The following is a 60,228-nucleotide window of genomic DNA, read 5'->3' on the forward strand; positions in this document are numbered from 1 at the left end:
AACAAACCTCAGTCCCTCTACCCTTGAGGTAGGTAGGGGAGAGAAGAATATGATTGAGGCAGAGAAAGAGACTACTGAGCAAAGGAGAAAGAATTCTTAACACCTGACTCTATCAACATTCCTCCTGGTCTAGGCTGAATTAAAAAAAAAAAAAATCTATGCAAACATTTTTGACAAAATGATGTCTGTTTAAAAAACACACCAGTTATTTACTACATATTTCAAATATGTAATCCTGTGGAGAAATTAGAACCAAAAGAACTTAAAGCAGGAACTTGAAGAGACATTTGCACACCCATGTTCACTGCAGCAGCATTCTCAATAGCCAAGAAGTGGAAACAGCCCAAATGTCCATGCTTGGATGGATGGATGGATGGATGGATGGATAAACAAAATGTGGTATGTATATACAATAGAAAATGATTCAGCCTTAAGAAAAGAAATGAAGTCACCTACTAAAATGTAAATGAATCTTGAAGCTTTTCCACTAAGATCATGATCAAAGATGTACCCTCTCATTACTCCTTTTCAATATCATACTAGAAGTTTTAGCCAATGCAATAACACAAGAAAAAGAAATAAAAATTATAAAGATTGGGAAGGAAAAAATAAAAGTGTGTTCATAGATGACATAATTGTCTCTGTAGAAAATTTGAAACAATTGACAAAAAAAAACAACAACCCTCCTGGAACTAATAAGTGATTGTAGCAAAGTGGTAGGATACAAGGTTAATATACAAAAGTCAATCACTTTCCTATATACCAGCAACAAACAAGTGAAATTTGAAATTTAGGACACATTACCATTTACATTATCAGCCAAAAAATGAAATTCTTAAATACAAATCTAACATGTACATGTTCTATACAAGGAAACCTATGAAGTTCAAATGAAAGATCAAAGAGCAAGTTAATAAATGAAGAGATATTTCACGTTAATGGATATGAAGACTCAATATTGTCAAGACATCTATTTGTCCCAAACTGTTATACAGATTCAGTACAATGCCAATAAAAACCCAAGCAAGTTATTTTGTGCGGATCAACAAAATGATTCTAAAGTTTATATGAAGAGGCAAAAAAAAACAAAATAGCTAACTCAATATTGAAGGAAAAGAGCAAAGTTGGAGGACTGACACTGCCTGACTTCAAGACTTAACTATAAAGCTATACTAACCAAGTAATGTGATATTGGTGAACAGATAAACAGTAGATCAATGGGACAGAAGAGAGAGCCCAGAAGTAGACTGATATAGTCAACTGATCTTTGAAAAAGGAGCAAAAATATAGTCTTTTCAACAAATGATACTGGAACAACTAGGTAGTCACATTAAAAAGAAGAAGAATCTAAGCAAAGACTTTACTCCTTTCACAAGAATTAATTTACTCAAAATGGATTACAGATCTAAATGTAAAATGAAAATCTATAAAACACCTACAAAATAAGATAAAAGCTAGATGACCTTGGGTATGGCAATGACTTTTTAGATACAAAACAAGGCATGATTCATGAAAGAAATGATTGATAAGCTGAACATCATTACAGTGAAAAACTTCTGCTCTGCAAAAGACAATGTCAAAAGAATGAGAAAACAAGTCATGGACTAGGAGAAAAATATTTGCAAAAGATATATGTATAAAAAAAAGATATATGTATATCTGACAAACAACTGTTTTACAAAATATACAAAGAATTCTTAAAAAAACAAAATCAACCTAATTATTTAAAATGGGCCAAATCCCTGAACAGATACTTCACCAAAGAATATGGAAAGGCAAGTCATTATGTGAAAAGATGTTCAACGTTTTATGTCATAAAGAAATTACAAATTAACAAGATACCACTACACACCTGTTCTTTAGGGTGGCCAAAATCCACAAGACTGACAATGCCAAATGCTGACAAGGATGTGGAGCAACAGGAACACTCATTCATTGGTGGTGGGAATGCAAAATGGTACAGCGACTTTGGAAGACAGTTTGGCAATTTCTTACAAAACTGAACATGCTATTACCATACAGTGCATATATTTTCCTTTACACAATTTGCCACATTAGAAACTCAAAGTCCTTTTTGTGTTACTTCTTTAAAAATTTATTGTTCTTTTGTTAAGATGATATGTAGAGCTCAAGTTCTAATTATCCCTTTGACTAACTCATGTCTGAATGTATGTGTGTGTATGCAGTTCACGTTAATAAATCCAACTTTTTTTCTCTTGTTTATCTTTTGTTAGTCTAAGAACTTAAGATAGGTGAAGGGGAAAAACTTTTTTTTCCCTTCTACTTAAGGGGATTACATGGTATTATGTAAGAGGATTTGTTGAAATACAGGATTACTAGCAACCAACTATCTTCAAAATAATGTCTAAATAATAATAAAGAATGGTATGGAGGGAAATTTCCCTCCATACCGTTATTATTATATATTTTTAAAATATTTTTTTATTGATTTTAGAGAGGGAGAGGGAAAGAAACATCAACGTGAGAAACATTGATCAGCTGCCTCCTGCACACTCCCTACTAGGGTTAGGCCCCACAACCCGGGTATGTGCCTTAACCAGGAATTGAACCGGTGACCTTTTGGTTCATGGGATGACGCACAGATTGATTAGTACTTCCTAATAATGAGCACAAAGGGGCTACAGATGACCTCTGTAGGGTCCTGTGGAAAGAACTTTTTTCCCCCAAGTTCATGTGTTTTATCGACCAGAATCCAGATATTTTGCCTCACAATATTTTTTACTTTTATGAAACAATATTTTCTACTTTTTATTTCTCAAAGCTTTGAGACCATTTGGAGAATGCAGAGAAAGGGGAGAAGTCTTAAGAAAATGTCAGTAGAAAAGGAGCCAGATGGCAACATCTCATATGACCAGGCTCCTCCTGTGGCTAGAAATGACTGGGAGATGTCAATGGTGTTGTAAGGCTACTACTCAAAGTCAATCCATCTGGGCTCCAGGGATGGGGAGGGGGAGCCTTCAAGTTCTATTCAAGGCCAATGACTGGGAAGTTTTTGTTGGATAGGGCTTGTTAATTTTGGCCTTGGGCCAGTCCTTTCCCATTTCTGATCCTGTTTCCCCATTTAAAAATACACATTAAACCCCTTAACATTATGATTCTATATGAAATGTCAGAATTAGCTAAGTTGCTTAATAGAACAATAATATTAGAGAGCTGAATGTGAGAAAGTAAAAGTATTACACTCAGCAAGTATTTTTAACTGATTAAAATGAAAGGTAAGGGCTTTTTTAAAGTTTAGCTTTAAAAAAAAAAAGACAAACCAACCATTGTATTAGTTTGCTAGAGCTGCCGGGATAAAATACCACAGGCTGGGTGGCTAACCCAACAAAAATTTCTTACAGTTCTGGAGAAGTCTAAGATTAAGGTGTCAGTAGATGTGGTTTCTTCTGAGGCCTCTCTCCTTGACTTGCAGATGACCACCTTGTCACTATGTTCTCACATGGTCTTTCCTCCCTGTGTGCATCCCTGGTCTCTCTCTTGTGCCCAAATTTCCCTTCTTATAAGGACATCAGTCAGATTGGTTTAGGGCCCATCCTAAAAGCCTCATTTTTATTTAATCACCTTTTAAAGGCATTATCTCCAATAACAGTCACATTCTGAGATACTAGAAGTTAGTACTTCAACACAAAACTTTTGGGGGCAGACATTTAAGCCTGTAACAACCATCTATTCTAATGTTCTCATTTCAAAACATTGTTAGCAAGTACATATTTCTGGGGAGAAATTATTTTATTTTAGCTCACTTTTACATAATTTAAAATAGGATATATATTAGTTGAATTACATTAATATTTTCCTATAGATGACTTATACCTGGAAAGTTAGTTAACAAAATGAAAAACTCCATTTTTGTTTCATTAGTCTTCAAAATAGTATTTATTAGTTTATTATGTGATTCCTGTGAAAATGTATTATAGACTACCTTCCTTAAAGTAAGCATATAAAAATCTAAAATATCATTACGATTTTCATTGGTATACAACCCCCAATTAAAAATTTTAGAAGTGACAGGCCATATTTTCCATGGGAAAAAGCTTTGAAAAGAGCTAATGTTACTTTACTGCTTGACCTTGATTGGTTGCTCATAATACTTTTCCTAGAAGAAGATGGTAAATGGTTTATAGCTCAGAGGGCAAAACTCACAAAATATAAAAAAAGAATGTCTTAGAATTTACTTAATGAAGCTTATGTTTTTGCTAACTGTTTTAATTATAATTTCAAGTCTTATAGATACAGAAATTATATTTCTTCCAGGGCAGACACGCATATCCTTATAATACAATAGGGAAGAAAACAAACATTAGATTTTAACTATTGAGCCTGTTTACTTTTCTGAGTTTGGACATGGACATATTTTTTTCTTTTCCTTCACAGCTTGGCCTGCATCTGACTCATTAGCTTCTCCAATTTGATTGCTAGCGCCATGTTTCCTTTAATCTTCAATTTTCCTGACATGAATGCCATTGTTGGTTTCAGTTTCCCTAAAACAAGAAATTGAGAGAGGAAAAAGCATCAATTAGTACCCTTAGGAAATACTGCTTCAAGAACATGCATTATGAAAAGAATATTCTGGAGTTCCGTAAGTCTGTGAAACAGAACTATTACAGCATTTTTAAAATCAGTATCCTGGGAATCCCAATTCATAGAGTTAGATGTTAACAATATCTTATAATATAAGATAATATAAAAACAACAATCAGTAAAAGATTATAGCAAAAAGCTGAAGATGCAGCATTTATAAACTTGTTACAGTACTCCCAAGGATACATGGCCCTCAAATGAATTGAGGCAAACAAATATTATCTATTTTTGTTCTAATCTATTATAGTTCAATAAACTCTTAACATTTTAAGTTTAGATTTTTTTTAAAAAATCTAAATACATATACAGTGGGTCCTCAGGTTACATCGGAGATCCGTTCCTATGGACCCAACGTAACATGATTTTCGCCGTAAGTCGGAACCCACCTACATAAGCACCTATGTCACTCACATGGAGCACACACACAGCAGTAATGAAGTGAAACAGTAAAAAAAAAATTAAAAGAAAGATAACAATTCCTGACCTTTACTTGTGGTAAATAAATAATAAAAAACATAAAGGACTGCCCAGCCGGGTGTAGCTCAGCAGTTGAGCGTCGACCCAGGAACCGAGAGGTCACCGGTTCGATTCCCGGTCAGGTCATATGCCGAGGTTGCGGGCTCGATCGCCCGTTGGGGGCATGCAGGAGGCAGCCGATCAGTGATTCTCTCTCATCATTGATGTTTCTATCTCTCTCTCCCTCTCCCTTCCTCTCTGAAATCAATAAAAAATATATTAAAAAAACCATAAAGGACATAAGTACATACGTCAAAACGACGGAAATTTTTTTTAATAAATAAATGGGAGATGGAAACGTAACGACGAAACGACGTACGTCAAGTCTGACATAACCTGAGGACTGCCTGTACTAGTAATATTCTTTTTTAAAAAATATATTTTATTGACATAAGACACTGGGGGATAGGGGAGGCTAGGGGACTGTCTAGGGCGGGGAGGGAAAAATGGACACATATGTAATACCCTTTGTATTACTTTAAGCAATAATAAAAAATAAATAAATAAAAATAAAAAATATATATATATATTTTATTGATTTTTTTACAGAGAGGAAGGGAGAGAGATAGCCAGAATCATCGATGAGAGAGAAACATCGATCAGCTGCCTCCTGCACACCCACCACCGGGGATGTGCCCGCAACCAAGGTACATGCCCTTGACCGGAATCGAACTTGGGACCCTTCAGTCTGCAGGACGATGCTCTATCCACCGAGCCAAACTGGTTAGGGCAATATTCTTAAGAAAAGATCATTAAAAGTATAGGTATGGCCACAAAAGTGTATGTTAGCATGATTTTAACTACAGAAATGCCGGGATATAAAGTGTGAGCTTAAAAACATAATTATAGCCAATAACAACATATAATAAATAGAAGCTCACCAAGGGAGGAAACTTTGTTTTTATTTGGGACTCTCATTGCAGTGCTAGTATAGAGTCTGACACAGAGGAATTCATGAGGAAACTGAGGCTCAGAGAGGATTTGGACTTTCTGTTTGTCACACTACTTGTATATGATGATGCTGCATTTCAAAGTCCTATGTAACTTATTCTCATTTATAGTTTCTGGGCTATATTATGCCAAATTATATATAGGTCATATCTCTAGAGGGCACAATATGTATCTGGTGCATAAGTAAACTTTCACTGGGCCATGTACAGGCTGTTTGTAGAAAAATGTGTGGGTTAATATTGTATACCTACTGAGTTACTAGATACCTTTAAATTATTCTGAATCGGAGTTGTAGCAAAGCATTTATAGATTGGTTATAGATAGAAAGGATCAAATCTAATTCTTTCATTTTAATGAATAAACTGAGCTGAGCACTAGTCCAAGGAAATGTGATGCTAAAATACCTGCATTCACAAATAATAGATTAAGGGATAATTTTTAATTTACATGGAAGATACTGGAAGATCTTTATTCTTTGAAGGATCAGAACAACCCCTCCAAGAATTTACAAACACTAATATTCAGATACCCTTCAGCCACAAAACTGGCTCCCTGCTCTTGTCACTCTACTGTGGAACCCACCAGTCCATAAGCCCACCAGTCTACTCATGCATACAGAGGTTCCAATCAGCTCTATAGAGCTTTGCCCATAAAGATGAATGGACATCAAAAGGAGACAAAAAACAAAATACCCCCAGAACAAAAAACAGATAACAGCAATTTGGAGGAAACAGAGAATGTAGCACAGAAGAAAACTGAAACAAAGTGAATGAATAACAAGTAAATCCTGTAAGTCATGTCCTCATTGATAAGAGAAGATAAAACACCAGTACAGCAAGAACAGGATTCTGGAGGAGAAAGGGGGAAGAGGAGAAGCACAGGGAAGGGAGAGAAAAAAAGAACAGGATGAAAAGGGGTAGGGGAGGGAGAGGAAGGAGAAGAAGGGGGAGAAACTAAAGAAGGGGAATGAAACTGGGTAGAGTGAAGAGGAAGAAGGGGGAAGTAAGAGAAGAAAGAAAGAGAACACAAGAGTGAGCTCTTGGAAATTAAAAATTTGATAGGCAACATTAAAATACAGCCCTGCTGATGTGACTCCATTTGTTGGGCATTATCCTGTGCATTGAAAGTTGCATTCCATTCTAGGTCTGGGGAGGGGGGTTTGTGAGCTCAAACCCTGGTAGGGGGTCATGCAGGAGGCAGCCAATTGATGTTTTGCCCTCTCTCTCTTTATCTCTCTCTCTCTCTCTCTAAAAATCAGTAAAAAAATATAATAGAAAGGAGACACTTGCACATCTCTGGTCACAGAACTTACAGACACTAATGTTTGTCTTTCTATTGTAACAGTCTCGAGACTCACTATTGGAAAAGCCTCTCTCTGGCCCTTACCCCAATAATCTTTTCAAATAAAGTCTCTCCTTACTATTAAAAAAAAGTAATAGAAGAAAAAAACTAAAGAAAAAATACAACTCAAAAAAAAAGAATAAGGCCCTGGCTGGTTTGGCTCAGTGGATAGAGTGTCGGCCTGCGGACCAAAGGTCCCAGGTTCGATTCCGGTCAATGGCACTTACCTTGGTTGCAAGATCCTCCCAGGCATGGGCTCTGGTTGGGGCTCCTGTGGAGGCAACCGATTGATGTGTTTCTCTCACATCGATGTTCCTCCCTGTCTTTCCCTCTCTCTCTCCCTCTCCCTAAAAATCAGTGGAAAAATATCCTCGGGTGAGGATTAGCAAAACAAAACAAAACAAAATAAATTAATAAGGTGAGCCAATCTCTTAAAAATAAAATGACTAAACCAGAGAGCTAATGTTTTCTCCAAAATGTGAGAACTAAGAAAACCAAGAGAACTATCAAAGAAATAACGTAAGATACATTCCCAAGAGGCCCATCAAATACCCAGGAAAATGAAAGAAAAAAAGACCACACCACCTTATATCATTGTGAAATTTCAGAGCACTACAGAGAAAGATCATTTTGATTCTAAAGCTTTCAGAAAGGGAGGAGTAGAAACAAAAGATTAAAAAGAAGAATAGTATCAAATTCTCAATGGTAATCTAAGCAGATGAAGCAATGCTTTCAAAATTCTGAAAGTTAATTTCGACCCAGAAATCTCTACCCAGACAAACAATGAATTGGTAGAATACAAGTAGTTTTAGACACTTATTAAAATGACCTCTTTTGTATCCTTTCTCATGAAGCTACTGGAGAATCTGTGACACCAAAATGAGGATGCAAACCAAGAGAGAAGACATGGGATACAGAAATAGGAGATTCAATGCAGGAGAGAGTTAAAGAAACTTCTAGCTAGAATCACAGCTGTGTAGCAGGCTATTATAATGAGGTACCTGTTCAGAATTTAACAAGAAGACAAAGGATTCCAGGAAAAAAAGTAGACTGACAGGTAATCTGACACTTTGGCAGAGTAGAAGTCGTATCAAGAGGCTGTGAGAAAAGTATGGGAGAATTTTGCTTAGTTTCTTTATCAGTATTTTAATGGGGAAGAAATAGGGCAATTATTTATGACCAGGAAAAATAAAAGTTCTTTCTTATGGGAAACATAATAATAATATACTATTTGACTCAGCAGCAAACTATGCCAGAATAATCATTATTTAAACACAGAGTATTAGCAAAAGTTATAAAATAATTAAATTGGGAGAATAAGAGGGAGGTGAAGCAGAATCAAGATGCTATAAAAGAATTTAAATCTTACCTATCACTCTTTAGTGAATCTAAAGAAAATAGTATAAATACTATAAATAGAACATTGAGAAATATGAAAACATTGAAAAATGTGGTTAAATATAGAAAGGAATACCAAAAAGACCTGAAGACAAATTACCTCTCAAGAGTGGAAGGGGGAAAGGCCCAAAACACTTTTTATATATATATATACCTTTTAAAATTGAGGTGTTATTTGCATGACATAAAATAAGCCATTTTATTTATTTTTTATAAAATTAACCATTTTAAAGTGAACAATTCATATCATTTAAGTATAGCTACAATGTTGTATAACCACCACCTCTATCTAGTCCCCAAGCACTTTATTACTCCAAAAGGAAACCCTGTACCCTTTATGCATTAGCAGCTCCCCCTCCCTTTAGGCCCTGGCAACCACCAATCAGCTTTCTATGGATTTACATATTCTAATGTTTCATGTAAATGGATTTATACAATATGTGATCTTTTGTGTCTGGCTTCTTTCACTTAACATGTTTTTAACCCAAATTGTACTAGGAAATAGTACTTCATTTATTTTTATGGCTGAATAGTTCATCTCTATATATAAAAGCCTAAGTGACCAAACGATCAGTCAACTGGTCGCTATGATGCACACTGACCACTAGGGGGCAGATGCTCAATGCAGGAGCTGCCCCCTGGTGGTCAGTGCGGTCCCACAGTGGGAGCACCGCTCAGCTGACCAACGGGCGCCAGATGCCAGGCTCACGGTTGGCGAGCGCAGCTGCAGTGGCGCAAGCCTCTCCCACCTCCGCAGCAGTGCTACTGAGCAGTGGCAGCAGAGGTGGCAGCAGGCGCAGCGGGGCCCGGATGAGCTGGAGTGGCACGGTGCCCAGCTCAGGCTCTGGCTCCTCCTTGGCCACTTTGCCCACTGGCCAGGCTGGGGATTGGGCCAAAACTGGCAGTCCGACATCCCCCAAGGGTCCCGGATTATGAGAGGACCACACCAGTGCACAAATCTGTGTACCGGGCCTCTAGTTTTATACAATAATTTATTTATATATTATAATTCATTTATCCATTCATCTGTTGGTGGGCACTTGAGTTATTTTCACCTTTTGGCTATTGCGCAGTGCTGCTATGAACATATGTATATGTGTATTTGTTTGAGTATCTGTTTTCATTTCTTCTGAGTATATATCTAGAAGGGGAAATGTTGGATCCTATGGTAATTTTATGTTTAACTATACCCTTATATATATGGGTTTAATTAAATCCATATATCTATGGTCAACTGCTCTGTAACAAGGTTGCCAAGACCATTCAATGGAGAAAAAATAACCTATTAAACAAATGGTACTGGGACAAATGAATAGCCACATGCGAACAAATGACGGTGGACTCCTACCTTACACCATATACGAAATTAACTCAAAATTGGTCAAAGGCCTAATTATAAGAGCTAAAATTAAATATTCATAGGGGGAAACATAAGGGTAAATTATCAAAACTTGGATTTGATAAAGGATTCTTAGATCTGATAGCAGAAGCACAAGTATCAAAAGATAAAAAAACAGATAAAGTGGTCTTCATCAAAATGAAAAACTTTTGTGTTTCAAAATATATCATCAAAAAAGTGAAAAAGAGCCCTAGCCTGTTTGGCTCAGTGTATAGAGCATCCTGGATTAGAATTGGAAGGCAAGACCTACAGAATGCACTATGATCTTTAATTTATGAAGATTAAAACGGAAGAATTAATAATAATTTATTAAATGAAAGAATCTTTAGATTAGACTGTTATAATGTTAATGCTGCTTCTAATAAATACAGAAATAAATGACTTACCATTTGGAGTAGTGTTCTAAGAGTAGAAAAAAATTTAAAAATTACCCTAAAAATGTTTCTGGCACATGGGCAGAACAGGAAACTACGCAAAAGGTTCTCTTGGTTAGGGATGCCACAGAAAGCAGGGTCCCTGAGCCACGGGAGAGGGTGGCTATTTTCTTCAATAATAGCTGGCAAGATTGAGGCATGACTTTACTTTCAATAAATGAGCTGCAGCTGAGTCCTGCATCTCTGGTGACGCAGGTGTTATTGGAAATGATATCTTAGTCCAACTAGTAGAAATAAAGCCCACCTAGGAGTCCTTTTGAACTCACTCTCTGTCCCCAACATTATCTTATTATCAGTCATACAAAAAGGAAATTCTGGCATCTACTCCCCGTTTGTTGCTTCAAGTAGAAGGGACAGTAGAAGTAACAGTAGTTACTTCCCAAGATGTGCTCTTTTTTGTTTTTAAATTACAGTTGACATTCAATATTATTTTATATTAGTTTCAGATATACAGCATAGTAGTTAGACATTTATATAATTTATGAAGTGGTCCCCTCAATAAGTCTAGTACCCATTTGGAACCATACAAAGTTATTACAATATTATCTTCCCTATGTTGTGTTTTACACCCCCATGACTATTTTGTAACTATGTAATTTGTATTTCTTAATCCCGCCACCTTTTTCACCCTGCCCTCTAACCCCCCACCCCAATCTGGCAACCATCAGTTTTTTTCTCTGTATCTATGAGTCAGTTTCTGTTTTGTTTGTTCATTTATTTTGTTCTTTAGATCCCACATATAAGTGAAATAATACAGTATTTGTCTTTCTCTGACTTATTTCACTTAGCATAATATTCTAGTTTCATCCATCTTGTTGCAAATGGTAAGATTTCATTCTTTCTGACCCAGTAATATTCCATTATACATATACATATACATATACGTATCTTCTTTCTCTACTTGTCCGGTGATGGACACTCAGGTTGCTTTCATATCTTAAATACTGTAAATAATGCTGCAATGACATACAAGTGCATATATCTTTTCGAATGTGTGTTTTAGATTTCTTCTGATAAATACCCAGAAACAAAATTGTTGGGTCATAGGTAGTTCTATTTTTAATTTTTTTTAGGAACCTCTGTACTGTTTTCCATAGCGGCTGCACCAATCTGCAATCCCACTAACAATGTACTTGTTGTTTGTTGATTTATTGATAAATTTATTGATAAATTGAGGAAATTAAAAACTCACCTGAAAACATTTTTACAAAATCATCAGTAGACATATTCATCACCACATCTGCCTGATCAGATGGCTCTCCATATCCGGCATCCCCACCCTTGTTTTTAAGATCAAGAAACCATGTTCCACCATCTTCACCTACACGGAAGGTAAAGATATAGAAATAAATGCCAAAGAAGCCCTGTTCTTCTTCAACTTAATAACATTACAATTACAATAATCTTATATACTGCTTCTTCCCAGGCTAAAATCCCAAGGACTCTATCATTTTCAGCAAATATTTATTAAATACTTATTTTGTACCTGGCATTAGGCTAGGCTTTGAAGACTCTGCATAAGCCAGTTCTTGCAAAAGAGGAATTGGATGGTGATGTGGAGCCAGGAAATCCCAACTGGAACTGAGATTTTTAAAGGTAAGTAAGAACTAGCTAGGTAAGAAACTAAAAAAAATATAGTAGGATCAGAAGATAGAGAGTGGATATTGGCATTGGGAATGGTGAGTTGCTTTGGATATTTTCAAACTGAGGCACCTTTGTGCTAGCCAAGTGAATATGTCAAATGAAGTCTTACTAGATTGGAAATATAGACATATAAGTAGTCTATTCATATGGTCATTGAAGTCTTGTGAGTCGCTGGAGGTTCCTAGTGAAAGCCTGTGGAGTGCTAAGACAGTGATCTGAAGAGCGTCCTTGAAGGACAAAGGAGAAGCATCTGGCACAGGATACCGAGAAGGCATGAATACAGATAGAGAAGGAAAGCTCTTGTCAAAGAAGCCAAGAAAAGGGAGGATTTCCAGAAGGAAACAGTGGCCAACACCATCAAATACTCCAGAGTTATGACAAGGTAAGAATGACAAATGCCCACTGGTGACACAGAAGCCACCAAGGACCCTGGTGAAAACAAATTCAGGGAATGAAGAAAAATGATACCACCGCAGAATGAATCGCAGATGAAAACAAGTTTTACTTATTGTGTTTAAAATAATAGAACAGACTGAGAACGTTAAAATACATTTGGGAAGGAGGCTGCAGGATGAACAGGTGGAAGAGAGGGCACAATTAATAGCACAAAGTCTCTGAGGAAGCCAGAGGAAACGGAATCTAGAACTTTGCTACTCAAAGTGGGATCCATGGACTGAATACTGTCATCAACTGTCAGAAATGCAGAATTCAGATCCCACCTCAGACCTGCCTACTGCATTGTAGCCTGAAACCAGGTAATTAGCATGAATTTTAAAGCTTCAGATGCACTGATCTAGAGTTGAGCTCTATTCCATTGGGAGGAGAAGAGAGGATGATGCCTATAATGGTTAATTTAATATCAGATGAAAGGAAGCTGAAGCAATTTATCTGTAGGCTTATATTATCTCTGTAAAAGAGGAGATGGAATTATCCATTGAAACTGGCAGGGAAGTGGTGAAGGGAGAGATGGAAGATCTGAGGGACACTGAGGTTTAAAATAGTCACTGTGGAAAATGAGGTAGTAAGCTATCACAGAAACACAGAATTCTGAGGTGCTGCTTAGACCCCAGTAGAGGAGGGACAATGATGAATCTCTACTGGTACAGATCCACTGGTGGTGTGATTTTTTATTTTTATTTTTTTTGTTTCTCCAGCAGATTTAGCAGTCTAGATGCAACTATGGGGCAGCCAGATAGTTTGATTCAGTCAGGACTAAGTTTTTGGCAGATTGTGACATAAGTAAAGAGGTCCAGAAGTTTAGGATATAGGCAAGAGAGTGACTGAATCAATGGACGTGGGTTCTAAGGACAGAAAAAGAAGGAAAGCTCGGCTGGTGTGGCTCAGTGGTTGAATGTCAACCAATGAATCAGTAGGTCACGGTTCAATTCCCAGTCAGGGCACATGCCCGGGTTGCATGCAGGCTCAATCGATCAATGATTCTCTCTCATCATTAATATTTTTATCTCTCTCTCCCTTCCTTTCTGAAATCAATAGAAATATATTTTTAAAAAACAAAAACAAAGAAAAGCAAGTAAAACCAGGAAGGTACAGATTAATTAAGATAAAATAGAGGAGAGAAAAAAATAAAAGAACTGATAATGTCAGTTTCCATACAGTAGGAATGAAGTAGCTAGTCTTAAAACTGTCATTACCATGTTAATACTATATTGAGAAGAAAAATATTGAGGTTTTAAAAAGCTGACTACATTCAGACTGACTTGAATCATCTCAAAAATACAAATGGCAAGCACTCACGGTGGATAATAAATTATTGTACTACACCACCTGTCTTGATCCACATGCCCTTCTAAGTAGGATTCCTCTCAATTACTTAACAGTGAAAGTATTTGTAACAACATTTTATTTTATATATGCCCATATACACTGACGTTAACTTAAAAATACGTATCAGTAGTTATTGGTTATTTTGAAATGGCTACATTCTAGGGTAAGGGTTCTCCATACAGTCAGCTAGATAGGGGATTCCTGGAGGCTGATTTTTGTCCAAGGGAAATATCCTCCTTTGTTTCCTGAAACACTCAGATAACCAGCGTAATCCTTACCCGAGAGTTCAAACTGATAAACTGCTTGAGTGGCTTTGACAAGGTCATCGCTGAGAGAGGCCTTAACGATTCTAAACGTTTCTTTTACAGCTCCAGAAGGTGGTTTTGATGGTGGCTGCTGCTCTTCTTTCAACTTTGTACCAGCACCTGCAAAATAATTGTTGATGAAAATGGCTATAAAGGCTAGGCAAGATAAGGCCACACACAAAATTAATTAACAGAATAAACTTGCTACCAATTATACCTGTTTGACCAAAGTGACCTTAAATATATTCAGTGGCATCTGAAAGCATAAATCAAAATAACGAAATAACAGCCAAACACATCAATTTTTACTCTCCAAGTAAAAGACTGATTCTCAGGTTAGATTTAAAAAGAGCAAAAGCATACGGCACTTATAATAAATGGGCCTAAACAAACTATTGGAATTTTAGGGGGTATTAATTAATCACTCCTTTATTATCCACTCTGAATTCTAAAACCAAATGAAAAAAGAACACACCAGAGTCAGAAAGATGGAGATACCAACTGTGTACTTAGTGGAGCTGAATTGGAGATCATAGTCAGTAGAGTCAGTAGACACAACTACGTAAGCTTTAATGGAAAGATATATTTAGAGCATCTCAATTACTTAAAGCAAACAAACATACAGCTAGCAGCCCCAACACAGCTTCTCCTAATTTCACACTAAATAAATATAAAAATGTACAAGCTCGGCTGCGGCAGCTCAGTGGTTGAGTGTCAACCTATGAACCAGGAGGTCACAGTTAAGGACTCCCGGTCAGGGCATATGCTCACGTGTTGCAGGCTAGATCCTGGATCATGCAGGAGGCAGTCAATCAATGATTCTCTTTCTGTTTCTTTCTTTCTCTCTCTCTCTCTCTCTCTCTCTCTCTCTCTCTCTCTCTCTCTCTCTCTCCCTCCCTCCCTCCCTCCCTTTCCCTTCCTCTCTGAAATAATATATATATATATATATATTTTTAAATGTACCCCCCCCCCCAAAAAAGACAAATACTAAACATCACCTAGACTGACACACCATTTACTGTCAGAATCTAGGAAGAAAGGTCAATAACTCTAAGGTAGATGAAGTCAGCCTCAGAAACACAGGACTGCCTGTGCTTCACACTTCATAAAAGATATCAATGGAAGAATAGCTCTGCTCACCTGAACAAAGAAGAAAGGTTCTCATCAGACTCTGATCTTATACTAAAATCTATCCCTCAGTTTTATAATACTGATTTCAAGAAATCTCCACATTTCTTCTTCTTTTTAAAGTGGCTATCTTTTTAATTTTTAAAAGTTATTTATTGAGTTTGAGAGGGAGAGAACGAAAGAGTGAGAGAAACATCTATTGGTCGCCTCCCACACACACCCCAACTGGGGATGGAACCTGAAACCTGGGGATGTGCCCTGGCCAGGAATCAAACACACTACCTTTTGGTGTATAAGACTATGCTCTAATCAATTGAGCCACACAGGCCAGGGTGCCCCCATATTTCAATCCAATTTCACAGCTCCCAAATACCAGAGAAGCAGACAGAAGGTGAGGTCCTACTGGTGATTCATCCTGGGAAGAACACGCCACCCAAAGCACGACCAATAAAGATGAGGAAGGGAAGGACCTTGGCATCTCAGCATGCTGAAAAGTGTAGTTTTTAAGCAGAGGAGGTAACAGAAGGCCCCATGTCAGCCCTGTACACAGCACCAGCAGAAGACAGAAATGTCCAATTCTCTATTTTGGAAAAAATATGTAAGTATCTTTATTTTCCTACATAAAATATGGTCTATATCTTACCATGTGATTCCATTTTCTTGGTAACTGTATCCGGGTATTCATCTAAGAAGAAATCTGGTAACAAAGGATGGCCTGAAAAAATGACCCCCAAAATAATCAGGTTACTGTAAGAACTTCAATAAATTAAGATTTTAACACCTGTTTAATATACATTGTATCTGTTTTTATTTAAATGGTGCAATGCAAAGACCCCCATGAGAACTGTTAAACTACCTCACCACTAAGCTAAAATACTTTCCCCATAACCCAGTTATCCTCCTTTCCTATGGCAAATTTCATCCCTAAGATCTAACCGAAGAGTCACATATTAAGCCCTTAACTGCTCTCCCAGGAGCCTTTGCCCCCTTCTCATCTATCCATGAAACCCTTATGGCTACATCCCTCCAAGGTGCTTAAGACTCGTTTCCTACCTGGCCCCCTAAGAGAAGGGAATTCCTCAGTAAAAAAGGACTTGTCCCCATCTTTGTCTCTGTATGTCTGCTCCTCCCTCTCAGAAGATCAAAAACAAAACAAAACTGGATGGTAGGAATGCATTGGGTTTGTTATATCCTAACACTTACCACAGTACCTAATCATATTAAGTTCTCAACACTCTCAAATCTAAAATAGGGTTTTTAATTTAAATCAAATTTAAAATGTTGTGTATAAAGACACTATATCTTTAATACCTGAAGTGATAATTACACTATACCAGGCCCCAGAAGCCCTGGATCAGATTCAGGTTCTGCCACTTACTAGCTGATACTCCTAGACAAAAGCTTAATAATCTCTTTGGACCTGTTTTTCTACTGTAAATATTAACTCCTGAATACAGTGATTGCAGCATATGCCAGGCACTGTGCCAAGCACATTATATACATTATTGCATTTTGTTCTGACCAAAACCCTGTATGGAAGGTATCATTACAGTATTTTACCAGTAAGGAAAGTGAAGCTCAGAGAAAGTGGTGACTCACCTAACGTGCAGCTGAATTGGGATCTGAACCTGAGTTGTCTTTTCCCAAACTCCATGTTCTTACCCCCTAAACGATATTGCCTCCTTCCCAGGATTGCTATGAGATTAGCTAGACAATGTATATAAAAGTGCTTTGTAAAACTGTGAAGAGCTATTTAAATAGATTCTGTTCAAACTGAAGAAACAGGGATGATACAAATATAAACATTCAACCTAATGAATAATATTTAAAATATACTTTAGCACAAATAAGCTAAATATAACATGTATTAAATGTCTATTATTTAGTGTGTGTTATAATTTATACATAAAGTAAAATGCATTATCATTATGATCATCATCTGCAATTTCAGAGAGGAAGAATGACTTGTGAACAAGGGGACTGCTGAGAACTTCTCACATCACACCCTTGTACATGGCACAGACTCTGCTCACTCCCCTTCACCATTTACCCTTAAGCTACTCTAAGAGACTGCACCTCAGAGATAAACTTTTAGAAAAAGCCCATAATCTTAAGAAGTTTTTGTGAAAAAAAACACACTGCTGTATCTTCTGTTACTGTATTCTTGAATAAAATCTTTACTCTGTGATTTTAAGATCAACTTTAAAACTAATTTTCATATTTGGTTTTAAGATTTGGAAATGATTAATAGTTGATGTGACCTTCTGCATCTGTATATCCCTTAACTCACTTCTATTTTTCCTTTCTTCTTTAAGATGTGTTGGTATGGGGTTTTCCTTTTATTGGGAAGACAGCTTTTAAAAGAGCATATTAATTTTATAATCACAAAACCACACACACAAAAGAGATGTGTATTCCTTGCAGAAAATGTGGGGAAATGCATCACTATATTTAAAAATAATAAGCATTACCTGGTTTAATTGCATAGACATCAAAATCTTTTATTCCTTCTTCTTTTAAGATATTTTCATCAATAATAAAGTTGCCAGTAAAACTTTTAGGCTTTTTGAAAATGGAATACGCAGCATCTGCAATGATGTCAACTTTTCTACATTGGCTTTCAATACCGGATCCTCCCAGCATATCCATAGCAGCCGTGTGTATGGCTGCAGAGAAAACATACGCATCCATAACTCCAAATCAAACAGTAGGAAGCGACAGCAAGACAATTAATTTATCAGGTGATGAAAACAAGGTCCAGAGAGCTTGAAGCATTTGCTAAATGGCATAACTGGATAGAAAACATATGTTCCTTGCTCTTCACAATACTGCCTTATATAGAACTTCTTCATGAGACTCACAGCAAAAGTCAATTAGATTTTTCTGATTCAGAATACTTAAGAATTTGCATACCATTCTTGAGATTCAAGAAGCCAGTAAGGTATAATAGAAAGAGCACTGAGCTGTAAGGTGAGATTTTTATGCCAACTATGCTATTTTTTGGCAAGCCACTACCATCTTTGGGCCTCAGTTTCTTGTTTCTAAATATGGAGCTCCTTTCTTAAGTTGGTTGTCTCTCTTTCCTCTCTACTAGAATATGGCGACTTTGTTTTTATTTTTCATCACTGTATGCCCAATGCCTAAAACAATGACAAGCACACCATAAGCACTTAATAAGTACAAGTTAACGATAAGATCCACCACATAAAATTCAGTGATGATTTTTGGAAAGGAAAATAAGCAATATCTGTAATGAAAGCTGATAAACCTTGGATCACAAGATTCCTAAAGGTGACCCTACAATTTGAATCTAATTAAGGAATAACTGGGAAAGTATCTAGTAGCTTCGGATTGATTCTTCTGGTTACAGCTTGCTCAGAACAGACAGTAACAAGAGTCTTAAAATCAATGGAAGATTTCCTTTCACATAAATATATGCTGCACATATCAGGTTTAAAACATCAGCATTGCCTTTGAGTCCTCCTTCTCTGGGGAAAGAGCTTCTCTCACCTCTTTAACACCTACTGGCCCCTACCAAGCACACACATATATTCTTGGGCGTATTCAATGAAGCAAAGATATGACTTATAAAGTGTACCACTAAGAAAAAAAACCCCTCCCAATTAAACTATGATATATCATCAATTGTAAGAGCATTCCGATATCAAAGATGTAAAAATGTCGAAGCCTGGACATCTCAGAATCAATGAAATATGGTAAAAACTGCCATGAGAACAAGTTGGAAAGTAGGTCCTTGTGAAAAACACACACCTAGTTTTGGTTTCTAGCACCAGAGAAGCCAGTTGCCACCTTGTCACCTTGGCCTCCCTGGTTAGCTGAGTTCCCACGTCCATCTGCAATGTGGTCCGGGTGATAGAGGGCTGCAGCTGTTGTGATACTTTTATCTTCCTCTCTGTGGTCAGCACCAAGATCAGTAGCTGCATTCCCAGACTCTTCACCCAACCCACATGAAATCTATCCCAGGTGGACCTTCTTCTTCTACCACAGTTGTTCTGGCCAGTCAAGAGGTAAGAAGCAGTAGACATTTTGAATAGCAACCCTCGTAACTCCTCTCCTCCCACCTTTCATTTCAGCAGAAACTATGAAGTGGATTTTATAAAAAGAAAAAAGTTGTATTTTTAAAGGTGACCTCGTTGGGGGCCTGCTCACTGATCTCTGGATTTGTTGAATTTGGTGTGGGCAAAGATCTAGACCCAGAAGGGCTCATGTAGCTGGTGTAGAGAAGGCACACCGAGCCAGAGAGGACAAACAGCGAGTGGACCAGGACACTGCTTTGATTATTGATAATAAATGTTACACTGTATCCATTTCATTAAGTGCAGTAAATCTCCTTTTCCTTAAAGGGCAGTAATGTTGGGAGATTATTCAGCTTCTAGCAGACATAGAAAGAGAGCCACTCTATACAGTCTAGGATGAGGAATCATTTTTTTATTTTTTAAATCCTCACCTGAGGATATTTTTTCCATTGATTTTTAGAGAGAGTGGAAGGGAGAGGGAGAGACTGAGAGAAACACCGATGTGAGAGAGACACATTGATTGGTTGCCTCCCGCATGCCCCTGATCAGGGCGGGGAGCTTGCAACCGAGGTACGTGCCCTTGACCGTAATCGAACCTGGGACCCTTCAGTCCCCAGGCTGACACTCCATCCACTGAGCCAAACTGGCTAGGGTTTTTTTTTTTATTTTTAATAGAGACCTAAGAAGTAGCCAGCACCTTGGACACCCTCTAAAATCCATTTTCATTGCCTCAATTATAGATAATGCTGTATTCTAGCTAGCTTTCCTGGCTCCTCTCTCCATTCTTACAAGCCATTCTATATTCAGATGCCAAATTAAACTTCTTCAACCTCAACAACCATATCAGTCCACTGCTCCTGTTTTCCCACTGCTTATTATATCTCTCCTGCTTCTAAAATTCTAAAGTGGTTTTCTACTGAATATAGATTAAAATTCAAGCTCCTAAACTTGGCAATCAAGACCTGGGACCTAGTTCATTCACCTTCCCCCACCACCTCACACCCACTCAACATTCCAATCAATCTGAGCATTACAGTTGCTCAAGGTCTGTGGGAAATAAAAAGCCTACACCCTATCACACAGACACCAGATCAAACTCCTTGTAGTTCCACCAACACATCATTTTCCCACTCTACAGCCTTTCTTGTTCCCTGCTGGAATGGGTCCCCTCTGTCAGGAACACCTTGCCTCATTCTCCTTACTAACTCCAACAGATTCTTGTCTGTTTTGTCCTATAATACATCTTAAGCAACTAGAATAGATGCTCAATCAATATATGTTGGATAAATAAAATATAAAATTTTTACAGTCAGACAAGGCCTTTTCTAACTTTGTTACCCTGGAGCCCAAAAAAACTAAAGATTCGGAGAGTGGAGGCAGTGAAGGAAGAACAAAGTGCGATGGCAACAAAATCTTTCATCTTTCACAATAAATAGTAACACTTTTTGAAGGTAAGGACTGCATCATAGTACCTCCTAATGCCTTGTACAGAGTAGACACTTAATAAATTATATGAGTAATGAATAAATAGTATGGAGCACTGTGCCTGGAATATAAAAATGTTTGGAAGATTAATGAATAGAAAGTTACATACCAGGAGTACAAAGAGGGAAAATATGATGTTAGGACTTCTGTTATCTTGGAGCCCTTCCTTTCTAACTAACTGCCTGAATCTCACTATCTTTTAACTTTAGTAATAGCAATGTTTGATGTGGGAGGAGGTTGAGAAGAAAAGGAAGTAGAAAAAGAGTCACAGTAAAGCGTAAACTTTTAAAGTCTTTGACTGTGATCCACAATAAGTAACACTTTTTACTGACATAACTAAGAATATAAATACGCCCTGACCGGTTTGGCTCAGTGGATAGAGCGGTGGCCTGCGAACTGAAGGGTCCCAGGTTCGATTCCGGTCAAGGGCATGTACCTTGGTTGCGGGCACATCCCCAGTGGGGAGTGTGCAGGAGGCAGCTGATCAATGTTTCACTCTCATGTTTCTGGCACTCTGCCACTCTCCCCTTCCTCTCTGTAAAAAATCAATAAAATATATTTTTTAAAAAAGAATATAAATACATACACATACACACTAACATATTTTATTCATATATGACATTTATATAGGAAACAAAAGTTTATGAAATAATACTGACCCTTACTGTATGCAGTACTCTCTAATATTTTCTATTTGATTCCATTAGAAATAAAACAAAACAACAAAAAATGTTGGCTGCTGCTTACTATATCAATTTCACAATTCACTAAATTGATTTTATGCCTCACTAAATAGATTTCATGACTCACCAATGAGTCTTGACATGTAGTTTGAAAATGTTGTAGAAGCACTTTTTTTCACTTTCACCTTTTACCCCATTGCAAAGAATATTACTCTCCAGGAAATCTTAAAAGAACTGTGTCTGACACAGAAACATAAGAGATACAAAGAAGCAATAAAACATGGTTCTGATCCCACAATGGGGTAGTAAGAAAAGGAGTCTTGGTCAAATTACAAAACAAAGAAATTTTTAACAATCGATTCTTGGAATCCTTAGAACAGCAGTTCTCAATCTTTCACAGGGTTGTCTAAGACCATCGGAAAACACATATATAATTACATATTGTTTTCGTGATTAATCACTATGCTTTAATTATGTTCAATTTGTAACAATGAAATTGGGGGTCACCACAACATGAGGAACTGTATTAAAGGGTAGTGGCATTCGGAAGGTTGAGAACCACTGCCTTAGAAGAAAGATGGTGACTAGAGAGCTGGCTGCGAAAGCTTTCTTTTCCTAAGTTACATCAGCTTCATGCCCCTGTGTTCCATAAATTCCTACCCACAGTCCCTTGTTTCCTCAGCTTCAATACCATTAGACCTCTCCCAACGGGTTGGAGCTGAGGAAATCCCTTCACCTACTGCACAGCAGATGGGAAGCAAAGATGAAAAGAAACCCTTCATCTGTTCCTAAGCTAGAATTCTGCTACGTTTCACACTGCCATATGTGGCGGTTCAGTGCAAGAGTAGCTGTACGGCTACAGTACCTCATAAAAATATTAGATTAAATGTGCTTTTAACAGTCAATTCCTACCAACTTAGTCATCTACTAGATGAAAAGGCCAAAAAAGTATCCCAGTACCCTACACAGTGTGCACTCCATGGTAACTGTCCAATAGGTATTTGTGGAGTGATGAAAATAAATAAAACAATGCCGTACATGAATTCTAAAGCTGCATACAAAGTCCAGCCATATGTAGGTTCTTGTCACCTCAAGGGGGTCTAGGCACACTGTGAGCTCAGAATACATGTGAAAGTAACAGATAGGTCAGCTTATTATAGTGGAAAAAGACAAAGGTAGTAAGAATATAAGAAACTAACGAGGATTAAAAATATTTTAGAGAAACCAAGATGGCAACATAGGTAAACACCTGAAATTGCTGCCTCGCACAACCACTTCAAAACTACAGCTAAAAGACAAAACAGACATCATCCAGAACCACAGGAAGGCTGGCTGAGTGGAAATTCTACAACTAGAAGGAAAAAGAAAAGCACACTGAGACTCAGAGGAGGTGCGAAAGTAAAGTGCAGAGGTACGGAGGCGCATGTGGAAAAGGCTGGCAACTGAGGACGCCGGTGTCTTTTTCAATCGGGAGGGAGTCACAAGCTCCTGATGGCTCTGAACTCCAGTTCTGGGCGAGTCTCTGGGGACCCAGACTCATACGGGGAGAAACTGGACTGTCTGGCAGCGGGCAGAATTCGAGGGCGGCTTTCTCAGAGGTGCTTACAGCAATTACTGCGGGACACTGACACCCGGGGACCTCTTAGGGCAGGGCTGAGGATCAGCCATAGCTGTTTGTTCTGCCCAGAGGCTTTTGCATATGAATGGGCTGGCCCTCTGAGATCTAAAATTACCTAACAAACTGCAGCTGGGTCAGAGAGACCCAGAACATCCAAAAGAAGGCTCAAGGCCCCACAGCAGCTTGCATTGCTTCACAGCTGGGCCTCATCTGGGCACCTCCAAACCCCAAACAAGGAAGAGGAATCTGCAGATCTCTCTGTACCTCCTGCTGGGTAGCCTCAGGCAGAGGCTAGATTAGCACCTCCTTAGAGATCCAAGTGCCAGTGTACCCAGTGGTCAGAGTGGGACCATCCAGATTACAACTCCTCAGATCCATAAGGGACACACTCAGGGGGCAGACTCAGTAAGCACCAAAGCCCCACTGAAGCAAGTCTGGCCACATAAGGGTGTCTCCAGCACAGAAGTTCTCCCACTTTAGACATAGCTGATTCTCACAGCCAACTGGCCTGGAGGTCAATTTCTCCCAGTGATACCAACAACAATCAAGGCTTAACTACAACAAGACTGTGCACAAAGCCCACAAAGGGGTGCACCAAGAGTGTCCACCTCAGGTAATTGGGGAGGCTGAGCCACTGGGCCCTATAGGACACCTAGCACACAAAGCCACTCTATCAACACAGGGAAGCAGCCAAAATGCGGAGACAAAGAAACAGATCACAAATGGCAGAAATGGAGGAAAGCAAACTACTGGATATAGAGTTCAAAACCACGGTTATAAGGTTTTTCAAGAATTTTCTAGAAACAGCCGATAAATTTAGTGAGACCCTGGAGGTTATGAACAAGGACCAACTAGAAATTAAGCATACACTGACTGAAATAAAGAATAATGTACAGAGATCCAACAGCTGACTAGAGGATCCCAAGAATAAAGTCAAAGATTTGAAATACGAAGAAGCAAAAATCACCCAACCGGAAAAACAAAAAGAAAAAAGAATCCAAAAATATGAAGATAGTGTAAGGAGCCTCTGGGACAACTTCAAGCATACCAACATCCGAATTATAGGGGTGTCAGAAGAAGAGAGAGAGCAAGATATTGAAAACCTATTTGAAGAGATAATGACAGAAAACTTCCCCTACCTGGTGAAAGAAGTAGACTTCTAAGTCCAGGAAGTGCATAGAACCCCAAACAAAAGGAATCCAAAGAGGACCACACCAAGACACATCATAATTAAAATGCCAAGGGCAAAAGACAAAGAGAGAATCTTAAAAGCAGTAAGAGAAAGACAGTCAGTTACCTACAAGGGAGTACCCATACGACTGTCAGCTGATTTCTCAACAGAAACTATGCAGGCCAGAAGGGAGTGGCAAGAAATATTCAAAGTGATGAATAGCAAGAACCTACAACCAAAATTACTTTATCTAGCAAAGCTAACATTCAGAATTGAAGGTCAGATAAAGAGCTTCACAGACAAGAAAAAGTTAAAGGAGTTCATCACCACCAAACCAGTATTATGTGAAATGCTGAAGGGTATTCTTTAAGAAGAGGAAGAAGAAGAAAAAGGTAAAGATACAAATTATGAACAATTACATATCTATCAACAAGTGAATCTAAAAATCAAGTGAATAAAAAATCTGATGAACAGAGTAAACTGGTTAATATAATAGAATTAGGGGCATAGAAAGGGAGTGGACTGACAATTCTCGGGGGGGTGGAGGGGAGAGTGTGGGAAGAGACTGGACAAAAATCGTACACTTATGGATGAGGACAGTGGGGGGTGGGTAAGGGCAGAGGGTGGGATGGGAACTGGGTGAAGGGGAGCTATGGGGGGAAAAAAGAGAAACAACTGTAATAATCTGAACAATAAAGATTTATTAAAAGAAAAAAAAGAAACTAATGAAACATTTGTTGGGATATATGAGGATAAAACAATAGCATGAGAATCTGCAGAATTTAGTAAGGTACCAAACATGAGGATGGAGAAAAGGTTAGGGAAGCACAGCTGGCTTCCTGTCAGCTTTAATGAAACTCTTTAAGTGTTCCAATGTTCAATGTTTCCAGTATAGCGATCTGCTTAAGAGTCAGTTATTTAGTCCAAGTGAAAGCTGTAAAATGTCTTATATGTACTTCCCCGACAGACTGAGGTTACCTTTGACAGTCTACTCTCTCCTACCCCACCCTGCTCACCCAAGATGCATCTCAAGAGTGTCAAGAACAATAAATGAGTCCTAACCGGGTAGCTCAGTTGGTTAAAGCATTGTCCCAATATACCAAGGTTATGGGTTCAATCCCCAGTCAGGGTACAGACAAAAAGCAACTAATGAATGCATAAATAAGTGGAACAACAAATCGATGTTTCTTTTGCTCTTTCTCCCCATTCCTCTCTTTCTCTGAAATCAATCAATAATTTTTTTATTTTTTATTTTTTAAATATATATTTTTGATTTTTTACAGACAGGAAGGGAGAGGGTCAGAGAGTTAGAAACATCGATGAGAGAGAAACATAGATCAGCTGCCTCCTGCACACCCCCTACTGGGGATGTGTCCACAACCAAGGTTCATGCCCTTGAATGGAATCGAACATGGGGCCCTTCAGTCCGCAGACCAACGCTCTATCCACTGAGTCAAACTGGTTAGGGCAATCAATAATTTTTTTAAAAGAACAATAAATTAAAAAATATTTTTTTAAGTACATACCTGTTTTAGGCCATAATGCATTGACTGCAATTTCACCTTTAAATTCTTCTGCCATTCCAAGCACACACATAGACATACCATACTTAGCAATGGTATAAGCTGAAAGGAACCACAAGAAATAATAGTTAATTAAGAAATAAATTAATTTCTTTCTATTACTATTTTTTCCTGATACATTTTTTTAGAATTCTTTAATAATATAATATATACAAAGCATACTTTTTAAAACATACTCTTTAAAAAAAAACAGTTTTTATGGAGGTATCTGAACAGGGGTGAGCTTCTTTATATATTTCCATCCTAACATTTTATTAAAAGAAAAGACACACTAATAAACTTTAATTTCCCTTAATATTATTGGAATAAGTTACACTACTGTTTCTTTTTTTGTTTCTTTTTTTTAAAAAAAGAGCTGTCTTTTTTTTTTTTTTTAAATATATTTTATTGATTTTTTACAGAGAGGAAGGGAGAGAGACAGAGAGTTAGAAACATCGATGAGAGAGAAACATCGATCAGCTGCCTCCTGCACATCTCCCACTGGGGATGTGCCCGCAACCCAGGCACATGCCCCTGACCGGAATCGAACCAGGACCCCTCAGTCCGCAGGCCGACGCTCCATCCACTGAGCCAAACCGGTTTTGGCTACACTACTGTTTCTTAATCTGTTTTTTTTTTCTTTGTAAAGAATGAAAGTGATCATTTAAAGGGAAGTTACTGCTAATAAAATAACAACTAAAGGCTACAAACTTGTTTATTAACCTTGTCAATGAAAATAGAACTTCTTTTAGTTTGCTTTGTGAAATAAGAACTAAGTCTCTGATACAACTATTTTAAAGGAGGTACTTACACATGAATCTTGTTATTTAACATACCTTGAATCATTAGTTTGCTGTGGAAGGTAAAGTATTTCATGGATAGTTTTTAATCAACATTATTGAAGAACTAGAGGCCTGATGCACGAAATTCATGCAAGGGGCTTGGCCCCCATCTGCCATGGTGGCTGCCTCTGCCTCAGCCCCTGCCTCCACGGCTTTGTCTGGAAGGTCGTCCGGAAGGTTAGTCCGGTCTAATTAGCATATTACACTTTTATTATTATAGACTAGAGGCCCGGTGCACAAAAATTTGTGCACTTGGGGGGGAGCGGGGGCCCCTCAACCCGGCCTGTGCCCTCTCGCAGTCTGGGACCCCTCGGGAGATAACGACCTGCTGGCTTAGGCCTGCTCCCGGGTGGCAGAGGGCAGGCCCAATCCCTAGGTGCAGCCCCTGGTCGGGCTCAGAGCAGGGCTGATTGGGGAGTTGGGGCGCCGCCCCCTGTCATACACAGAGCAGGGTGATCAGGAGGTTGTGATTCCACCCTCAGTCACGCTCAGGGTAGGGCCGATTGGGGGGTTGGGGCACCATCCCATCACACTCAAGGCAGGGTCGATGGGGAGGTTGCGGCGCCACCCCCTGTCACGCACAGAGCAGGGCCAATCAGGGGGTTGGGACATTTCCCCCTGTCACTCACAGAGCAGGGCCCATCAGGGGGGTTGGGGCTCTGTACCCTGTCACGCACAGAGCAGGGCCCATCAGGGGGTTGGGGCGCAGCCCCCTGTCACGCACAGAGCAGGGCCCATCAGGGGGCTGGGGCGCCGCCCTCTATCACCCACAGAGCAGGGCCGATCAGGGGGCTGGGGCGCCGCACCCTGTCACACACAGAGCCGCAGGGCGATCAGGGGGTTTGGGCGCTGCCCCCTGTCACGCTGATCCTGGTGCCGGGAGGCCTAGCGGCTCCACTGATCCCGGTGCTGGGAGGCATATTACCCTTTTACTATATAGGGTAGAGGCCTGGTGCATGGGTGGGGGCCGGCTGGTTTGCCCTAAAGGGTGTCCTGGATCAGGGTGGGGGGTCCTCACTGGGGTGCCTGGCCAGCCTGGGTGAGGGGATGATGGCTGTTTGCAGCTGGTCACACACCCTTCAGGGTGGGGGTCCCCACGGGGTGCCTGGCCAGTCTGGGTGAGGAGCTGAGGGCTATTTTCAGGCTGGGGGTGACTGAAGCTCCCAACCGCTCCTTTTTTTCTTTTTTTTTCTTTTTTATTCTGGGCCAGCTTTAGCTTTGAGGCTTGGCCCCAGCTCTTAGGCCTCTGCTGCTGAAAGTAGGTTTCTGGCCTTTGCTTACAATGTTGCGATCCTGCTGGCTGAAGCCTGGCAGGTTTCTGGGGTTTTGTTTAGTTTCTATGTTTGTTACATAGTTGCTTGCAGCTCAGAGGCCTGCAGCGGCAAGCGGGGAACGTTGGAGTCCTCCGTCACTGAAGAAAGCAAGCCTCATGTTAGTTTCAAGCTGCCTGGCTGCCGGCCGCCATCTTGGCTGACAGTTTATTTGCATATCGCCTTGATTAGCCAATGGGAAGGGTAGCGGTCATACGCCAATTACCATGTTTCTCTTTTATTAGATAGGATAAGTTACATTCAATAAAACACACTCATTGGGACTTAAAGGAGCTTTCTGGGATGATGGAAATGCATATCTTGATTTGGATGTTGGCTTTACAGGTGTATACATTTGTCAAAACTCGTCAAACTGAACCCTTAAGATCTGCGCATTTTAATGAATACATATTATACCTAAATTCTATAATTACAGACAAAAGTTTAAGAATCTACTTTCCAAAATGCTACTGATTCTGCATAGAAAATGTAATGCTAAAAGTATATGTAAATTGTGATTACATAATAGATGCACTGATTTAATGCAAAACAAATAAACAAACCACCTACCACAGTGCTGTTTGAACCACAGTGGATTTAGGTTCAGTGGTGGGCTGAGATTGAGGATATGAGCAATTTTACTCTTTTTCAAATGAGGAATACATGCTTTAGATCTGAAAGTGAAAGAAAACACAAGCCAAATGAATAGTTTTCTAATAACCACCCCACTTTTTAAAGTTTTATTTTAATCTACTTCTACAGAGGAACTGAATTTGTTTAGTAATCTATAGAGTACTTTTGTTTATTTTTACTCTTCTAGAATGAAAATGGGAAAAGCAACTAATTTTTCAACCTTGAAACTTTGCTTAATGGCCTGACGAAATAATCTACTTGATGATAATAATAAAATCGTTGGCATATTAGCCTTAAATCTAACTGAGGTTATCCTCAACTACATCCTTTAAAATTCTCCCTCCCCAACACACACACTTTTCAGTAACAGTTAATGTAATTGTCAGCCAGCACAGCTTGTACTGTGCAAAGAACATGGATATTCCAGTCAGACACACCTCGGTTCAAATTCTCCTTCTGCCCCTTCCTTGTGTGATCCTGGGGAAAATAAATAGCATTCTACTTCTCAGTTTTCTCATTGGTAAGTGTTGGTAATACCTGCTAAAATCTAGGATTGACCAAGGGATTAAAATGAGATGATATATGAGATATTTGAAACAGTTCATAATTCTAAACATGAAATAAACTACTGCTATTATTACTATTATATAGGTTGGCTTATTTCATCTTAGTAGATGTGGTATTCCTACTATGCTGGAATTGTAATTTAATAACGTAATTCCCAATACATTTCCAAAGTTAATTTGCACCAGTATGCAATGCAATATGCCTTTGGGAACAATATTAAATTTTTGTTTTTTTAAAATACTGTTTATAAAGGTAGGCAATTTATTTTACAGGAGACTCAGGTCCAATATTTAAAAATTTTTCATTATTAAGTTATAACATGTTAAATATTGTAGCTCAATAATTTTGTAGCTTTTAATTTTATTTCATATTCAATAACTTCTAGAAGTTTGAACTTGTCCTCTCTTCTTTCAAGTCAATTTTCTTATTACAATATTCTTGGAACCACCAGCAATGTTTTTTCAAGTTTATAAACCAATTACAATCAATATCACTAATGAATTTTTATATATATTATTCCTTTCCAAAGGTGCTTCACTTTTATGGGGGTGAGGTTGGGAGAGACAACCAATATTAGAACTTACAGTGATTAAAACAGTGAACTGCACCTCAAAACATCAATAGGAAACAAACTAAATCTATTCCAGGCATAAGACCATATTTCACATTCAAAGGAATGTAGTTTAGGCCATCATTTTCATTTTTGGAAAATGACCTCAGAATAGATATGGGTCCAAATTGTTCTTGCCAAATGGGTTTTCCAAAGACTAATTTCACAAGGAATGAACAGTGAAAACCATGCATTTGTGTTTACATAAGTCATAATGTCAACTAAAAAAGCCAAGCTTTTGACCCATTCTTTGTTTGGGAACTGATCTGGGAATTCTCTCTTGAGTGGCAGAGTCAATTTCCTTAACAATACATTGGCCACACAATCTTGCCATATAGTAGATGATCATGTTTGTATTCAACATGAGTAAAGCACTGATCTGTCTGTGTTTCAAATCATGGAGGTGTATTTAGTACTTAGAATTCATAACATAGTCCATTTTTTTTACTTTTTAGCCAGACACTTTTTGTGTCTTTGTAGCTAGTGAACAATACAATGAACAAACTTAATTTCTGCACTTCTGTGAAACATTTCTACAATAGGTAAGTTTTTAAAAATATATATTTTTATTGATTTCAGAGAGGGAGAGGGAGAGAGAGATAGAAACATCAATGATGGGAGAGAATCATCAATTGGCTGCCTCCTGCATGCCCCACACTGGGGATCGAGCCATAACCTGGGCATGTGCCCTGACCAGGAATCGAACTGTGACCTCCTCCGGTTCATAGGTCTACACTCAATCACTGAACCATGCCAGCTGGGCATCATTGATGTTTTTTTCTCTCTCTTCCTCTCTGAAATCAATAAAAATATATTTGAAAATAAATAAATAGGTTCATAATGAGCTTCCTGTTATTTATATAACTAAAACCCAAGTGTTTTCAAAGGAAGGAGAGACTATTGCTGGCTTAATTAGAAGACTTGGTATGCATATATAGGGTGTCCCCATAAAATATATACACACACTTTGAATAATTATAAAGGCAATGTTTATTAAAATATATTTCATTTTCAAAATTGAGCTAACAGCTGTTAAAGTGTGTATGTATATTTGGGGGATACCCTGTATGTATTTCTTCATACAAATGTTTGAAAATACATGAGCTATACTGTAGTATTAATTAGATTTTCTTTAATTAGAAAAAAGATCTCTGAATAAAACAATTTATTTGAAATACTATCTACTAACTTGGAGCACTTTTAGGCCGTTTGGCTGGATTTTAAACTGTATTGCCAATCTGTTTCAAATCTGTTTACTAACTAGTCTTCTGAGAAAACATTACAACATTTTCCCCGACAATTCTTTTTTTTTTCCTTTCTAAACAAAGTATTTTTGTAAATTGAGACAAGTCTCTCTTTTTTTAAACTTATTTTTATTGATTTCAGAGAGGAAGGGAGAAGGGGAGAGATAGAAACATCAATGATGAGAGAGAATCATTAATTGGCTGCCTTCTGCACACCCCCTATTGGGGATCAAGCCCAAAACCCAGGCATGTGCCCTTGACCCGAATCAAACTTGGGACTCTTCAGTCCACAGGCTGACACTCTATCCACTGAGCCAAATCGGCTAGGGCTCTCCCCGACAATTCTTTAACTTACGTAAGGTAGGTGCCTCTGGTGTTGACATTCATCATCAAATCCACCCTCTTCGTAGGTGTCTCCAATGTGTTGGTCAAGCTAATAGCACTGGCATTATTCACCAACACATCAATTCCTGTTTTCAAATAATCAATTCCTATTAATGTAATTTAAAGTTTATAACAAAAAGAAATAAAAATATTTACTCTGTGTAGTTGAATCTAAGTTAGTTCACAAATACTTCTTTTAGATAAATTGACTAACCAATACACCAATATAAAACTAAGTAGCTGTGTCAAAATACCCAAATGATTTTCACTAGCACAATGGAGACAGACCATCATCAGAGCTCCATGTGAAACTACAAGGAGGCTTAGTCCTTGGTGTTTTGTAGCTTCCATTCTTATCTGTTCTCTTACGTCCTGGTCATCCCTCCTTGTCTCTAAGAACTTAAGATTAACTTCTTTAAAATTTTCCCTCTTCTCTAGCATCTTTCCAAAGCCTGTCCTCCTTCCAAGCACACAGATCTCCCTCCCTTCTAAGGCCCTTTCTGGTGTTGGGAACTGAGAAGAGAGAAAAGACCCAGAGTTTCAATTCCAGGCAAATCATCAAAGATCAAGTGTGTTTTGGTAACTCATTTATAAAATAAAAAAAATAAAATGAATCTAGAATAATGACTATTGCTGCACCCTGTATCCAGTCTTCCTTCCCCAGCCACTGCATATGTAACATATGGTTATAGTAGTTGAAGAGAGGCAAGAGAATGGGATCTAAGGAACTACTTTAGGTTACATGTATGTTATTGTCAAGATCCTAACCTTATACTGGGTGGTAAAAGTGTTATATTATTCAAAATAATTTTTGCCAAATTAAAAAAAAACCCTCATCAGATGGTTTTGAGCTACATTTCTATATGAACAAATCTCATTTTTGGTTATACTCCAAAGACTCAGAAAAAAAATTTAATTAAAGTTATAGTTACACCTGTATTTTATCAATATTCAGTAAGTATTTCAGAATTACGGTACTACCTCCAAATTTCTCAACTGCTTTCTCCACTGCATTACTGATTTGTTGTTCATCTCTGACATCAACAATACATGGCAAGGCCTTTCCTCCAGCGGCTTCAACTATGAAGAATAAAGAAACAAAAAGAGCATTAAAGCATGTAAATATTAAACCTTTCATTCTGATATGAGTCAAAAGAAACAAGTACCCTATTTTCAGAAAATCAATATAAATAACTATGTCTTATAACCACTAGTAACTCTACCCGTACAGTAGGACAGATTGTCTAACCCAGCCGTGGGCAAACTACGGCCCGCGGGCCGGATCCGGCCCGTTTGAAATGAATAAAACTATTGAAAAAAAAGACCGTACCATTTTATGTAATGATGTTTACTTTGAATTTATATTAGTTCACACAAACACTCCATCCATGCTTTTGTTCCGGCCTGCGGTCCAGTTTAAGAACCCCTTGTGGCCCTCGAGTCAAAAAGTTTGCCCACCCCTGGTCTAACCCATTTCCAGCCTCAAACTAGATAGACTAGTTCCATTAAAAAGCAAAGAGGAATTTTAAAATTCTATTAAAAAGCTAAAAAAGGAAGGTAATCTTAAAAACCTATTATGAGCACTGGCCAGTTTGGCTCAATGGTTGAGCATCAGCCCGAGGACTAAATGGTCGTGGGCTCCATTCCCTGTCAAGGGCACCAAGGGCACGTACCTCGGCTGTGAGTTTGATCCCCATCCCTGGTCGGGGCTCATGCGGGAGGCAACCAATCGATGTGTCTCTCTCAATGTTTCTCTTTCTCTCCCTCCCTTCCATTCTCTCTCTAGGGATCAATGGAGAAAATATCCTTGAGTGAGGATTTTTTTTAAAAACTATTATGAAAAATTTCAAAAAATATACAGAACAAGATAATAAACTACCATGAATCTATCATCTATCTTCAATGATTGTTAATGTTTAGCCAGTATAATTTATCTACATCCAACCTCATTTTGTTTTTTGCTGGTATCTTTTTTTTTTATCCCCACCCGAAGATATTTTTCCATTGATTTTTAGGGAGAGTGGGAGAGAGAGGGAAAGACAGAGAAACATCGATTGGTTGCCTTCTACGCATGCCCTGACAAGGGCCTAGGCCGGGGAGAAGCCTGCAACTGAGGAACGTGCCCTTGACCTTGATATGAACCCAGGATCTTTTGGGTCCATAGGCCGACACTTCATGCACTGAGCCAAACCAGCTAGGGCTGCTGGTGTATTTTAAAACAAATCCCAGACATCACTTCATTCATCAATATTTGATACGTATTCTCTTTACATAACCACAGTGCTATTAAAATAACTAACAAAACCAACAACCTCAGGTAAAGTTGAATTTTTAAGCTCTCCCTCCTGGCACTGTGCCTAGCACAATGCCTTGAATATAAGCACTCGGTAATTATTTGTGGACTGAAAGTGTTAAAATAATGACTTGAAAATGGTGCAGAAAATAAATAACATAGAGAGCTTTTTCAAAGTGTTCACATCATCCACCTCGCAAATTCTCTATTTCCACTCTCCCATTCTCCACTCAGATTCAAGAACCACTGCCCTCATGAGACACAATTTTTAATGGGAGTCTCTCATATCACTCAAAAGTGCTGGAGGAGAAAAACAGTTCCCAATCACTGCTCTAAGGTGACAAAATACTTTAAGCAGATAAACTTATTTTTAGGGTAGCTTTCAAAAAGCTATAATTAAACTCTCCAGTAAATTATCTATGTATTGCAACCATGGTGAGGATAGTTCATGAAATGGCATTGTCACACTCACTCACTTTCTTCAGCAGCAGTATAGATTGTGCCTGGAAGTTTGGGGTGTGCTTGAGTGGTCTTCGCAGCAATGACAATGTTTGCTCCGTCCTTTGCTGCTTTCAATGCAATAGCTTTGCCAATACCACGGCTTGCACCTGTGATAAAAACTGTACATCCTGCCAGCTTCCTACAACAGAACAAATGGATTTTATTAGAAACCTCAATGCTTTATTTACTTATCAGTATAAAGAACGTCTATCTATCTATCTATCTATCTATCCATCTATCTATCTATCTATATTTGTAATGTTTCCTCCTCTGTGAAACTTCCTCTAAACCTTCCTCCCTTCCCATCTGATTAGTTAATAACTCTACTGTTCTCGCATTGCATGATGATTTATAAATTATTTATTACAACTTCAGTTGGTCAGTCTTGCAGTGATTTGGCAAACAAAATCTACTCAGATGAAAAATAAATCTTAAAGAGAAACAAGGAGTTAATAAACTATATAAATATGTATTTTTCTCCCACAGAGAAGTGTTAACAAAACTTATACCTGGTATGTGAATGGTGGGGTTATGAATAAATTTTATTGTATTCTTTATATTCTTTGGAATTTTTCATATTTTCTACATACCACTTAAAAGAAATGACCTAAAACCAAATAATTGTTCAATGGATGCCCATCTTTGTTCATAGTGGCCAGAATGGAAACATTGTAAATGTCCATCAACTAATGAATGGATAAATAAAATGTGGTATATCCGTACAGTGGAATATATTCAGCAATAAAAATGAATGAGGTACTGATCCAAGCTGCAACATGGAAGAACCTTGAAAACATTATGCTAACTGGAAAAAAAGCCATTTATGAAGGACCACGTGTTAGGTGATTCCATTTATATGACATATCCAGAATCGACAAATCTACAGAGACACAAAAATTAATGGTTGCCTAGATCTGGGGGTGGGGTTGTTGGGGATTGATAGCTGAGAGGTGTGGGTTTTCTTTTAGGGGTGATAAAAAGATTTTAAAATTGATTATGCTGATGGCTACACAACTCGGTGAATATACTAAAAGTCACTGAATTGTGTGTGTTTTTTTAATATGTTTATTGATTTCAGAGAGGAAGGGAGAGGAGAGAAAAAGCAATGATGAGAGAGAATCATTGATTGGCTGCCTCCTGCATGCCCCACACTGGGGGGATCAAGCCAGCAACCCTGGCATGTGCCCTGACCAGGAATCGAATCGTGACCTCCTGGTTCATGGGTCAATGCTCAACCACTGAGCCACGCTGGCTGGGCTGAACTGTGTACAGTGGGGCCTTGACTTACGAGTGTCCCGACTAACGAGTTTTTTGAGATACCAGCTGTCTCTCGGCAGATTTTTTGCATTGAGTTGATAGAGTAATTTGAGTTAACAAGCTCCTTAATGAGCTCCTTAACAAGCTCGGTCTCGGAACGAATTAAACTCGTAAGTCAAGGCCCCACTGTACTTTAAATGAGTAAATTGTGTGGTATGCGAATTGCATCTCAATAAAGCTGTTAAACATATAAACCTAGAAGGCTGGCAAAGAGCTCAAGGTATTGATCAAAAGATTCTCTAATCCAAATGTACCGAAGTAAGTTACCTATTCACTTTTTACATCCAACCCCTTAACTTTAAACATTGTACTTACATAGTTGTTAGATGGGAAGAAAATATCTAAAATAAAGTCAGAAAACAGGGAGGGAAACCCACTTTCTTGTTTACTCTCTAAAGGCAAATAAGAAAGCATTTTTAACAAAAATAGAGGACAGCAAAAGTGACAACAATGACAAAGAGAAAAGGAGACAGTAACCAGAGACATGAGTAATATATAAGCAGGCTTGTTAACAAAAGAACGTAAGGCTCTTGCCAAGATCTGGAGGAGTGACCAGAGATGGTGTGAGGAGGGTTAACCAGGAAGGCGAGTGGAGAAGTGAGGAAGAAACAGAGAGGTGGCAACTATTTTTAGTGAAGTGTGGTAAACATACAAAAAAGTATATAAACCAAAGTATATGGTTTAAAGAACAAAGTAAAATGAATACCAAGAAACAAAAACAGAACATTACTAATCCCCCAGAAACCGCCTGTCTATTTTTAACTCTATCCTCCTTCTTCCTCCCCACCTATTAAAATAGTAACAACTATTTTGTTTTTTATATTTTTAAAGAATGGTTGACATACAATATTATATTAGTTTCAGGTGTACAACATAATGATTTGACATTTATATAGCTTATGACCATGGTAAGTCTGGTAACCATCTGTCATCGTATAAAGTAATGATGTTATTGACTACATCTCCTATGCTGTACATTACATCCCTATGATTTACTTACAAGTTTGTACTTCTTATTCCCCTTCATCTTTTTCGCCCATGCCCCCATACCCCTCCTCTCTGGCAACCTCAGTTTGTTCTATGTATCTGTAAGTCTGTTTCTTTTTTGTTGTGTTCGTTTCTCGGATTCCACATATAAATTAAGTCAGGCAGTATTTTTCTTTCTCTGGGTTACTGCACTTAGCACACTTAGCATCATACTCCCTAGGCCCAGCCATGCTGTCACAAATGTTAAGATTTCATTATTTTTGTGGCTGAATAATATTCCATTGTGTATTTTCTTTATTCATCTTTTGGTGGACACCTAAGGTGTTTCCATACCTTACCTATTGTAAATAATGCTGCAATAAACACAGGGATGTATATATCTTTTTTAACTTAGTGTTTTCATTTTCTTTGAATATATACCCAGAAGTGGAATTGCTGGACCCTATGGTAATTCTATTTTCAATTTTTTGAGGAACCTCCATACTGTTTTTCATAGAGACTGCACCAACTTACAACCCCACCAACAGTACACAAGGGTTCTCTTTTCTCTACATACTTGTTATATGTTGCTTTTGGGTAACAGCCATTCTGACAGGTGTGAGGTGATATTTCATTGTGGTTTTGATTTGCATTTCCATTTGTATGTCTTCTTTGAACAAATATCTATTCAGGTGCTCTGCCCATTTTTTAATTGAGTTTTTAAAATAAATCTTTATTGTTCAGATTATTACAGTTGTTCCTCTCCCCCCCTCCCCCATAGCTCCCCTCCACCTGGTTCCCACCCCACCCCATGCCCTTACCCCCCACCACTGTCCTCATCCATAGGTGTACGATTTTTGTCCAATCTCTTCCCGCAGCCCCCGCACCCCCTTCTCCCCGAGAATTGTCAGTCCACTCCCTTTCTATGCCCCTGCTTCTATTATATTCACCAGTTTATTCTGACTTAATTTTTAGATTCACTTGTTGATAGATATTTGTTGTCACTTTGTTGTTCATAATTTTTATCTTTACCTTTTTCTTCTTCTTCCTCTTCTTAAAGAATATCCTTCAGCATTTCATACAATCCTGGTTTGGTGGTGATGAACTCCTTTAGCTTTTTCTTATCTGTGAAGCTCTTTATCTGACCTTCAATTCTACATGATAGCTTTGCAAGGTAGAGTAATCTTGGTTGTAGGTTCTTGCTATTCATTACTTTGAATATTTCTTGCCACTCCCTTCTGGCCTGCATGGTTTTTGTTGAGAAATCAGCTGACAGTCGTATGGGTACTCCCTTGTAGGTAACTAACTGTTTTTCTCTTGCTGCTTTTAAGATTCTCTCTTTGTCTTTAGCCCTTGGCATTTTAATTATGATGTGTCTTGGTGTGGTCCTCTGTGGATTACTCTTATTTGGGGTTCTCTTCTCTTCCTGGGCCTGTAAGTCTATTTCTTTCATCAGGTAGGAGAAGTTTTCTGTCATGATTTCTTCTAATAAGCTTTCAGTATCTTGCTCTCTCTCCTCTTCTGGCACCCCCATAATTTGGATGTTGGTACATTTGAAGTTGTCCCAGAGGCTCCTTACACTATCTTCATATTTTTGGATTCTTTTTTCTTTTCAGGATGGGTGTTTTTTGCTTCTTCATATTCAAATCTTTGACTTGATTCTTGGGATCCTCTAGTCTGCTGTTGGATCTCTGTATATTATTCTTAATTTCAGTCAGTGTATGCTTAATTTCTGACTGGTCCTTTTCCATTTTTTTGGCATTCTCATTAAGATCCTTGAAGGTCTCACTAAGTTCCTCGGAGGTTCATAGAAGATTCTTGAGTAATCTTATAACTGTGGTTTTGAACTCTATGTCCAGTAGTTTGCTTTCCTCCATTTCTTTCATTTGTGACGTTTCTTTGTCTCCGCATTTTGGCTAACTGCGAGGACCTGCTGTGTCTATAGTGGAAGAACTGCTGTGCTGGAGACACCCTTATGGGGTAGGACTTGCTTCAGTGGGGCTTCGGTGCTCACTGAGTCTGCCTCTTGTGTGTGTTCCTTATGGATGTGAGGAGTTGAAATCTGGTATCTGACCACTGGGTACCCTGGCTCCTGGATCTCCAAGTCAACCACTGTGTGAGTCCACCCAGCAAGAGCTACAGTGATATCAGCAGATTTCTCCTCTTTCTTTGGGGTTTGGAAGTTTTGGAGCTCTCTGGCCCAGCTGCAGTTTGTTAGGTTAGGCTGCAAAAGGGCAGGCGGTTCCTTTGCCCTGCTTGGGTGGGGATGTAAATTGAGTGGGGCGGGGTCTCAGAGAATCACCAGGGCAGAGCAATCAGCAATGGCTGTCGTCAGCTGTCTCCCTGACTCCTCACATCTCCTCATCTCCGCATCTCCGCGTCCCCGAGTCCTGTGCCCCCAGAGTAACAATGATCCCTGCGATCAGCTCTGCAAGAAAGCCACCCTCGCTCTCCAACCCGCTGCAAGACAGTCCAGTTTCTCCCCATAGGAATCTGGGTCCCCAGAGTCTCGCCGTAAACTGTAGAGGGCCGCCAGGGAGGCACCTAGGCATTTTCTTATAATTCTTGTCAGCTGAATTCAGAGCTTAGGCAGAGCCACACCCTGGGAACATGCTTCCCCAATAAGGCTGGACATGTTAATCAGGCAGGGGCGGAACTAGATAGGTAAATCTAGGGCTTTAAAATAAACCTGCTGTGTGGCTCAGCCGCTTTTTGCCGCCTCTCCATCAGAGAGGATGGCGCCCACCTGGCCCCAGCTTAAAATCTATTTCTGCGTCTTGGTCTTTCTTTAATTTCTTAATCCCCAGCTCCTCCACTCAGCAAATGGACTGTTTCCTTTTCCATGCGGGACATGGAAAAGAGAGAAACAGCCCCCCACATTTGGCGCCCGAACAGGGACTGAGTACGGAGGCAAGAGAAGAAAGCGAGGGGGTCGCTCCTAGAAGTGCGCACAGGACAGATTGAAGGTAAGGAGTGTATTGTGTGAATTGAATCAACCAGGTGTAAAATATGGGTAATTCGGGGTCTCGGGAAAGAGACCTTTACTCTCAAATACTTAAGAGTATGCTTAAAGCTCGAGGATGTTCTGTTAAGCGTAGTCAGATTCTTGAATTTTTAAGTTTTATTAATGAAACATGCCCCTGGTTTCCTGAAGAGGGAACCGTGGATATTCAAATGTGGGAAAAGGTTGGAAAGCAGTTGCGTGACCGATACACAGCAGAAGGTCCAGAGAAGATCCCTATTCCCACGTTTACACTGTGGCCGTTGATTCGTGATTGTCTTGATCCGGCACAGGAGAGTTCAAGAATGCCTAAGCGGGGTGTAGCTAAGACTTTACAGCCTACAGTTGAGGAGGGCGAATCTTTAAAAATATCACCTCTACCCTCTGCGCCTCCTCCACCTCCCCCCGCTGCTCCTGCTGCCGCTCCGCCATCTGTAGTTAAGAGTCCACCTAACAAAGATTTGCCTCCTAAATATGAGCGGGAGCCAGAGATTGAAGAAAGGAGAGGCAAGCATCACCGTGAGCAGGATGATTCAGATGATGAGGAAGATCTTGCTCACAGTTTTGCAAAAATGGCCCTAGCCACCTGGCCTTTACGGCTACAAGCTGATGCACAGCCAAATGTGAAAGTAATTTCAACTCCTGCACAGGTACTGTCCCCTTTACAGCAGACCTTGCGGGAGGCCAGACGAGCTGGAGAGGATGTTACAGGATTTTCAATGTATCCTGTCGTAGAAAGGCCAGACCCTACCAATCCAGGGCAGGTACTGAGAGTGCACGAGCCTATTCCTTTCAAAACCCTCAAGGAGTTTAAAACCTCTGTTTCCATGTATGGCCCCACTTCTCCATTTGTCTTAAGCTTGCTTGACACTGTGACTAGTGAAGCTCTGCCTCCTCTGGACTGGCAAACACTGGCTAAGGCATGTCTTTCCCCTGGAGATTATTTAATGTGGAAATCCAATTGGACTGAACTTAGTGCAGAACAAGCGGCTAGAAATCAACAACATGGTGTGCCTATCACTCTTGAAATGTTAACAGGAACGGGGGCATATCACAGCTTACAGGCTCAAATGATGTTCCCTTTGCAAGCTTATCAGCAGATAAGTATTTGTGGCACTAAGGCTTGGAGGGAGCTGCCCACTAAGGGAGAAAAAACCATGGACATTGCTAAAATAATACAGGGGCCAGAGGAGCCCTATCAAGACTTTGTGGCACGGTTGCTTCAGGCAGTAGATAGAGTGGTTGGAGATCCCGATTCGGGATCTCTACTAGTGAAGCAACTGGCTTTTGAGAATGCCAATAGAACATGTCAGGAGGCTCTACGCCCCTACAGAAAAAAGGGGTCAATTCCTGAGTTCATCCGTATTTGTGCTGATATTGGGCCTTCCTATGTTCAGGGAGTGACTTTGGCTGCTGCATTGAAAGAGTCTCTGCAGAAGGACCATTCAGGGAAAAGAACTTGTTTCAATTGTGGAAGGCCAGGTCACCTTGCTAGGAATTGCAGGCAACGAGTTGCCTCAGGGGGACAGGGAAGTTCTGCTCCTAGTCTCCCTGTTAGGCAGCCAGATCTTTGCCCTCGCTGCCGCAGGGGAAAACATTGGGCCAATGACTGCCGCTCCCAGACGGACATTGATGGCCAGCCTCTTGACTCACGTCAGGGAAACGGCAAGTGGGGCCGGCCCCGGCCCCACCAAACAGTAGGGGCACTGTTGCAAACAGTAGGGACACTACTGCCTGCAGTAGGCCCACTGTCAGGAAACTCTACCACGCCACCCCAGGAAGTGCAGGATTGGACCTCTGTCCCACCACCGGACATGTATTAACTCCTGATATGGGTCCACAAGCAATCCCTACAGGGATTTATGGACCATTACCTGAGGGCACCATGGGACTTATTTTAGGAAAAGATAGCTTAACTATGATGAAAGGATTTCAAGTTTTACCAGGTGTGATAGATCAAGACTATACTGATGAAATTAAAGTTATGGCACAGACAACAAATACCATAATTCGAATTTTTCCAGAGACTAGGATAGCCCAGATTATAATTTTACCCTATTATAGAGCAGGGAAACTTCTCTCCACAGAGCTTCGGGGAGAAAGAGGATTTGGATCCTCTAATCAAACGTACTGGGCGCAGCTGGTTAAACGAGGGCGCCCAGAGCTAGAATTAAGATTAAATGGTAAAGTTTTCCTAGGAACAATAGATACGGGGGCAGATGTTTCCGTGATTGCCTCCAGGCACTGGCCCCCTGCATGGCCTCTTAATACAGCCACTGCCAATTTGCAAGGCATCGGCCAAGTCTCTCAGCCTCAGCAGAGTGCACAGCTCATCAAATGGGAAGATTCAGAGGGAAATATAGGATATTTTACACCTTATGTACTTGATCACTTACCTATTAACCTCTGGGGAAGGGACATTCTAGAGCAAATGGGGGTATTGCTACTGAGTCCCAATGCTGCGGTTACAGCTCAAATGTTAAGTCAAGGATTTTATCCCGTTAAAGGATTAGGAAAAGGGCAGCAAGGCAGATTATCTCCTATCCCCATGTCTACCCAGCGAGGGAGAGGTGGGTTAGGATACAGGGAGCCTCAGCCTTTTCATTAAGGGCCTTGGTCGTCTCTCTGACCCAGAAAAGGACTGCTGCAAAAATCACATGGCTGTCTAATGACCCTGTTTGGGTTGACCAATGGCCCTTAACTGGAGAGAAGCTTCAAGCAGCACAACTTCTAGTACAAGAACAGCTTGAAGCTGGTCACATTGAACCTACTTATAGTCCATGGAATACACCTATTTTCGTAATTAAGAAAAAATCAGGTGGGTGGAGACTTTTGCAAGATCTCCGAGCAATAAATAAGACCATGGAGGTTATGGGCCCCCTTCAATCAGGGCTGCCCTCACCTACTGCTATTCCTCTTAATTATGAACTACTCATTTTAGATTTAAAGGATTGTTTTTTCACTATACCTTTGCATCCAGATGACTGTAAACGATTTGCATTTAGTGTCCCTGCAATAAACTTTAAAGAGCCAGCAAAGAGATACTCCTGGAAAGTGCTGCCGCAAGGAATGGCTAACAGTCCTACGTTATGCCAGGATTTTGTAAATGCAGCTATCCACCCGATAAGGCAGCAGCACCCCCAGGCATACATCATCCATTATATGGATGACATCTTGTTGGCTCATGAGAATGTGGACACTCTTCATAAAGTTTTTGCAGATTTACAACACTCTCTTTTAACTATGGGACTGTGTATTGCGCCAGAAAAGGTGCAGAAAAGTTCTCCTTTTCAATATCTAGGCAGTTTAATTGAGGGACGTACCGTACGTCCTCAACGCTTACAAATTCGGACGGATTCATTGGTAACATTAAATGATTTTCAAAAATTACTTGGGAACATTAATTGGGTCCGTCCTTCATTAAAGTTGACTACTGCAGATTTAGCTCCTTTGTATGATATTCTTCGAGGGGATTCTTCACCATCTTCTCCTAGACAATTAACTGCAGAAGCTGGTATTGCTTTAACCAAAGTAGAAGCTGCCCTTCAAGCTGCACAGCTTACAAGAGTAGATTTAACTAAACCCCTACAGGTATTAATCTTCCCTACTACTCACACTCCCACAGGAGTCATTTGGCAGGACTCAGGAGTAATAGAATGGCTCTATCTGGCCCATTCTCCAACCAAAGTATTAACACCTTTTCATGATTTGGTTTCTCAGCTCATAGCAAAAGCACGGTACAGACTAGTTCAATTGGTAGGGCAAGAACCTTCCCACATTATAGTACCATTTACCACAGCACAGCAAAGTTTACTGTGGCAAAATTCTGTTAATTGGCAAATAGCTCTTGCTAATTATCCTGGTCAAATTGGAAGTCATTATCCTGCTAACAAGATTTTACAGTTTTTGTCTGTTACAACTTTTATTTTTCCAAAAATAGTTAAACAGCAACCTCTCCCCCAAGCACTAACCGTCTTCACTGACGGGTCCAGCTCAGGGAAAGCCGGATTTCATAGTGTAAAGAGTTCAAAAGTAATTCAGACAAATTACTCCTCTGCACAACGAGTAGAAATCCAAGCTCTCATTTATGCTTTAGAAAACTTTGCCTCTGAACCTGTCAACATCTATAGTGATAGTGCTTATGTAGTTGGAATGGCTACAATTATTGAAACTGCTACCATTGGGCATACAAACTCTGAAGAGCTATTCCATCTATTTATCACCTTGCAAAAGGTTATTCAAAAACGGCAGTTCCCATGTTTTATCGGCCATATTAGATCCCACTCTGGTCTTCCAGGTCCTTTGGCTGCAGGTAATGAGGAAGTAGATCGTCTCGTTGCCTCAGTAGAGGAGACCACCCCATTTTCCATGGCACAGGCCTCGCATGCCCTGCATCATCAAAATGCCTCTGCCTTGCGCAAGGAATTCCATATTTCCCGAGAGCAGGCTCGCCAAATTGTCAAACAATGTCCTCAGTGTGTTATTCACCTCCCTGTGCCAGCATTAGGGGTGAATCCCCGAGGGCTTAAACCTAATCAAATCTGGCAAATGGATGTTACTCATGTGCCTGAATTTGGCAGATTTCGGTGGGTCCATGTCTCTATAGACACATGCTCACGTTTCATTTTTGCTACTCCCCAAACAGGGGAAAGTGCAAAGCATGTAATTAACCACTGCCTAGCGGCTTTTCCAGTCATGGGACGGCCCCTAGAGATAAAAACAGATAATGGACCTGCATATACTAGTTCCTCCTTTCAGAAGTTTTGTAATCAATACCAAATTGTGCATAAAACAGGAATTCCCTATAATCCCCAGGGACAGGCAATTGTAGAAAGAGCTAATAGAACCTTAAAAACTCAATTACAAAAACAAAAAGGGGGAGAGAGGTATAATCCTACTCCACAGAATCAGTTAAATCATGCCCTTTACACTTTAAATTTTTTAAATTGTGACGATGAAGGTCACACAGCAGCCGAGAGGCACCAAACTCCTGGTGCTGTGGCATCTGCCAGTATGGCAAGATGGAAGGATTTGCAAACAGGACAGTGGAAAGGGCCAGATCCAGTAATGAAGTGGGGAAGAGGCCACGTTTGTATCTTTCCAGAAGGAGCTTCTAACCCTATCTGGGTGCCAGAACGAGCAGTGCGTCACCACCATGGACCCGGGAGAACAGCTCATCCCACCGTTCAAGAAGCTGAAGATCACACCTCCGGTGATGACGCCAGTTCAGCCATTGGCCCCAAAGAAGGAGAGAAGAGTAAGGCAGCAGGCTAAGACCACCCGAGAAGCTAGTGTCCCCACATGGGGTCAATTGAAGAAGCTGACCTCCGATGCTCAGCAAGTGGTGGAGAAACAGGGGGTTCAGGTAACCCCCTCCAACCTTTTTCTTGCTATGGTGACACTTGTCAGCTGCCAGGTAAGTATGGCTGCAGCAGAAACTTACTGGACTTATGTTCCAGATCCCTCCATGGTCAATCCAGCCACCTGGGCGGGAGATTCAGTGCCAGTATTTACTAACAACACCAATATGGTCGGGGGTAGCTCCGACAAGCATATAACTCCTTCTTCCCAAGGTGATTATACTTATAATGGCTTTAGTGGAGAGCCCCCTATTTGCTTATCAAAAAAGGGAACTTCAGGATGTTTACAGCTGGGCCAAGAGAGTAAGACATCCTATGGTGGCTCAAACATTGCTAACATTGAAAGCCCCTGGGATATGGGAAAATACGTTCAGACAGTCACTAAATTAGGATTTCCTAAGGCCACCCGATGGCTGTCTGATCGACATCCCCCGCTCCCCTCCTGCCCTAATAGTACTACCACTGAGCTGGGAGCATTTCCCCAATGGCAAGATTGTGCCAACCCTGTACCAGTGAGACATAATATTTCTGGCTCTGACTTGTATGTATTGGATTGGTCCCACAGGCTTGATGCTAAATATCCCTACCACGAGCCTATGTCACCAGGAGGGTTTGTAGGTAATGCCCTAACCTCAAACACAGGAAATTTACAGAAAGATCTGTGGCGTTTAGCTGCTGCTCTTGATTTTCTTAATTTTACTGGCTCCTTTTCAGCTAACACTAAAGGAGCATGTACTTTAAGCCCTTGTTATGGCTTACGAGCCTGTGTCCAGCGCCCATATGTATTGGTAACTGGAAATGTGAATATCACTAGACTGGACACTCATTATGCTGTCCAATGCCATCACTGTAACCTTACCAGCTGTGTCTCCAGGCATAACCTGAATGAAGATATATTAATTTTAAAGCAGCCTTCTTTTATTATGCTTCCTACCAATATAACAGGAAAATGGTATCATGATGTAGGCCTTCAAGCATTGCAGGAATTACACAATCAGCTATCCAGGGAAAAGCGTGCTTTGGGACTTATTATTTTTGGTATTGTTACTCTAGTTACTGTTATTGCATCTGCTGTAACTGCTTCTCTTGCATTAACCCAAAGCATCCAGAATGCAAAGTTTGTCAATGAATTGGCTCAGAACACCTCAACTACATTTCATGATCAAGAAGATATAGACAAAAGGCTGGAAACAAAGCTAAATGCTTTGGAAGCTGTAGTGATAGGACTAGGTAGTCAGTTGGAAAGTATCAAGATTAGACAGCAGCTGCAATGCCATGCTGCTTTTACATATATTTGTGTGACTTCAGCCCGCTATAACAGTTCTCTGTGGGATTGGAATAAAATCAAGATGCACCTACAGGGAATATGGAATCATAATAATATCAGTATAGACTTGATGCGGCTACACAAACATGTGCAAGCCATTCAGAATAGTCAAGATGAAATTATATCTCCGGCAAAACTGGCAAAAGAATTGCTGGATGATTTAGAGGAATTTAATCCTTGGAAAATATTAAAAAATACCGCCTCATACCTAATTGGATTCCTTTGTGTACTACTAATCTTATCCTGCTCTTTTTCAGTCATCAGCAAGCTCCTGCGATCTCAAATCCGAAGGATCCAACTAGATGTCCACAAGCTGCATTTAAAAATTAAAAATGGGGGAGATGTAGAGAGCCCCCTGGGGATGCACATGGATGATCTTTAAATTGATGTCAGCTGAGTCCCAGGTGACTGGCAGGGCCGTCTCCGGGAAACAGCCTCCCAAAAAATGCCGGAGACTGTTATCAGTACTGATTTCTTATCTTCATCCGAGTGCTGGGAATAAGGGATGAATTGACCTACCCAGATCCTGATATGCTAATCCTGTCCTTGTACCAGGAAAAAGGAATGAATAGGACCTGGATACACCCAAAATTCCTTTGACCCTAAACCCCCCTTTTGGAAATAAATAAATGCGCTGTGTTGTCTGTGGCGGGTGTGACTGTCCCTCCAGCAGAGTGGCAGCCCCCCACCTGGATCCCAGCTTGTCTCTATTTCTGTGTCTGGTCTCATTTTTTTCTTTAGTTTCTCAATCCCCAGCTCCTCCACTCAAGAACCTGTCGTTTTCCGTGCGGGTCGCGGGAAACAGAGAAACAGCCCCCCACAGTAAACGAGTTCAGTGCATTCGAGAGCTTGTATCCCCTTCCGATTGAAAAAAACTGCGCACCCAGGTGCAGCCTGCCTTGTGTGTGCCTCCGTACCTCTGTTCTTGGCGCCTCTGCACCTCCTACCCAGTCTCAATGTGCTTTTTTCTTTCCTTCTAGTTGTAGAACTTCCACTCGGCCAGCTTTCCCATGGTTCTGGATAATAGCTGTTTTGTCTTTTAGTTGTAGTTTTAATGTGGTTGTGGGGGGCAGCACGTACAGGTTTATATCTTCTGCCGCCATCTTGGTTCTCCTTAATTGAGTTTTTGGTGTGTTTTTTTATGTTTGTTGAGTTGTATGAGTTCTTTATATATTTTGAATATTAACCCCTTATTGAGTATATCATTTGCAAATATATTCTCCCACTTGGTAGGTTGCCTTTTTGTTTTTTTGTTGGTTTCAAAGCAAAAATAAACAAATGGGACAACATCAAATTAAAAAGGTTTTGCACAGCAAAGTAACAACTACTTTAAGTATTACTCATTCCCATGAGGCCGGTGTGGATCAGTGCTTGAGCATCGGCCTATGAACCAGGAGGTCATGGTTCAATTCCTGGTTAGGCCACATGCCCGGGTTTTGGGCTCAATCTCCACTAGGGGGCGTGGAGGAGGCAGATGATCAATGATTCTCTGTCATCATTGATGTTTCTATCTCTCTCTCTCTTTCTCTTCCTCTCTCTAAAAATCAATAAAATGTAATTTAAAAAATAGATAAATATTACTCATTCCCTTGGTTTCTTTATTATTCCTAACTAATGGCCCAGTGCACAAAATTCGTGTGTGGGGGGGTGTCCCTCAGCCCGGTCTGCACCCTCTTCAATCTGGGACCCCTTGGGGGGTGTCCAACTGCCCCCCTCCTGCTGGCTTGCTTGCCACCAACTGCCCCCCCCCCCCTGCAGGCCTGCTTGTCCCCAACTGCTCCCCTCCTGCCAGCCTGATTGCCCCCAACTGCCCCACCAGCCGGTCTGCTCACTCCCAAGTGCCCCTCTGCCGGCCTGATGCCAACTACCCCTCACTGCCGGCCTGCTCACCCCCAACTGTCCCCCCCCCCCCACTGGCCTGATTGCCCCCAACTGCCCTCCCTGCCAGCCTGATCACCCCCAACTGCCCTACCCTCCTGGCCTGATCGCTCCTAATCGCCTCTGGCTGGGGCCTGCCACCATGGCTTTGTCCCAAAGTATGTCCGGAAGGTCGTACCCTTTTATTAGTATAGATACCTACATACCCATGTCTAAGCTAGGGCCAAATCTGTCCATTCATCTGTTAGTGTTTTTACAAATGAGCATTTATGCTCAATTTGATGCTAGAGAACACGTAATTGGAGTTCAAATTAAGTATTCTCTAGCATCAAATTGAGCATAAATGCTCATCTGTAAAATATTATCTCTCTGTTATGGATTGAATTGTATCTATCAAAAGGATATGTTCAAGTACTAAACTCCAATATGTCAGAATTATTTGATGTAATACATTTGTATCCTTTAAAGAATACACATATATCCTTTGCCCAGATATAATCCTTTGTAGATGTAATTAGTATGGATGAGATCATATTAAATTAGGGTAGTCCCTTTGTCCAATATGACTGGTGCCTTTTTTTTTAATCCTCACCTGAGGATATTTTTTTAGAGAGAGTGAAAGTGAGGGAGGGTTGAGGGAGGCAAGGAGAGAAAGAGAGAAAGAGAGAGAGAAACATTGATGTGGGAGAGACATATTGATTGGTTGCCTCCCACATGTGCTTCAGCTGGGGATGGGGACTAAACCTGCAACCCAGGTATGTGGCCTTGATTGGGAATCAAATTCATGACCCCTCTGTGTGCGGACCGACATTTTAACCACTTAGCCACACCAGCCAGGGCATGACTGGTGTCTTTAAAAGAGGAGGGGAAATTATGTAGATAGACACAGGAAGAGTATCATGTGATGACAGCTGTAAGCTAAGAATGCCAAGGATTGCCAGCAGCTAGGAAAAGGCAAGGAAGGATTCTATCCAAAATTTCAGAGGATTCAGGGCCCTGCTGATTCTTTGATTTCAGACTTCTGGCCTCCAGAATTGTGAGTGAATTCATGTCTGTTTTAAGCCACTCAAAGTACTTGGTTATGGCTGTCCTAGGAACCTACTACACTCTCTTCTTCTCTCCAAAAAGAGTTTTATTCCTCTCATTAGTAGAATCTGTATTACAAAAAAAAGTACTCAATTATTTTGAATTTCACCAATAAAAAATATTATGGAAATTGGTTTTCTCATGATGTATTATACATCTTATACCTACATAATGGCTCCCATTCTGCCTCTTTCCCACAAAGCCTAAAATATTTACTACATGGCCTTTACAGAAAAAGTTTTGCCTAACCAGTCTAGACAATACACTATTTATTTTTTGCCTAACTTTGAATTTTATATAATAGATTCATATAATAAATGTTATTCTAAGATTTGCTTCTTTCCAAGAATAATTAATTTTTTATTTATTTGGTTTTTTTTGAAAAACGCCACTTTCTTTTTAATTTTTTTTTGTTTGTTTTGTGTTAATCCTCAGCTGAGGATATTTTTCCATTGATTTTTAGGGAGAGTGGAAGAGAGAGGGAAAGACAGAGAGAAACATCAATGTGAGAAACATATCAATTGGTTACCTCCTGCACAAGCCCTGAGCAGGGCTCAGGCCAGGGAGGAGCCTGCAACCAAGGTACGTGCCCTTGACTGGAATAAAACCTGGGACCCTTTGGTCTGCAGGCTGATGCTCTATCCATTAAGCCAAACCAGCTAGGGCAGCCGTGGGCAAACTACGGCCCGTTTGAAATGAATAAAACTATTGAAAAAAAAGACGGTACCCTTTTATGTAATGATGTTTACTTTGAATTTATATTAGTTCACACAAACACTCCATCCATGCTTTTGTTCCAGCCCTCCGGTCCAGTTTAAGAACCCCTTGTGGCCCTCGAGTCAAAAAGTTTGCCCACCCCTGAGCTAGGGCCAAAATAATTTTTAAAATGAATATATAATATTCCATATATGAATATACTATAAAGTATTTATTCATTCTACTGTTTATGGATGTTGGGGGTGGTTTCCAGGTGTTTTGGTGTTTCTTTTTTGTATTATGAACAATGCTGCTATAAATATTCTTGTACATTTCTTCCAGTCAAATGTGCAAGAGTTTGTCTAGGGCATATATATTTACTGGTGAAAGGGCTAGATTATAGGACATTGTTGTAGATTAAACATGGCTACAATTCCTTTGGCGTTCCTTCCATCAAAAGGAGCATATTTTCCCCCTTCCCTTGAGTCTGGATTAGCCTAATAATCTTTTTAAGCTTAGGCCAGTGGTCAGCAAACTCATTAGTCAACAGAGCCAAATATCAACAGTACAACAATTGAAATTGCTTTTGAGAGCCAAATTTTTTAAACTTAAACTATATAGGTAGGTACATTGTTATTAACTTAATTAGGGTACTCCTAAGCTGGCCTTTGCTAAAAACGTCCTCAATCTGATTGAGGTACGGTTGTTGAGGTCGACCCCTTTCAACTCTCCCATCCACACTCAGCTTGTATACATGTTTCGTCTATCTCCTTCCCAAAAACTGACTTCTGCACATGGGCCACAAAGTTTCAATTGCACTGTACATGCGCGCCCACATGTGGTATTTTGTGGAAGAGCCACACTCAAGGGGCCAAAGAGCCGCATGAGGTTCGCGAGCCGCGGTTTGCCGACCACTGGCCTAGGCTATAGATGACTGGCAGCTTCCACTTTCTCTCTCTAAAAAGCCAAATGTCATGCTGCAAAGAACAAGGACAGATTACTAAATAATGAGAGACCATTTGAGAGAGGATCTGCAGGGTGAGGCCATTTAGGACATTTCAGCCTCAGCCAAGGACCCAGCTACATGCAACCATATGAATGATCTCAACTTCCAGTATGGAGAGCAGAAGAAACACTCAACCCAAAGATCTGTGAATAATAAATCATTGGTTTATCTTTTAATTGTTCTCTTTAATCTATCCAGAATTTTTGTATATGAATTGAGGTAGGGATCCAATTATACTTCTTCCCATATGAATAACCAACTGCCAAAGTCTGAAAAGCCCATCTTTCCCACAGATATTTGATGCCAGCCTTGTTCAAGCCTGAGTCTCCTGCCCTCGCCAGTTTGGGTCAGTGGATAGAGCATCTGCCCTTGGACTGAAGGGTCCTGGGTTTGATTCCAGTCAAGGGCACGAACCTCTGTTGGGGTTGCAGTCTCGATCCGGGCACTAGTCAGGGCAAGTGTGAGACACAACGAACCAATGTGTCTCTCTCACATAGATGTTTCTTTCTCTCCCCCTCCCTTCCACTCTCTCTAAAAAAAGTCGATTGAAAAAATCCTCATGTGAGGCTTAATAACAACAACAAAATAAAGATCAAGTCTCCATAAATAAGTAGATCTCTTTCTAGGAGTTCTTTTCTGTTCCATTGACCTACAAAAATTGCAGTGTCTTAACTATAATAGCTTTATCAGTCCTGATAACTGATAATGCTAATACTTCCAATTTGTTCTTCTTCAAGAGTTTCTTGGCTATACTTGAACCTTCGACTTTTCCACATATATTTCAGAATCAGCTTAGCTAACTGCATAAGTAAAATCAGTTGGCATTTTGATAGAAATTGTACTAAGTCTAAAATTAAATTTGGAAGGAACAGACATCTTTATGATACTGTGTGCTCCAATCCATGAACATGGTATCACTATCTATTTAAGACTTATTTAGTATTTTTCAATAAATTGTATCATTTTCTACAGAAAGGTATTATAAATCTTCCGTTGGCTTTATTCCCAGGTACATCACTGTTTTTAACTTTTTATCTGTAAATAATTTCTAAGAAAAATTGCAAGAATAAGAACTGTACAGAGAATACACATATATCCTTTGCCCAGATTCATATATTGTTAACATTTTGCCCTACTGCTTTAGCATTTATACTCATCTCTCTCTCCCTTTCTCTTTCCGTGTATCTACTTAAATGCAAGTTGAATATGTCATGGCCTGTTATTTTACATAACCACTGTAGAGTTATCAACTTCAGTAAATATTACATTGATACAATAACTACTTTTATCTAATATACTGCCAATATTTTAATTTTGTCAATTGATGCAATAATATCCTTTTTAAAAAATATGTATTTCTATTGATTTCAGAAAGAGGAAGAGAGAGGGAGAGAGAAACATCAATGATGATGAGAATCATCGATCAGCTGCCTCCTGCAGCCCCCTACTGGGGATCAAGCCCACAACCCAGGCATGTGCCCTGACAGGGAATTGAACCGTGACCTCCTGGTTCATAGGTCAACATTCAACCACTGAGCCATGCTGGCCGGACCAATAATACCGTTTAGAGCAGCAGTCACCAACCTTTCGGACCTCATGGACCACTGTTTGGCGACCGCTGCTTTAGAGTAACTTTTGCCCTCCAGTACGTAATCTAGTTTAAGATCAGATAGTGCATTTAGTTGTCATATCTCTTTAGTCTTCTTTAAACTAGAACATTTTTTTTTTAAGTACTCTCTTTTTTTAATATATTTTATTGATTTTTTACAGAGAGGAAGGGAGAGAGATAGAGAGCTAGAAACATCGATGAGAGAGAAACATCGATCAGCTGCCTCCTGCACATCCCCCACCGGGGATATGCCTGCAACCAATGTACATGCCCTTGACCGGAATCAAATCCAGGACCCTTCAGTCCGCAGGCGGACGCTCCATCCACTGAGCCAAACCGGTTTTGGCTAAACTAGAACATTTTTTCAACCTCTCTTGTCTTTTATGATATTGACTTTTTGAAGAATACAATGCCACTTATTTTTTAAAATGAATGCTTCTTACTTTGGATTCAACTGATGTGTCCTTATGATTAGATTCAGGTTATTTCCAGCTAGAATATAAAATATTATGTCCACAGTGTATCACACCTGGAAGCACATGATGTCCATCTGTACTTACTGGAAATATTAATTTTGATCATCCAATTATGATATTATCATATTTATCCACTGTATAATTACATTTCTTTCCCTTGCAACTAATATACAATCAGTACAAAGACACTTAAGGACCATTATTATATTTTTACTATGGAACTTTCAAATATATTCAAAAATATAGAAAATAGTATAAGCTCCCTTGTTTATTTAACAATTCAATAATTATCAACATTTTGAGTGATTATCAGAAAGCACATATCAGAGGTCATAAAATTTCACATGTAAATATGCATCTTTAACTTTTACATAGCAATGTCATAATTACAACTAAGAATATTCATAATAATTCCTCTATATTATTCAGTATCTACTCATATTCAAAGTTTTATAACTATTTCATGTCCCATATTGCTTCAGAAAGCCTTATTTCTTTGCCTCCAGTCTAGCTGGCTTGATTCCCAGTAGGATAAAGGACATCTTTCTCCTCATGCAGAGTCTCAGGCATGGCTGAAAGAAAGGCAAAGGCAGCCGCTCCTCTTAACCTGAACCCTGGGTCTGTACTGCTAAGGAACTCCTCCATCTCTAAAACATTAGAACTGGGAGGAGGGAGAGATCCTCAGTACATAGATAGAAGGGCAAAAAGAAGAAAGGAAGGAAGGAAAGACCCCAAATTCCTCAGTACATAGTTGACTAAAACTTACTAATGTAGAGATAATCTATACTACAATTTACCCAAATTCTCTGGTACCTGAAAATCAGAATAAAGGTGATAAATTTTTAAACTACTTTATTATGTTTTTAAAACATATTTTTATTGATTTGAGAGAGGAAGGGGGAGGGAGAGAGAGATAGAAATATCATGATGAGAGAGAAGCATCGATTGGCTGCTCCCTGCACGCCTCACACTGGAGATTGAACCCACAACCCGGGCATGTGCTATGTCTGGGAATCAAACCCTGACCTCCTGGTTTATAGGTCGAGATCCAACCACTGAGCCACGCCAGCCAGGCTATTTTCAAAAAGAAAATCACTTTAAAAAACTATACAAACTATTTTAAAGTTCATTTGGAAAAATAAGCATTCAAGAATAACCAGGAAAATTCTGAAAAAGAATCCAAATGAAGCAGGAACTAGCCTTCCCAATATTAAAACATTTTAGAAAACTAGAGTATTTAAAATAGCTTGTACTGGTACTTGAAAAGACAGACTAAGTAATAGAATTAAAAAGTCAAGAATCAACCCCTCTACATACAAGAATCCTATATAATAAAGGCTTAATATGCTAATTGTCCAGTTGTCAGGTCAACCAATCAAAGTGTAATATGCTAATGATATGCTAAGGCCACTCAACCACTCGCTATGATGTTCACCGACCACCAGGGGACAGATGCTCTGACTGGTAGGTTAGCTTGCTGCTGGGGTCTGGCCTATTGGGACTGAGCCAGACAGGCCGGACACACCCTGGAGCCCTCCCGCAGTCCCTCCTGGCTGGCCAACCTCCCACGTCCTTCCCTGACCCCGATCGTGCACCGGTGGGGTCCCTCGGCCTGGCCTGTGCCGTCTCACAATCCGGGACCCCTCAGGGGATATCGTAGAGCCAGTTTTGGCCCAGTCTCGAAGGCCAGGCCGAGGGATCCCACTGGTGCACGAATTTGTGCACTGGGCCTCTAGTTCAATATATGATAGAGGTGGGATTTCTAACAGGAAGGAAAAGATCACTAGTCAGTCAATGGTGCTGGGACAACTATAAAACCAACCAACTGAACCAAAATGAAGTGGGTTTCCTAACTCAATTCCTATGCCAAAACAGTGTGCAAAATAGATTTCATCTCAAAAGGATTAAAAAATCTGAGATTCAAAGAAAATCCCAAAACAAAAATACTAGGTGAATACTTACCAATGAAAAAAATCTTTTTTAAAAGATGTTTTTATTGATTTGAGAGACAGAGAAGGGAGAGAGAGAAAGAAGGGAGAGAAGGAGAGAGAGAGAAACATTGATAAGAGAGAAACATCAATTGGCTGCCTCCTGCATAAGCCCCACTGGGGATCAAGTCCCCAACCTGGGCATGTGCCCTTACCAGAATTGAACCAGCAACCTCTCTGATGCATGGGTCAATACTCAACCAACTGAGCCACACTAGCCAGGGCCCAATTTTAAAAAATCTTGGCCCTGGCAGGTTTGCTTAGTGGTTAGAGTGAAGACCGAAGGGTCTCGGGTTCAATTCCTGGTCAAGGGCACACCTCAGTTGCAGTTTTGGGGCGTGTGTGAGAGGCAACCAGTTGATGTGCCTCTCTCACATAGATGTTTCTCTCTGTCTGTCTCTCTTTCTCTCTTACGCCCCCTCCCCCCTCCCTTCCACTCTCTCTCTAAAGATCAATGGGAAAAATATCCTTGGGTGGGGATTAAAAAAATAAAAATACAAATCTTGGTTTAAGATGGCCTTATAGGTTTGCACAAAAACACAAAAGCCTTAAAAGAAAAGACTGATAACTATGACACAATAAAAACACATTCTACATGATAAATTACATAATCAAAGTCAAGATACAGTTAACTGAGAAAAATATTTGTGATACATAACATAGAACAATTTTTTTTAAAATAGAGCTCTCAGAGATCAATCAAAAACTTTATTGTGTAAGCCAGGCAAAGAAAAAGATACAAAGATGGCTTTAAACCAGAATTTCTCAATTTCTGTACTACTGGCATTTTGAACTAGATAATTCTTTGTTATAGGGGGCTACCTTGCCCATTATAGGGTATTTACCAGCTTCCTGGACTCCAACTATTAGACTCCAGCCTCTTAATTTTGGCAATCAAAAATGTTCCCAGCCCTGGCCGGTGTGGCTCAGTTGTTTGGGGATTGTCCTTTGCACCTAGAGGTAACCAGACTGGTTCCTGATCAGGGTACATGCCCAAGTTGTAGGCTCAATCCCCAGGGGGAGACATACAGGAGGCAGCTGATCAATATTTATTTCTCTCCCTTCCTCTCTCTCTAAAATAAATAAATAAATAAATAAATAAATAAATAAATAAATAAATAAATGTTCCTAGATATTTTCAAATGTCCTATGGGGTTCAAAAGTGCTCTTTTGAGGACTACTGCTTTAAACATATCAAAGATCCTCATCCTCACTCATGATTCAAATTTTTACTATAATGAGGTTCCATTTTCTCTCTAGATTTTTATGATCAAAACAAACATTTTTATTATCAAGCATTTTGCTGTTTGCCAATGTGTTGGATTAGGACATCTCATTCATCCTTTTGTGGCGGCGTGCAACCTTTTTAGAGGGCTATTAGTATTAGCTACCAAAATTTAACGTGCATATATTTTTTGATCCAGCAACCTTACTTCCAGGAACTTCTCATGTGGATATACTCAAATATGTGCAAAGAGGTGAATATGTGGATAATCATTATAACAAAGATGGTGTAACAAAAAACTAGAAATGATCTGATATCCAATGATGGATCTAGTTAAATATATTATGGTACATCAATAGAATACTATGTAACCATGAAAAGGAAAGAAGAGTCTGGCTGGTGTTGCTCAGTGGTTGAGCATCGGTCTATAAACCAGATCATGGTCCGATTCCTAGTCAGGGCACATACCAAGGTTGTGGACTCAATCCCCAGTGGGGGGCCTGCAGAAGGCAACCAATTGACAATTCTCTCTCATCATTGATGTTTCTATCTCTCGCTCCCTCTCCATTCCTCTCTCTAAAATCAATAAAAATATATTTTTTTAAAAAGGAAAGAAGAGTTATATGTATTGAAAATGTGTGTCTAAGACATATAGGTACAAATAGCAAGGCCCAGAAGAGAGTTTGCTACCATTAAAAGTTGTGTATGCAATGCAATCTACAGAGGATGCATTATAGAACAGTACACTTAAAACTTATCCTATATAATAAAAGGCTAATGTGCAAATTGACCAAACAGTGGAGTGACTGGTTGCTATGATGCATACTGACCACCAGGGGGCAATCGCTCAACACAGGAGCTGCCCCCTGGTGGTCAGTGCACTCCCACAGGGGGAGCACCACTCAGCCAGAAGCCTGGCTCAAAGCTGGCGAGCGCAGCGGCGGTGGCAGGACCCTCTCCCGCCTCCACGGCAGTCAGACATCCCCCAGGGGTCCCAGACCGGGCTGAGGGACCCCCCCCCCCCCAGTGCATGAATTTCATGCACTGGGCCTCTAGTATAATCTTATTAACCAATGTCAACCCAATAAATTTAATAATTTTAAAAAATGTAGTGTGTGTGTGTTTAGGGTAATATACAAAATCCTATCCTACCCTATATAATAAAAGGGTAATATGCAAATCGACTGAACGGCGGAACGACCAATCGCTATGACACACACTGACCACCAGGGGGTAGATGCTCAAAGCAGGAGTTGCCCAGCCAGAAGCTGGACTGATGGCTGGTAAGCACAGCGGTGGTGGGAGCTTCTCCTGCCTCCGGGGCAGCGCTGAATGTCCAACTGCCGATTAAAGGGGGTGGGGGTGGGGGTGGGGAGCGGGCCTAAGCTGTCAGTTGGGACATCCCCCCAGGGCTCCTGGATGCAAAAGGGCACAGGCGGGGCTGAGGGACATCCCCCCCTTCCCCATGCACCAGGTCTCTAGTATATTTATAAATGCACAGAATATTTTTGGGAAAATACCAGAGAGTAACAGAATTGTTAGTTAAGGATGACAAAAACTCACTTTTGAGCTGTTTAAATCTTTTGGCCATGTGTTTGCATGTTTCAAGCAAATTACATAATGGACATGCTACGTAGCTCAATACGCCCATACTTTATAGAAATAAAGCAGAATGGTGGGTTGCCAGGCGCTGGGGAAGGGGGGAAGTTGTTTAAATGGGTATTGAGTTTTCTAAGTTGAAAAAGTTCTAAAGATTGGTTGCACAACACTATGAATATACTTTTTGTATATGATGTTGTTAATCCTCACCCGAGATATTTTTCCATTGATTTTTAGAGAGAGTGGAAGGGAGTAGAGACAGAGAGAAAGGAACAGATTGGTTGCCTCCTCTACGAGCCCCTACAAGGTCAGGGGTCCCAACTTGCAACTGAAGTACAAGCCCTTAACTGAAATCGAAAACGGGATCCTTCAGTCCACGGTGGGACGATCAATCCACTGAGACAAACCGGCTAGGGCTGAATATACTTACTACTGAACTACACACTTAAAAATGGTTAAGATGGCAAATTTTATTGTGTATTTTACCACAATTAAAATCTTTTTAAAGCGGAAAAAAAAAATCCCCGGACAAAAATATCTATACGATTAGTTTTATTTGTTACTAATTTGAAAATCACTTTTTAAATATTCCATTATTTTATTATTCCAGAATTGAGCGTTCTGCCCAAGAGAACAACGCATTGGGCGCACAAGTGTGCCAGTGACCTTTCACCTAGAACTTTCATGCCTTCAGCTATAGCTCAAGCCAAGATGGGGCCGGCCCTAAGGGCGGCGGGTAACCCACTCAGGACCCTTAACCTGCGGAAGAAGTTTATATATGGCTGCCACCCTGAAGAATACAACTTTCGGTTACTTTTCAAGCGTTATCGCAATTCTAGGAACACTGCGTCCAGCGCGATCCAGCATTCCGGAGCGCGACGGGCAGCTTCATAAACCCTCCCACCGCCGCGGCCGCCGCCGGGCCCTCGGGCCATCCACTCAGGCGCACTCCGCGCGTCCCGGTCTTTCCCCGCGGCTCCCCATCCCCTTACCCGGTATTGGGTAACATGACTTTCGCCGTTCGGAATCGGGGGCGACAGCAACGGCAGCGAGTGTGTAGTGACAGGCTGTCCTTTCCTCCGCATTTAGTCCCGCCCCAGACCCCGCCCCGAGGCCCCGCCCCGAGGTCTGCGAGGACGGGGTACTGGAAGCCGGACGTTGCTGAGTGCGCTTGCGCACGCAGTGGGCCCTCCCGGCGCTCGGCGCTGGTTACCACTTCCCCTTACCTGGCCCTGGAAACCCGCTCTCTGCGCAAGCGCCGTGGGAGACCACTCTGCCCCGCCCCTCTCGCGGGCTCTACAGTGACAATCGGTCTCCAGCCGCGCGCGTAGATCGCTGGGCGCGTCACCTGCTGCGTACGCCTTTTCACGGGCCATTATGGATTCCTGGTTACGGGGCTGCGTTCCTTTGCCAGCGGGGTCTCCGTTTGAGCCGTGCTTTAGGACCTTGACTCTGCCCTGGGAATGCTTTGCCTCTCGGACTTATCTCCTGCCATGTGCAAACCTGGGCGTCTGTCCGGCTGCCCATCCTCCCTCGGAGGCTGCCCTCAGGAACGATTTTCCTCGCAGATACTTTAGGCCCGAAGCCGGCGAGTGTCGCATGTGGACTCCCACGGAATCTGGACTAAAGCCCGTCTGACCTCGCGGGGCTGTAGATGGCACTGGTGGGGGGCAGCTTCTGGACCAGAGCTCTTTGCAATAGTCACACCAAAGAATTCAGTTAACTCTGACTTTTTTACTTTTAGCCGATATCTAATCGAGGCAATCTCCAAACTCAGTGACGCAATAAGGTTAATTCTGTGACCCAATATTGCTTTTGTTAGTACATCTTGGACATGACTCAGCTACCCTAATGAACTAAAGACTGGCATATATTTAGGTAGACATGAAGAAATTGCTTTGTATTGTGAAATGGTAGAACAGGATGATCAAGTTCTTTCTGGGACTAGTTAGAGAAACCAGCCTGGAGACTCCCTGAAGAGCTCTATTTACTCATTTATATCACATGCCAGTCCCCTATAGACATTTGAATTTACAATCCATGATATGGTGTTTAGATGCTCGGGAGGAATTTTCTTATTCAACAGATATTAGCTCCTGCTATGTGCTGGTCACTGGAGCTACAGGCAGGGCAAAAAAGACAAAGGTCTCTGTCTATGTGGGAGGAATGAGGAGTAGCCAATGTGTACTTTAGACTATCCTATATCCTATATAATAAAAGCCTAATATGCAAATTGACCAAATGGTGAAAC

At 40.3% G+C, this 60,228-nt stretch overlaps 1 protein-coding gene across 2 annotated transcripts; it reads right to left on the minus strand.

The window, feature by feature from the left end:
• Positions 1 to 3,878: 3,878 nt before the first annotated feature.
• On the minus strand, positions 3,879 to 59,079 carry HSDL2 (hydroxysteroid dehydrogenase like 2). Of its 2 annotated transcripts, none has more exons than XM_036330000.1 (11): positions 58,970 to 59,079; positions 34,419 to 34,582; positions 32,631 to 32,729; positions 31,621 to 31,735; positions 28,782 to 28,885; positions 26,024 to 26,122; positions 17,975 to 18,169; positions 16,147 to 16,218; positions 14,349 to 14,495; positions 11,834 to 11,962; positions 3,879 to 4,502 (listed from the first exon to the last, which is right to left on the minus strand). In XM_036330000.1, exons 1-11 carry the CDS (start codon positions 58,984 to 58,986, stop codon positions 4,390 to 4,392), a joined length of 1,254 nt encoding a protein of 417 aa, XP_036185893.1. In that variant the 5' UTR covers positions 58,987 to 59,079; the 3' UTR covers positions 3,879 to 4,389. The 2 variants fall into 2 exon arrangements, with proteins under 2 accessions (XP_036185893.1, XP_036185892.1); XM_036329999.1 differs by having other exon boundaries at positions 31,621 to 31,756.
• Between the last annotated feature and the right edge of the window lie 1,149 nt (positions 59,080 to 60,228).

This window comes from Myotis myotis, unplaced genomic scaffold, assembly GCF_014108235.1.
Source record: "Myotis myotis isolate mMyoMyo1 unplaced genomic scaffold, mMyoMyo1.p scaffold_m19_p_12, whole genome shotgun sequence".
NCBI lineage: Eukaryota > Metazoa > Chordata > Mammalia > Chiroptera > Vespertilionidae > Myotis > Myotis myotis.

Bases quoted from the DNA above. Each gene is read 5' to 3' on its own strand.
- HSDL2 (XM_036329999.1), bottom strand. The intron at 31,757-32,630 runs GTAGTACCGTAA...TTACATTAATAG, and splicing joins AGCAGTTGAGAAATTTGGAG to GAATTGATTATTTGAAAACA. The intron at 16,219-17,974 runs GTAATGCTTATT...TCATTTTTTCAG, and splicing joins TGTCTATGCAATTAAACCAG to GCCATCCTTTGTTACCAGAT.